The sequence below is a fragment of the Cnephaeus nilssonii genome (genome assembly GCF_951640355.1).
Source record: "Cnephaeus nilssonii genome assembly, chromosome: 7".
In the NCBI taxonomy this organism is placed as follows: Eukaryota; Metazoa; Chordata; class Mammalia; order Chiroptera; family Vespertilionidae; genus Cnephaeus; species Cnephaeus nilssonii.
Genome location: NC_137078.1, coordinates 81,156,454 through 81,217,401, shown reverse-complemented (window position 1 = coordinate 81,217,401; position 60,948 = coordinate 81,156,454). Strand labels below are relative to the sequence as shown.

The following is a 60,948-nucleotide window of genomic DNA, read 5'->3' as shown; positions in this document are numbered from 1 at the left end:
ATTCCTTTTACTGGGAATTTACTCTGTACCCGGCACTTGACTAACATCGCCTTTCTAATCGTCACAAGCCCATGAGGTAGGCAGTATAATAATTATCCTCATTTCAAAGATGAAGAAAGGGGATTTTTATTTTTTTTAAGAAAGTCGCCAATAGAGTCGTCTCTCGAACTCAGGACATCGAATCCCCCCCCCCCCCCCCCCCCTGCCTGAGCTCTTGTCTGAGTCAAGACCCGCTGCCTCAGCCTTTAAGGGTCCGGACTTGGCTGCCATCCAGATGAGGCTGCAAGGGTTAAGGTCCCCGGAGGCCTACGGGCTCTCCCCGCCCCCTCACCCGCTCCAGGCCCCATCCCGGCGGAGCCCTTTCCCACCCTGGAGTCGCAGCCCGGGCGGTCGGCTACGCTGCGCATGCTCGGCCGCAAAGCACCGCGGGAAAAGGGCTGGGCCTAGGCGACCTTCCGGCCCCTTGGAAGTGGCCGTGAGAAACCTCCCCTGGCGAGCGGCCTGGAGAGAAACTCGTAAGCCTCCGTACGTGGCCCTGGTGTCGGTCTTTGCGTCTGTGCCTTACGGATGGACGGAGCGTTTCGTCTGTGGGCGGGAGGAGGAAGGGTCTTGTGGGGTAGAGTTTCTAGAGGCACCGCCGCGCGTGCGGCTTCCGCCCCCGGGGCGTCGGGAATTCGGAGAGGAGGCCCCTGGTTTGGGTTCGTGGTCTCCTTGAGGAGCGGATGCTCACGGAGCCGGAGGGTTGTTGCCCCACCACTTGCGGCGTTTCTCCTCGTCCACGGCGTGTGTGTCGTACTCGGGCTCTCAGCCTTTGGTTTCTCTGCGGCTTCCGTTTCTAAAACGTTCGTCTGAGAACATTGGTGGCGTCTCCTTCATTAAGTGGTCATTGGTTTCAGCCTTGGCAACCTGGAGCTCCTTTTGCAAATTGAATTGTACACGGGATCTCAGCTTAAGAAGATGAATTATTTAAGAGTTTGACTTTTTTTAAAAAAGTTTTTAGGTAAAGGGAATAGGATTTCTTTTTTGTTTTTAATATGTTTTTATTTTTAGAGAGATAAGGGAGAGGGATAGGAGGAAACATCAATGAGAGAGGAACATCGCCCGTGGGCTGCACGCCCCCAACTGGGGATCAAGCCCGCTTCCCGGGCCTGTGCCCACATGGGAATCCCACCGACCTCTTAGCTCCTGGGTCTACCCACGCGCAATCACTGAGCCGGTACACCGGCCCGGTTTAAAAGTTTGACCTTTGGTGAATTAGGATTTGATCTGGGGTTAGAGGAAGGTGCAATTTTTAGCACTTTGCGTTTTGCTTTAATATGCAGGATTGAGCCCTGACCGGTTTGGCTCAGTGAATAGAGCGACGGCCTGGTTTGATTCCGGTCAAGGGCATGTACCTTGCTTGCGGGCACATCCCCAGTAGGAGGTGTGCAGGAGGTGGCTGATAGATGTTTCTCATCGATGTTTCTAACTCTCTCTCCCTCTCCCTTCCTCTCCGTAAAAAAATCAATAAAACATTTTTTTTAAAAATATGCAGGATTGAGAGCATCGTGGTTTGCATGGACTAGTGTTTGCAAACGGAAATGTTTTCAGCTTCCTCAGGATGCAATATCGGCACACTTTTCAATTAAACTCAACCAAAAGCTTGAAAGTAGATGAGTGGAGAATTTCCTCTCAGGAGTTGAATCCCCAATAACATCTGACAATTACTTGTACTTCTCATCCCAAATTTTATAAGACAAGAAGCCCTTAACATAACAAGAACTAAATTACAACACCTTGCCCATTTAACTCCTAGGTTGTGGCAAGAATATTACAGGAGTGGTTGCCCTTGCTAAATTAGTGAATTTGTTTCTGGGGTTTTCTGTGCATGAAAAAGGGTAGGTGTAAACTGTAACCTTCCTCGTCAATGACATAGCTACAAGGAATTGAACTATATTTACCCAAATGGCAGGAAAAGCTATTTTCTGAAAATCTGAAGTAAATTTTTATTTTTTAAAATGAGATGCGGCCCTGGCCGGCATTATTCAGTGGTTAGAGCTTTGGCCAAACACTGGAGGGTCACGGGTTCAATTCATGGTCAAGGATATGTACCTGGGTTGTAGGTTTGATCTCGCCCTGGGTCAGGGTGTGTGTGTGTGTAGGGGGCAGGGGGAGGGGAGGGCAACCAATAGATGTGTATCTCCCATCCATGTTTTCTCTCTCTCCCTCCCTCCCCCTTCTCTCTTTTTTTTTAATATATATATTTTATTGATTTTTTACAGAGAGGAAGGGAGAGGGATAGAGAGTTAGAAACATCGATGAGAGAGAAACATTGATCAGCTGCCTCCTGCACACCCCCCACTGGGGATGTGCCCACAACCAAGGTACATGCCCTTGACCGGAATCGAACCCGGGACCCTTCAGTCTGCAGGCCGACACTCTATCCACTGAGCCACACCGGGTAGGGCCCTCCCCCTTCTCTTTTCGCTCTCTTTCTCCACCAACCTCCCACTACCTTCCACTCTCTAAAAATCAATGGGGAAAAATATCCTCGGGTTTTTTATTTTCAAAGACCTTCCTGATATGATTCCTTTCTGCTTTTCCAACTTCATTTCCTTCCACTACCACTCTTGTATTTTTTTTAAAATATATTTTATTGATTTTTTACAGAGAGGAAGGGAGAGGGATAGAGAGCTAGAAACATCGATGAGAGAGAAACATCGATCAGCTGCGTCCTGCACACCCCCCACTGGGGATGTGCCCACAACCAAGGCACATGCCCTTGACCGGAATCGAACCTGGGACCTTCAGTCCTTAGGCCGACGCTCTATCCACTGAGCCAAACCGGTTTTGGCCACTCTTGTATTTTATCTTTAATAGTAACTCCACTCCTTACTGGTATAGTTCCAATATGCTTTTGCACATGCTGCCCCTATACCTGGAATATCCCTTACTATTGCTTCATAGAAACCTACTTTAAAACCTGGCTCAAGCCCTAACCGGTTTGGCTCAGTGGATAGATGGTCGGCTTTCGGACTCAAGGGTCCCAGGTTCGATTCAAGTCAAGGGCATGTACCTTGGTTTCGGGCACATCCCCAGTGGGGGGTGTGCAGGAGGCAGCTGATGTTTCTCTCTCATCGATGTTTCTAACTCTCTCTCCCTCTCCCTTCCTCTCTGTAAAAATCAATAAAATATATATTTTTAAAAAAACCTGGCTCAAGCCCTGTGGGGATGACTCAGTCATTGAGCCTCGACCTAGGGGGTCAAGGTTTGATTCCCAGTCAGGGCACATGCCAGGGTTGCAGGCTCCGACCCCAGTGTGGGGGTGTGCAGGAGGCAGCCAATCAATGATTCTCATCATTGATGTTTCTTTTCCTCTCCCTTCCTCTCTGAAATCAATAAAAATATATTTTAAAAATAAAAATTATTGTGAATTTTGTTTTCTGCTCCATAATATATCCCTCTTTGGTGTAAAGAGGTCTCTAGGACTTGTTTTACTCTAATGTGCATCTGGAAAGGGAAGTCATGGATGTTATTCATATTTTTTTTTGCTTTTTTTGTTCTTAGCTAAAGAAATGTTTTATATCATTTTCCCCTGCCTCAGAAATATGTTTTAGATTTATTTACATTTTCAGGGTACTTTCCATTACTTGTCTATTTGTGTGGTGACCGACATGCTTGAAGGGGGATTTAAGATGCTGCAACTCATAGATGCTTTATTTTTAAATGATGTTTAGACTTGCATAGCATATTTACTTTCAGGTAAAGGGAATCTAAGTACTTAATGACAATCCAGTAATTAATTTCCAAGCAGTTTTGCTTTGCTGGTTGTGTATAATGCTCAAATGGGCTGGGCAGAGACCAAGAAGCCATATGAGCTTTTTTTCTCTCTCTCCTTAATTTGAGAGAGAGGAAGGAGGGAGGGAAGGAAGGAGAGAGTCAGTCCCCAGGATGGAGAGGTGGTTGCTGGAGGCAGCCAGACAGATGGTTCTTTCTCATTGATGTTTCTCTCTCACCCTCTCCCTTCCCCTTTCTCAAAATCAGTAAAAACATATTTAAAAAAAAAAAAATGTCCTGCCCTAGCTGGTTTGGCTCAGTGGATAGAGCATCAGCCTGCGGACTGAAGGGTCCCAGGTTCGATTCCAGTCAAGGGCACATGCCTGGGTTGTGGGCTTGATCCCCAGTGGGGGACGTGCAGGAGGCAGCCGATCAATGGTTCTCTCTCATCATTGATGTTTCTATCTTTCCCTCTCCCTTCCTCTCTGAAATCAATAAAGATATATATTTTTTTAAATGTACAGAATTTTCCAAACATGTACAGAATTTTTATTTGAGCCAAACTGATGGGATATGCTGGGGATCAAAATGTCAAATGCTGCCCTAACTGGTTTGGCTCAGTGGATAGAGTGTCGGCCTGCAGACTGAAGGGTCCCGGGTTCGATTCTGGTCAAGGGCATGTACCTTGGTTGCGGGCACATCCCCAGTGGGAGGTGTGCAGGAGGCAGCTGATCGATGTTTCTCTCTCATCGATGTTTCTAACTCTCTATCCCTCTCCCTTCCTCTCTGTAAAAAATCAATAAAATATATATTTTTTAAAAATGTCAAATGCTCTGGAGAATAACAGTTTTTGAAGTTTCTTTTATACATTTGAAATTAAGGAATCGACATAAGAAAGATTACATAAAGGTCAGAGAAAGCAAGGCAGGGATTGGATTAAAGAATAGTTAAGATTATTTGCTCTCTTGAGGGTGGTTCCACCATAGGAGGGGGCTTTTCAAAGATGTGTTAAACTAAATGCACCGAAACAATGGACAGGGCTTGCTTAAGACAAAGATAATCCTTTTCCTAAAATGTTATAGGCCTATCCTTAGCAGTGGTTAGAGCATCAGTCTGAGGTCCTAAGGGTCTTGGGTTTGATTCCTGGCCAAGGGCACATACCTCCATTGTGGGTTAGATCCCCAGCCCCTGTTGGGGTGCTTGTAAGATGCACATGCTGCCCCTATACCTGGAATATCTCTTATTATTGCTTCATAGAAACCTACTTTAAAACCGGCTGGCATGGCTCAGTCATATTTCCTGCCCCTTTCCACTCTTTCTGAAAATCAATGGAAAAAATATCATCTGGTGAAGCTTTAAAAAAATAAAAAGTTATAGGCCAGGGGCATGACTACCCCACCACGATCTGCCCAGTTAGGAATTTATGATCTGATCACCCTGTGAGGTTACTTTCCATAGAACCCCTTCTTTTTATTTTTTAAATATATTTTATTGATTTTTTTACAGAGAGGAAGAGAGAGTTAGAAACATCGATGAGAGAGAAACATGGATCAGCTGCCTCTTGTACACCCCCCACTGGGGATGTTCCCGCAACCAAGGTACATGCCCTTGACCGGAATCGAACCCGGGACCCTTGAGTCCACAGGCCGACGCTCTATCCACTGAGCCAAACCGGTTTCGGCTTTTTTTTTTTTTTTTTTTTAGAACCCCTTCTTTTGTCCACATGGGGAAGTATGCATTGGGGGAACACAAGTACTTTAGAAGCAGGTGAGAAAAATGTTTGAAAAGACATAGGAGAAGAAATAGGTCTTGGAATCATAGGATTCAGGGAAGGAGAGAATTTCAAGAAGGGAAAGAGTGGTTCTGAGGGGCAGTTGGTTTAGAGGTTGGATCCTTGGATGTGTTTAAATGCTTATATATGAGAGGAATCAATAAAGAGGGGAAGGGGAGTTGATTCAGATGATAAATGGCTCAATAGGAAGGCAGTGGGGAGAGGTAGTGAGTGCAGGTGATAGGATTAATGTCAGATAGAAAGCTTTACATTTTCTAAGACTATCTGATAAATTAAAAATAATCAGGTTATTTTTGGATTTGGTGGCATTATGCTGTACTCAGACCAGGGAGAATAGAAGTGGAGAAGACTAGTCCCAGAAGAAAGTTGCGAAGTGGGAAGCAAAGCTGTATTGGGGAAGAGTGGATGAAGGGAAGAAAGTAAGTATTGGTACTGTGAGAACCTCGAGACCAAGCTATCTGAAGACCCTTTTGTGCTTGTATTAGCAGCAGGAAAATGGCACCAGGTGTGAACCTTGGTCCAGCAAACTCGGTTCTTGAGTTCTGGCTAAGGGAAGAATTCAGAGCCAAGACTCAAATTATAAAAGAACGTTTATTGAGAAAGTCACAGAGGTAGAAGTGGGCGGTAGGGAGTTGGGGGGAGTTCTGATCTCAGAACTCTTCATCAACTCATATTTCATTTTAGGTATCTGGAAACTGCTCCCCAAGAAGAACGGAAGTGGAGAATTCCTTTACATCAGATACTCAAATGAAAGAATCACCAACAGAGGGTGGTGACAAGGCAGTGGCACCACCACTACTGCAGCTGGATGAAATTAAGACAGAACCCGACAATGCTCAGGTAAAATGGTGCTTGTTTTCTTTTTTCTAGAGCAGCATCAAATTATAAATTTTAGTTATTTAGATGCTGGTTTATTGGTTGAAAAATTTAAATCCCAAAGCAGTTGATCAAATAAAATAAGGTAGGTGCTGTTCAGTGCCAAAACAAGTGTGTACAAGAATGTGATCTGAGAGAAGAATGAGCTGTTTGGAATTAAGTGTTTGGATTGATAAAAGGATGATATTATGGGCCTAAGGTTAACACGTTTTTGTTTTTCTTAACTTGAAACAATTCAAATAACTAATATGTTTTGATGCTACTGCCTATATCAAGTTGTAGAATACATTTTAAATTCTTAGACTTATTTTCTTTTTAATTTTTTAATCTTTACAATTTTGGTTTGTTTTTTTTTTAATATATTTATCCTATCTAATAAGGAGGGAATATGCTAATTGACTGTCCTGCCCTCAGAGATGGTGGCACCCACAGCCAATAAGGAGGGAATATGCTAATTGACTGCCCCGCCCTCAAAGATGGTGGCACCCAGTCCCCTCAGCCCCGCTGGGGCGGCAGGCACACAGCAAGGCCGGGCCCCCAGTCCCCCAGTCCCCCCAGCCACCCAGGGCTCAGGTAACCAGGGCTGGCCAAGGCTTGCGCTGCTAGCAGTGGCAGCAGCAGAGATGTGATGGGGCGTCGCCTTCCCCTGATCGTCAGGTCGCCTCCTGCCCCCGAGGGCTCCCGGACTGTGAGAGGGGGCAGGCCAGGCTGAGGGACCCCCTTCAGTGCATGAATTTGCATGCACCAGGCCTCTAGTACATATACAAAGAGGGAGAGAGAGCTCGAAACATCAAAGATGAGAATCATTGATCAGCTGCTTCCTGCATGCCCCCCACTGGGTGTTGAGCCTTGACCGTGAATCGAACCATGACCTTCTGGTTCATAGGTCGACATTCAGCCACAGTTTCGTGTTTTTATTCTTAAACTTTTTAAGATATTGCATGCTATAGAACTTATAAAGAATTAATTGGTTCAGGCTATGATTATTCTTTATAAAGTAAGGTCAGCTTTCCTTGGAATATTTGCATATGTTCTAGGTGAAATTTCTAATGAAGCAAAAAGTAAATTCAGTTTTAATTTATTTCTTGTATTTTGCCTAGAGAGACCCTAAAGTAAATCAGTGTCAAGTAAAGATATGACTCTCATTGAGTTGGTGACAGTGCAGAATGTTGTCCATCTAGGAAGTGTCTGTTGCTTTTTCAACCCATACACATTAAAAAATAGATCAAGTTTAGACAGATTGCCTGTTGCTGTGAAAAAAACCAACAAACCTCCTTTGTAAAACTCATTCAGCCTAATCTAACAGTTTTTGTGTTCAAGGTCTTTATAAAGACAATTAGTCTTTATAGGTGAAGTCACATTTATAATAAAAGGATAATATGAAAATTGACCCTAATGGCAGAACGACCGGTTGCTATGATGTGCACTGACCACCAGGGGGTAGATGCTCAACACAGGAGCTGCCCCCTGGTGGTCAGTGTGCTTCCACAGGGGGAGCGCCGCTCATCCAGAAACTGACTCATGGCTGGCCACTGCAGCGGCGGTGGCAGGAGCCTCTTCTGCCTCTGTGGCAGCGCTAAGGATGTCCCCTGAGGGTTCCCGGGCTGCCAGAGGGATGTCTGACTGCCAGCTGGCAGGTGGACATCCCCCGAGGGGTCCCGGACTGCGAGAGGGTACAGGCCACGCTGAGGGGGGAACACACACACACACCCCGAGTGCACGAATTTTCATGCACCGGGCCTCTAGTAGAAAATAATGTAGTAATTGATTGGTGTTATTAGCCAAAGGTCACCAAAAGGGGAGTGTTTTATCTATGTGCCATGGTTCAATTCAATTGTACAAATTCACTGAATAGACTTTAGCATAATTTATCATTTTCTTCAGTTAAGTGGTTGTTTAAAATACATTGTGTTCACTATTTTCTTTCTTTTTTTTTTTTTTTAGGAGTATTGTCAAGCCCAACAGTCCAAAACTAAGGAGAATGAACAGAAAATAAGCACTACATTTACAGACAGTGGTAATGGAATTATTTAAATTAATCCTATTTATTCTGACCAGTATGATAGCCAGTTTATTCTTTTTAGAATGTCATTGAATAGTGCATTGTTTTGAGTTATAAATCCAGAAGTAGCTTCTAAAATAAAATGGAAAAAAAAAGCATACTTAATTTTATGTAAATACTGAATGTTTTCTTTCCTGTTTTGTGTTTATAGCTTCACAGATGACTACAGGCATTCAGCCTTCTCTGGCATCATCTGGAATGAATAAAATGCTTCCTTCACTTTCAACTACAGCTATTCAGGTTTCCTGTTCTGGTTGTAAAAAAGTTCTTCTGAAGGGGCAAACTGCTTATCAGAGAAAAGGATCTACTCAGCTTTTCTGCTCCACACCCTGCATCACTGAATACATTTCATCTGGCAGTTCATCAGCTCTTCCGAAGAGAACTTGTGCAAACTGCTCAAGGTATATAATTCTAAATTATGCCCCTTTTGACTTCTCTACCAAGATCTTTTTTAAAAAATATATTTTATTGATTCTCTACAGAGAGGAAGGGAGAGGGAAAGAGAGCCAGAAACATCGATGAGAGAGAAACATCGATCAGCTGCCTCCTGCACATCTCCCACTGGGGTTGTGCCTGCAACCGAGGTACACGCCCCTGACCAGAACCGAACCCGGGACTCTTCAGTCCTTAGGCTGACGCTCCATTCACTGAGCCAAACCGGCCAGGGCTCTACCAAGATCTTGATCAGAGTCTTTGCTATAGTTTTCTACATTTTCATTTTTTCTGAAGAAATATCACTTTGGTTTATGGAAAAGCTGCTTCTGTTTTCAGTTCCTCTAAGAGAGTCTTTAGAAATCTTTTTAGCCCTAGCCGGTTTGGCTGAGTGGATAGAGCGTCTGCCTGTGGACTGAAGGGTCCTGGGTTTGATTCCGGTCAAGGGTACATGCCTGGGTTGCAGGTTCGATCCCCAGTAGGGGTTGTGCAGGAGGCAGCCAAACAATGATTCTCATCATTGATGTTTCTATCTCTCTTTCCCTCTCCTTCCTCTCTGAAATCAATAAAAATATATTTTTTTAAAAAAAGAAATCTTTTTTTGTTGTTGTTTATTGAGAGATTTGCAGAATTTAAAATGTGAGTTCTGTTTCTCTTTAACTTTAAACAATGTGACTTCTAAAGCTTTTATTGTATGCCCATTTTATTTTATTTAACTGTGTAGCGAGCAACCTTTCAAAAAAAATTAATCATATAACAGTTATTTTGGATCTTCAAGGTATAAATGAAGTTATTTAATTTTCTTGAAAAATTGAATAGCCATAGGTAAACATAGATGGATGGTTATAATCTTTTCAAAATTTCTGTGAGTTATTGTGTTGGTCTTGGTTGTTTACTTTTTTTATATATATATATTTTATTGATTTTTTACAGAGAGGAAGAGAGAGAGAAAGAGAGTTAGAAACATCGATGAGAGAGAAACATCGATCAGTTGCCTCCTGCACACCCCCCACTGGGGATGTGCCCGCAACCAAGGTACATGCTCTTGACCTGAATTGAATCTGGGACCCTTCAGTCCGTAGGCTGACGCTCTATCCACTGAGCCAAACCGGTTAGGGCAGTTGTTTACTTTTTTACATATGTAAGTCATTTCTGATACAGAGGAAGGAAGTAGTAGTCATTTCATAATGAATTCATGAAAAATGTCCAGAACTTTGAACTCTGCCCTGAGATGTATAAAGCATCAGTGCTTTGAGAGTCCTATCTAGTATAATTTTGGTTTGTTAATACTCATTAAATGATAATGCTAAGTTTTAAATGTCTTTGTTTCAGAACACAAATTCCTTTCAAATGATATCTTGTTTGGGAATCAGATTGCCATAATTTGAATCTTCTTTTTTTTTTTAATTTTTAAAATGGATTTGTATTTATTTTATTTATTTATTTTTAAAATATATTTTATTGATTTTTTACAGAGAGGAAGAGAGAGGGATAGAGAATTAGAAACATCCATGAGAGAGAAACATCGATCAGCTGCCTCTTGCACACCCCCTACTGGGGATTTGCCCGCAACCAAGGTACATGCCCTTGACCGGAATCGAACCTGGGACCCTTGAGTCCGCAGGCCGACGCTCTATCCACTGAGCCAAACCGGTTTCGGCAATTTTATATTTTTTTAAATATATTTTTATTGATTTCAGAGAGGGAAAGAGAGAAAGAAACATCAATGATGAGAGAGAATCATTGATCAACTGCCTCCTGCACACCCCACACTGGGGATCGAGCCCATAACCTGGGCATGTGCCCTGACCAAGAATCCAACTGTGACCTCCTGGTTCATAGTTCGACGCTCAACCCTGGGCACTGTCAAGGTTTTATAGCAATGATTTTTAATCTGTTTTTAGTTAATGAAATCTTAATATATTTCATGAATAAGATGAAAAAATGGCTTTGAAAATGACATTTTAAATCATGTTATATGACTTTTTTTTAGAGCTATGTATTTAAGAAGTATCATTTCTGTCCTTTAGTATCCCAGTTGGAACCAACCAGAGATCCTGAGAGCAATCAGTAGAGTCCAAAATAGGCCCATGGACTACTGTTGAACACTTATTTGTAGGAAAGTTGTTCAGATCTATGCTCAGAGTTTGTTTAAGCTAATTTTAGGCACTTGTAACAAAATTCCCCTTTTATAAGGCTTTAGCAAATTAGAAGCAGCAATCTAATATACTAACAATATAAGCCAGTAAGCATTTTCTGGGTCCCATGCTTCTGTCAATGCAATATTTTCTGCCTTTCTTCCCAACTGGGTAATTTTGTGTCTTAAAGCTCTGCCTCAAATATCTTTACCTCTTATCTATTCCTACACTATTCCTTCCTCTTTTATTACCATCTACCCACCCAGATTTATTGTTCCATCGTCTGTTTTTATAGTGTTCACAACTCCCAAAATATTGATCATAAAATTAATGTTTTAAAGAATTGATACTGCCCAGTTTAGATAATGAGCTTTTTTTTTTTTTTATGTTTTTATTGACTTCAGAGAGGAAGGAAGAGGGAGAGAGAGATAGAAACATCAATGATGAGAGAGAATCATTGATAGACTGCCTCCTGCACGACCCTTACTGGGGATCAAGCACCCAATCTGGGCGTGTGTCATGACTTGGAATCTATTTGTGACCTCCTGGTTCATGGGTCAATGCTCAACCCCTGAGCCACACAAGCCGGGCTACAATGAACTTCTTAACATTAGAAACTAGATTACAGTCATCTTTATATCCCCGTCATGTAAACACTGACTGGCACCAGTGGATCCTAGAATTTTTCTCTAAATTTTTTTTTTTTTTAATTTATTGATTTTTTACAGAGTGGAAGGGAGAGGGATAGAGAACCAGAAACATCGATGAGAGAGAAACATCAGTCAGCTGTGCCTGCAACCAAGGTACATGCCCCCGACCGGAATCGAACCCGGGACCCCTCAGTCCACAGCCCGATGCTCTATCCACTGAGCCAAACCAGTTAGGGCGGATCCTAGAATTTTTGTCATGAAGTACCAGGATAACAACTCAGACTGCATTTAGAGCTGTGTTTTAAACCAATAAAATGATTGATGATGTGATAATGAAATGAGCATGTTATTTTTGGTATCATCTGTTTAAAAGGCTAGAAAACTCATGCATAATACACTAAAACTTTGTAAATGTTGAACTGTTAAAATAGTGTTGATTTTAAGAGTATTTAATCTCGGGGGTGGGGGGAGGCAATGGGGGATAAGGTCACATATGTAATACCTTAATCAATAAAGAAAAAAAAGTATTTAATCTGAAAAACTATTATCCTGAAATATTGATATTCTGAAGGTTCTAGGTAGCCAGGTATGTTGGTCGTTTCCTGTAGTGGCAGTTCTCAAATTTTCTGCTCTCCAGGCCCCTTTACACTCTTGAAAATTATTGAAGACCCAAAGAGTTTTAGTTTTAGGTAGGTTATATCTACCAATAAATACTGTGTTAGAAGTTAAAACTGAGGAATTTAGCCCTAACCGGTTTGGCTCAGTGGATAGAGTGTCGGCCTGTGGACTCAAGGGTCCCAGGTTCGATTCCGGTCAAGGGCATGTACCTTGGTTGTGGGCACATCCCCAGTAGGAGGTGTGCAGGAGGCAGCTGATCGATGTTTCTCTCTCATCGATGTTTCTAACTCTCTATCCCTCTCCCTTCCTCTCTGTAAAAAAATCAATAAAATATATAAAAAAAGGAAAAAAAAAACTGAGGAATTTAAAAACTAGTAACTGATTTAAAATAAACTCAGTGCATGTTGACATGAATATCATGAAAAATAGCCTTTTAAAAAATTTTTGTGAGAAAAATTTAGTGGGCATTGTTTTTATCAGTTTTACTTTAATGGCAGGCTGGGTTTTCATATCTGCTTCTGTATCCAGTTTCTTGCAAAATACTGTTTTGGCAGAAGTCTAAAGAAATCTGGCCTTACAAAATGTGTAATTGGAAAAGGGATGAGTGTTCTACTAGTGTTTAGATCATTGTGGATGCTCTTCTTTGAAAGAACATCAGAAAACAAGTGGTAGGTTTTTAAAGGTTGATTGTAACCATATCAATGAACGTTTTGTACCGCTAAATTAAAACTCATTGGTCTATTTTGTACTTTGGTTATTTTCCCCATAAATGATTTCTGTTATGTGCAAACATTGGAAAATATTGGTTCAGTGAGTTATGCAGATGTTGATGTATTTCATTATGCAATGTTTTTAAAATCACTTTTTAAAAAATCACTAATCTCATCAGGAATGTCTAAGTGATGGGGAGCGATTAAGCTGGAAGTAGCAGATACAAGTTTTCAAAAATTCTTATTCTCAATGAAGCTCAGATTTTATCATTGGCAATGAATACTACCAGTTGTTTTCTTTGAAGTAACAGTCTTACTTAATTCATTTTTGAGAAAAAATATCTGCCAGGTATCCACTTCTGAGTAATAGTTGTTCTTTCAAGTAAAAATGTGTTTCATAGAAAAAGTGGCTAACCTAGGTTATAAGTCTTAACATTCCCACACATGGTTTTCCTTGAGACAACCATCATTCTTGAGTGCACATGGGTAATTCTTTATGCCTATATCCTATTTTACCACACAGAAAAGATGTGATGTACTCAAGGATCAAGTTTAATAAAGTCAGTAATTTTTACATCGAATGCTTGGCAGTGTACTAGTATGGGTACAATTTGGTGCTACTACCTTGATTTATGGTAAGGTTCTGGCAGTTTTACCCACCATTGCTTTTTTTCCCCCTCTCCCAACTTAATCGAGGTGAAATTCACATAACAAAAAACCATTACAGTAACATTCGTACATTGACAGTGTTGTACAACTACCACCTCTATCTAGTTCTAAAACATTTCTGTCACTCCAAAGTAAAATGCTTTATTTAGTTTCTCCACATTTCCCTCTCCTGTCCCCTCAGCCCCTGGCAACCACCAGCCTGTGTTCTATGTATTTATCTATTCTGGATATTTCATATAAATGGAATCCTACAGGTGATCTTGTGTTCCTGGCTTCTTTCCCTTAGCATGTTTTTGAGCTTCATCCATGTTGTAGCATGTATATCAGTAGTTTATTCTTTTTTATAGCTGAATAATACTCTACTGCATGAATATACCACCATTTCTTTATCCTTTCATTCATTGATTAACATTTAGGCTGTTTTAACTATTGTGAATAGTGCTATTATGAACATGCATGTACATGTTCTTTTTTAAGTACTTGTTTTCAATTCTTTGGGGTAGAATTAAAGGGGCGTAGAATTAAACCTAGGCGTAGAATTAAAGGGGCCTACCATTGCTTTTCAGATATACAGTGAAAAAGGCAAATAACATCTTTTTTAAAATATATATATATTTCTTTATTGATTTCAGAGAGGAAGGGAGAGGGAAAGAGAGATAGAAACATCAATGATAAAAGAGAATCATTCGCCAAAACCGGTTTGGCTCAGTGGATGGAGCGTCGGTCTGCGGACTGAAAGGTCCCGGGTTCGATTCTGGTCAAGGGCATGTACATTGGTTGCTGGCACATCCCCGGTGGGGGTTGTGCAGGAGGCAGCTGGTCGATGTTTCTCATCTATGTTTCTAGCTCTCTATCCCTCTTCCTTCCTCTCTGTAAAAAATCAATAAAAAATATATTAAAAAAAGAGAGAGAGAGAGAATCATTGATTGGCTGCCTCCTGCACGCCCCCTACTGGGGATCGAGCCCGCAACCCGGTCATGTGCACTTGATCGGAATCGAGCCTGGGACCCTTCATTCTGCAGGCCAACGCTCTATCCACTGAGCCAAACCGGCTAGGGCGGCAAATAACATCTTAATGTGGAAATAGTTTTGATTTTGTGGATTCCCTCAAAGCATCTGGGGGATCCCTAGGGATTTACAGACCATACTTTGAAATCTTCTGTCCTGTAGATTCCAAAGTTGGTCAGGTATGAATATGTGACATCATTTATTATTACTAGCACCAGCTAACAGGTTAGGTAGTCCTTAAAACTGCACTGTCAGATGTGTTTTATAATCCCTACTTTATAGATGAGTAAATAACATGTAGGTAATAAAAATGACCTATAAGTAAAAGAACTAGATACTAAATTTAGGTTTTCTTATATCAAGGCTGATATTGTTACTATTTCACAGTTCTATAGGTAAATAAAACAATAAAAGAGAAGGTTGTTTGAGGAAGTGATTTAGCTTATAGAGAGAAATTATAATTATGGTAAAATGTTTAATGATGCCCTATTCTTCAGGTAATTGAAACAATAAGGGATGCCCTAGCTGGTTTGGCTGAGTGGATAGAGCATCAGCCTGCGGACTGAAGGGTCCCAGGTTCGATTCCAATCAAGGGCACATGCCTGGGTTGTGGGCTCCATCCCCAGTAGGGGGCGTGCAGGAGGCAGCTGATCAATGATTCTCATTCTTGATGTTCCCCTCTCTCTCTCTCTCTCTCTCTCTCTCTCTCTCTCTCTCTCTCTCTCTCCTCCTTTTATCTCTGAAATCAATAAAAATATTTTTTTAAAAAACAATAAGGGAGAAGGTTGTCTGAGGGAGTGATTTAGCTTATAGAGAGAAATTATAATTATGACAAAACTGTATAATGATACCCTTATTATTTATTTTCAGAGACATTTTAAATCTAAAGGATGTCATCAGTGTCCAGCCTAAAGATACTACCTTTAGCAAAAATTTTTGCAGCCAATCTTGTCTAAGAAAACTATCTGTTAAGCTATATACTGACAGGATTTCAACCAAATGCAGCATGTGTCAGAAGACTACTCTCGTAAGTTGCAATTTTTTCATCTTTAGGGACTCTGATTGATCTGCTTAAAAACTAGAATTTTTACTGAATCTTTTTTTGTTTTTACCCTAGATTCAGTATGAAGTAGAATATCAGAATGTGAAACATATGATTTGCAGTAATGCCTGTTTTTCAAAGTTTCACTCTGCTAACAACCTCATCATAAACTGTTGTGAGAACTGTGGAGTTTACTGTTACACTAGTTCTGATCTGTTCCATATACTTCAGGTGGAAGGACAGTCCCATTACTTAAACAGTTCAAAGAATATTACAGCATGCCAGCAGGTATGAATAAAGATCTGTTGCCTAAAGAGAGGACCACTCCATTTGAACTTGACTGCATAGGACTCAGTGAAAAATTGAAGATTAAGTCCCTTCTGTTAGTTGGCTTGTAAATGGTTTCACTTTAGGAAAATGTGGGGGTAATAGATTTTAATGCCATTGGGAACAGTTTCAGTTGGCAAAATGGAGATGAAGTAAAAGACTTCTGGTAGTTCCTTCTTGTGTAATAATTCATGATAAGTGCTAGGTGGAGATTTTCCTAAAGAATCTCAGGTGATCATCTTACCTTGAGGAAAGGCAAGCAGATGGAAGCTCGTTTATAAACTACAAATAAAGTTAGCACAAATAACAGTAGTCGACTGGTAAGACTCAGCCACAAAAGTGTTTTTGTTTTTAGTTCCGTGTATTTCTTTTTTTTTTTTTTTAATTTATTTTTATTGGTTTCAGAGAGGAAGGGAGAGGGAGAGAGAGATAGAAACATCAATGATGAGAGAGAATCGCCCCCCTCTGGGGATCGAGCCTGCAACCTGAGCATGTGCCCTTGACCAGAATCAGACCTAGGACCTTTCAGTCCGCAGGCCAACACTCTATCCACTGAGCCAAACCGACTAGGGCCCATGTGTTTCTTTTTTTTTTTTTTTATAGCAAAGGTGGAGATTTATTGAAGAACACTTACAGACTCCCACGTGGGGAGTGGGGAAGGGTCCCCTGTTTCTTTACACCTAAGCAAGGCTAAGGTGAATCAAGAATGTCATGCTTTTTCTGAGTGAATCATAGGAGGACATAAACCAATGAGAAATACCCCCCTACCATTGATAGGAGAGTCTTGAGTGGGTGGTCTGAGCAGAGAAGCTTTGGTAGACGCGATGAACACAGTCTGAGCCCCTTTCATGACGTGGGATTATCACATACCTTGTTTATATGATGCTTTGAGACCCAACTCTGTCCTTATAAATTCTTTCTTTAAAAAAAGTTATTGAAGATGGGAATCTTAACAAACCATAATTCAAATAGGTCATTTGTGAGCCACATTTTTTTTTAAATATATTTTTATTGATTTCAGAGAGGGAGAGAGAGATAGAAACATAAATGGTGGGAGATAATCATTGGCTGCCTTCTGCACACCCCACATTGGGGATCGAGCCTGCAACCCGAGCATGTGCCCTTGACCGGAATCAAACCCAGGACCTTTCAGTCTGCAGGCTGACGCTCTATCCACTGAGCCAAACCAGCTAGGGTGAGCCACATCTTTTTTTAATTGATTTCGGAAAGGAAGGGAGAGGGAGAGAGAGATAGAAACATCAATAATGTGAGAGAATCATTGATCAGCTGCCTCCTGCTCGCCCCCTGTGGGAGTTGAGCCCGCAACCTGGGCATGTGCCCTTGACAGGAATTCATGTGCCCTTGACGGGACCCTTCAGTCCACAGGCCAACGCTCTATCCACTGAGACAAACCAGCTATGGCAAGCCACATCTTTTTTTTTTATGGTTGACTGCCCACACCAGAGAATATAATGTCTTGGGAACAGAAATGAGACAATGGAAGTCATGAAAATCTTCCAAAGGCAAGAAATGACATTCCTTATTTTCCTTCCTTATCCCTCACACTTAATAAATAGGCCTTGTCCTGGTTTTAAGAACCTATATTGAGCACTTACTTATCCAACCTATGTGATGGGGCAGGGCTGATTTGGGTAGAGGAGTTGAAAAGCACCACCTAGCCCGGCCACTGTGGCTCAGTGCACCCCATGCAGCAAGAGGTCGCTGGTTCGATTCCTGGTCAGAGCACATGCCCAGGTTTCGTGCTTGATCCCCAGTAAGAGGGCATGCAGGAGGCAGATTATCATTTCTCTATCATTAATGTTTCTTTTTCCCTCTCTCTTCCTCTCTAAAAAATCAATAAAAACAGCCCAGCTGATGTAGCTCAGCGATTGAGCATCGAGCCAGGAACCAAGAGGCCACTGGTTCGATTCCTGATCAGGGCACATGCCTGGGTTGTGGGCTTGATACCCTGTGGGGGTTGTGCAGGAGGCAGCCGATTGATGATGTTTCTCTCTCTCCCTCTCCCTTCTTCTCTCTTTTTCTCTCTATAAAAGAAAAGAGAAAAAAAATCAATAAAATATATTTTTAAAAAATAAAAAAATCAATAAAAACATATTTGTTTGTTGTTAAAGCACCACCTAACACTGTGTAAAGCATTCAAGATATTGTGTGACAGTGTTAATGGAGAAAATCTAAATTACTAGTGAACTATAATTAAGAATTAGAAAGTGTTCAAATCTATCTATCTAAAAATGGAGTGACTTAAAAAGTGGGTTGTTGCCCTAACCAGTTTGGCTCAGTGGATAGAGCATCGGCCTACGGACTGAAGGGTCCCAGGTTTGATTCCGGTCAAAGGCATGTACCTTGGTTGCGGGCACATCCCCAGTGGGGGGGTGTGCAGGAGGCAGCTGATCGATGTTTCTGACTCTATCCCTCTCCCTTCCTCTCTGTAAAAAAAAAAAAAAAACAATAAAATATATATATTTTTAAAAGTGGGTTGTTTGGTAGAAATGTAAATATTTTGGCTGCATCTCAATAGAGTATCCTATATAATAAAGAGGTAATATGCAAATTGACTCTCACACCCTCACAAGATGGCCACCCCCGTGTGGTCAAAGATGGCCATCACAAGATGGCCGGCAGGGGAGCGTAGTTGTGGGCGATCAAGCCAGCAGGGGAGGGCAGTTCGGGGCAACCAGGCCTGCAGGGGAGCAAGGGCAGTTGGGCGTGACCAGGCTTGCAGGGGAGGGAGGGCAGTTAGGGGCAACCAGGCTGGCAGGGGAGGGCAGTTTGTGGTTACTGGGCCAGCAGGAGAGTGCAGTTGGGGGTGATCGGGCCGGCAGGGAAGGGCAATTGGGGGCAATCGGGCTGGCAGGGGAGCATTTAGGCATCAATCAGGCTGGCAGGGGAGTGGTTAGGGGATGATCAGGCTGGCAGGCAGAAGCAGGGATCGGGCCTAAACTGGCAGTCTGACATCCCCTGAGGGGTCCCAGATTGGAGAGGGTGCAGACTGGGCTGAGGGACATCTCCGCGCTCTCCCCCCCCCCAGTGCACAAATTTCGTGCACCGGGCCTCTAGTATTATTATAAATATTAGCTTTCCCATAAGAATAATTAATTATAAATTATACCACTACTAGTGGCCCAGTGCATGGATTTGTGCACATTGAAAGGAAATTAATTAGAAGAAATATTTTAATATCACTATTCGCCCTTTCTCTATAAGAGAAGTGTTAAACAAATTCACCATCGACAATGACAGATCGAAACACATGCATGTGATTAGCACCAGCCAGAGCTTTATATGTATTGCGTATGCACGAGTCAACTTAGCTTTTTATATTCATAGAATAAACTTGCTTAATTAGACCTGCTTTCTGATTTAGCTAAACTTTTTCCAGCCCAGTGAAGCACCCCAACTTCTCTTTCAGGTAATTGTCAGCAACACAGCAGTAAATATCAACACAAAGCAGGTTATTGTAAATCATGCAGGGAGAACAAAGGGTAAAATATTTAACTGCAGCAGTGTTTGACTGTATTCTGCGCAGTGAGAAAACCTGAAGTCATTTTCAAGGTCCACCATTTCTTATTTCTTTTTAGTCAAGTCAAGTTTCTAAGCTTTCTAAATCTCCATTTTCCGGCTAATGAAAAGAAAATAGGATTCCACCGAGTTTCCTATCTGCCTACTCTAGGACTTCTGTGAGGATCAAATGAGATGAGGCCCAGGAAAATGCTTCACAGACATTTGATTAAAGTGTGAAATGTTTTGCACCTGGGTATAAAGCAAGTTGTGTTCCTGGGCTGAAGAAACTGCAAGGAGGCTAGTCACTAGGGAGAGAAAGCTGGGCGTTGCTACATGACATCATTACCCGGCGCCCACAGCTACCGTTTCCAGGCTGGGCTGGGCTGGGCTGTGGGGTGCCTTTTGTACCATGGGGTCTCAGCAGCGTCAGCTGCGATTTGATAGGGTGTCGCTCTGGGGTGGTGGTTGGGCCTGTGTCCCACTTGGGGGAAGATGAGTGTTGCTTTAAGAGCACGAGGTCCATGGTGTCGTTTCTCTGTGCGCATCACAGCACCTCTTGCATTGAGCGTCTGCCCCTGGTGGTCAGTGCGAGTCATAGCAACCAGTCAGACAGTCGGACACTTAGCATATTAGCCTTTTATATATATAGATTTGCCCTAACTGGTTTGGCTCAGTGGATAGAGCGTCATTCTGTGGACTGAAAGGTCCCAGGTTTGATTCCAGTCAAGGACATGTAACTTGGTTGCGGGCACATCCCCAGTAGGAGGTGTGCAGGAGGCAGCTGATCGATGTTTTTCTCTCATGGATGTTTCTAACTCTCTCTCCCTCTCCCTTCCTCTCTGTAAAAAAAAAAAAAAAAAATCAATAAAATATATTTAAGATAGATAGATAGATAGATAGATTGATTGTTGGTTAATGTTAAATACCAGTGGATTTTTAGGGGTGTCTCAAAATACAACCATACTAATCCTGTATAATAATCCTGTATAATAAAACTATAATATGCAAATTGACCCTCATGCCCTCACAAGATGGCTGCCTACGACCAGGCCGGCAGGGGAGTTAGTGAGGGACAACCAAACGACTGAACAAGCAGGCTGCGTGGGGCGACCAGGCCAGCAAGGAGGGCAGTTGGGGGCGACCAGGCTGGCAGGGGGGGGGCAGTAAGAGGTGACCACGCCGGCGGGGGGGCCAAGAGGGGTAACCAGGCTGGCAGGGGGGGTGCAGTTGGGGTTGACCAAGCTGGCGGGGGGGGCAGTTGGGGGCAACCAGGCTGGCGGGGGGGGCAGTTGGGGGTGATTAGGCTGGCAGGGGGGGCAGTTGGGGGCAACCAGGCTGGCGGGGGGGGGCAGTTGGGGGTGATTAGGCTGGCAGGGGGGGCAGTGAGGGGCGACCAGGCCAGCAGAGGGGGCAGTAAAGGGTGACCAGGCCGGTGGGAGGGACAGTTAGGAGTGACCAGGCTATCAGGGAGAGGGCCGTTGGGGGTGACCTGGCTGGCAGGGGGGGCAGTTAGGGGCGATCAGGCTGGCACACAAAAGCAGTGAGGGGCAATCAGGCTGGCAGGGTGGGGGCAGTTAGGGGCGACCAGGCAGGCAGGCAGGTGAGCAATTAGGAGCCACCGGTCCAGGATTGTGAGAGGAATGTCCAACTGCCGGTTTAGGCCCGATCCCTGGGATCGGGCCTAAACCGGCAGTTGGACATCCCCTGAGGGGTTCCGGATTGGAGAGGGTGCAGGCTGGGCTGAGGGGACCCCCCCCACCCCGTGCATGAATTTCGTGCACCGGGCCTCTAATAAAGGATAAAAATACAAATTTTCAAAATTACACTCTGCTTTTGGTTTCATTGTTTCTTTGCCAATATTTTTTACAGAAAAAAAAAATTGTATAAGGTATTTTAATTTGTCTTTGTACTTTGTGCCCACAAAAGCAGTTCTGTTTCGTCATTGCCATCAGTGTTAACTTCTTAAATTCATGAATGATGGTTCCTGTTTCACTAGAAAGAATACTAGTAGGTGATGAACCTCACAGTTTCTCTCCTTTTCCTTTGTACACGTACTGTTTATTGAACACACTTTATTCTATACCTCTTACTGCTTCAATGCTTTCTTTGAATATGCTTGCAATTTTTACCATGTAAGTTGGCCTAGAAAAAGTGACTTCCCACAACATCTTGTAAAGTGTGTTAAGACCTTTTCTAGCTCCTCCTTAGCACCAATAGGTTTTCCTGAATTGATGCTCAAACAGGGTTTGAGGAAAAAGCTGAAGTTATAAGACTTCTTTTTATTCATAAAATTGGCTTTGATTGCCTGGGATGGTGAACATCTTCTATGATCAATTTTTTCATTGCTTGCACATGTATTATAATTGCTATTAATATATCAGACAAAAAATACAAATAGTTATCTAATAGATTGATCTATTTCCTGCATTTCAATTATAGTAACTCATGATGCCTTTTCTGGTCTTTAATAAGGTAAAAATGTGGCTTCACTGTCATTAATTTGTAGAGCAGTGGTATTGGGTAAATTTTTATGATAGTATGTTAAAAATTTGTCATATACCAGGAATATATTATTTTGATCTCTAACAGAAACCAACCCGAACACTTACATCTGGTCTTTGCAAATCATTGAAGCCCTCAGATGAAATGATTGAGATTACCAATGACTTGGGGAAGACAGAGCTTTTCTGCTCTGTTAATTGTTTTTCTGCTTATGGTAAAGCTAAGATGGAATCTTCTACAGGTAATATTTGCTTAGTAAACAGAGGTTTAGTAATTACTGAAGAATATTACTGCTTCATTTAATTTATCACCTTGATTCATTTCCAAATTAGATTTAAAATTCAGAACCATTCAAAACTTGTTGCAAAGAAATGGTTTCCAGTATTTTTGTATAAAAGGAAGACTACTTCACCAACAGAGATTTAATATTTATAAAGATTGTTGTGTTAGAATAGAATCCTGTACTTAGCCCTGCTTTGTAAAAACAAGGCTATTAAAATTTTCACATGAAAGTAGAGCCAGTTGGAACTACTTTGAACTTCACTAAGAGAAAAGCACAGATAATCCAGGGCCAACTATGTAATACCATCAAAGAGCCACATACAGCGCCAGTGGTGCTATTTACATAGTCAGTGGAGTGATTGATGCTCCTGGGACTTGTACATCTTGCAAAATGGCTTGTTATTGAAATCTCTGCAATACTAGCTTAGCCCTAGCCAGTTTTGCTCAGTGGATAGATCGTCGGCCTGCAGACCAAAGGGCCCCGGGTTCAATTCCAGTCAAGGACATGTACCTCGGTTGCAGGCTCCTCCCCAGCCCATGCCCTGGTCAGGGTGCATGCAGGAGGCAACCAGTTGATGTGTTTCTCTCACATCGGATGTTTCTGTCTTTCCCTCTCCTATTCTCCCTAAAAATCAATGGAAAAATATCCTCAGATGAGGATTATTTTTTTTTTTAAAGTGAGAATTAAAAAATACTAGCTTGGATAGCAACCCAGCTCCATTCGTATTGAGGTTTGTAAATCCTAGAAGAGTTAGAAGTGATACCCATTAGTCGATTCTATAGGAGTCTCTTTTCTGTTATTTTTTTTCCCTTTTTTTTAATATGTTTTTATTGATTTCAGATAGGGAGGGAGAGGAAGAGAGAGATACAGACATCAATGAAGAGAGAGAATTATTGATTGGCTGCCTCCTGCATGGCCCCGGGGAACGAGCCCACAACCTGGGCATGTGCCCTTGACCAGAATCAAACCCAGAATGCAGGCCAATGCTCTAGCCACTGAGCCAAACTGGTTAGGGCATTTTTTTTTTTTAATTTTAATCCTCACCCAAGGATATTTTTCCATTAATTTTTAGAGAGAGTGGAAGGGAGGAAGTGACAGAAGAAACATCGATGTGAGAGAGACACATCGATTGGTTGCCTCCCGCACGAATCTGACCAGGAATGGAGCCTGCAACCGAGGTACATGAATTAAACCCGGGACCTCCGGTCCATGGGCTGACGCTCTATCTACTGACCCAAACTGACTAAGACTCTTCTGTTCTTCATGTATAATTTCACAGAAAAAATAGCTTTGAAATTTCAAACAAATAGTATAAAGACTGAGGAATTGTTTGCAAAGGTAAAAGATATAAAATGATAGGAAATGTAAATTATTGTTTTAATGTTGTTATTGATATTATCCTAAAGAGCCTGGCTATCCCTAAGCCCTACTAAAAATTACCCCAATACACAGCAATACCTAAAGCTATTAGATGTTTGCATTGTTCTTTGAAACACTTGTTATTAAACAATGCTAATTGATTCTGCCTGGTTTATAAGAAATCTTTTTATTTGTATTAGTAAATGTTTCCATGGTGCATGATACTTCAGCAGAGCTCCTTTCTCCAGAGAAGCACCTTTCTCCAAAGAAAGATACAACTCCAGTTATAAGCAATATAATGTCATTGGCAGATACTCATGCTGCCCTGCCCATCATGAACTCTGATATCTTACAAGGTAAAAATTGATGTGCTATTTGATATAATATAGTTTTGCCCTGCTTGATGAATCTTTCTATATTCTAAGTTTTCTTTGTGTTGCCTGATATGAAAGAAGCAATTATTGTTTATGATGCTGTTTTATAGATTACGGTATAAGATCTTGAATTTATGCTTTAACAGGTACAGTTTCTTCAATAAGAGGAAATGTCCTATTGGATGTAAGTTGTTGGGTTTTTTTTTTGGCTACTGTCTTTTCTTAAGCTTTTTAAATCATTGTGTGTGTGTGTGTGTGTGTGTGTGTGTGTGTGTGTGTGTGTGTGTCTGAGCATTTTAATTCCTATTTTGATCCAAGAGCTCAAAAAAGTAGAGAAATAAACACCTTTTATATTTATATTCAGTTTCCCAAATCTCAAATTTGAATTTAAATTATTAATAAGAATATTTAAAGAGAAGTATTCTTAACTCAGCATAGTGGTTAAAGGTGGAGGCTCTAGCCCCAGAATAAAGAGAAGTATTCTTTTTAAATATATTTATTGATTTCAGACAGAGGAAGGGAGAGGGAGAGAGAGAGAGAAACAACCATGATGAGAATCATGGATAGGCTGCCTCCTGCATGCCCCCTGCTGGGGATCGAGCCCACAACCCAGGCATGTGCCCTTGACCGGGAATCGAACCCGGGACCCTTCAGTCCGCAAGCCGAAGCTCTATCCACTGAGCCAAGCAGGCTGGGACGAAGAGAAGTATTCTTAGTCATTGTTTTTCCTTTAGATTCTTTATTAATTTTCTTAATATTTATTAAGCAATTCTACTCACCTAAGCAATAAAGATTTTTATTATAATTATGTACCAAAGTCCTTTGAACAATTGATATTGATTCTAGATTGCAAATAGATGTTATAAATAATTGCTAATGTTTCCCCCTAGTGGAGTTCATACTGTAACTTACCCATTCACTTATTGTGTTATTAGAATAGATGCATTTGATATTTTGATTATTTGTAAACTGTTAAAACAAATGTTATTTTATCATTTTCTCCTAAAGGTTTCTAAGAGTCCACCCAGTGAGTCAAGCAGTGGTGTCGCTAATAGTAGTGTGGAACAACAGCTAAGCCTTTTGCCATCTTCATCAGAACTCAGTCAGCATACATCCCATATAGAAGTACAAAAGGATCAAGTGTCAAACCAGGATGCTACACTCAATAAGAAATCTATGAAAATAAGTAATAGACTGTGTTACCCAAAATTTACATCTAAAGTACAAAAAGTTAAAAGTAAATCCCAAAATATTAAAAAATCTTGGTGTTCAAATTTTCAGAAGTTAGGAACCACTATTAAAAAGGATTTAACATTCTGTTATTCATGCCAGTTGTTCTGCCAGAAAAAATATAGCTTTGGAGGAGAGTCATTAGCAACCCAAGGAATTTCTAATTGGAAAAAAACCCTGAAAAATTTCACAAAGCATGAAAAAAGTATAATGCATTTGAAGTCATTGCAATTTTGGAGGGAATACCAGTTTTGTGATGAAGGTATCAGTGACAATTTATCTATTCATTCAAAACAGATCGAAGGAAATAAAAAGTACCTAAAGCTTATAATTGAAAATATTTTATTTCTTGGAAAGCAGTGTTTACCCTTAAGAGGGAAGGACCAGTCTATTTCATCTGTGAATAAAGGCCATTTTTTAGAATTGTTAGAAATCAGAGCAAAAGATAAAGGAGAAGAAATATTTAGACTTATGAATTCACAAGTTGATTTCTATAATAGTACACAAATTCAAAATGATATTATTGACATAATAAAGACTGAAATGTTACAAGATATTGTGAATGAGATCAATGTCTCCTCAGCTTTTTCAATAATATGTGATGAGGCAACTGATAGTGCCACTAAAGGACAGCTTTCAATTTGTGTAAGATACCCAGAAAAAACGTCAAAGGCTATCATAATTAAAGAAAGATTCTTGGGTTTCATAGATGTTGAAGAGATGACTGGGACCAGCTTACACAAGACTATTACAACTTACCTGCAGCAAATTGGAGTTGATACAAATAAAATAAGAGGCCAGGCCTATGATAGTACTACTAATTTGAGGGAAAAATTCAATAAAAGTGCAGCAGAATTCAAGAAGGAAGAGCCAAGAGCTTTATACGTACATTGTTATGCCCATTTTTTGGACCTAGCAGTAATTAGGTTTTGTAAAGAAGTAAAAGAACTCCGAAGAGCTCTAAATACTCTGAATTCTTTGTTCAACACTATTCCTATGTCTAGGGAAATGTCTGCAAATTTTCAAAAGATACGTAAGCTAAGTCAAAACAAAACATGCAAGAAACATATATCACAATCATGTTGGACACTCCATGATCATACATTACTATCTGTGATTGAGGGCCTTCCAGACATTATTGAAACATTGGAAGTTGTATCAAGCCATTCTTCTAACACAAGTTTGGCTGATGAATTGAGTGATTTATTGACATTGGTTTCCAAATTTGAATTTATCTTTTGTTTGAAGTTTCTTTATCGAGTATTAAGTGTTATAGGAATTCTTTCCAAAGAGCTTCGAAGTGAAACCATTGACATTTTTTCTTTGTCTTCAAAAATAGAAGCAATTTTGGAATGTTTATCATCTGAAAGAAATGATGTCTGTTTCAAAATTTTCTGGGAGGAAGCAGAAGAAATATGTCAAAAAATAACCTGTAAAGGTTTTGAAGTTGAAAGACCTTCTTTTCATAAAAGAAGAAAAATTCAGGAAACAAGAGCTCTTAGCAATTCAGACAATATGTTATTTCCTACCTCAACAGAAGAACAATATAAAATTGGCATTTATTACCAAGGATTAGATACTATATTACAGAATTTAAAAATATATTTTTCAGAATTTGATTATTGCAAAGTGAAGCAAATTTCAGAACTATTATTAAAATGGAATGAACCATTAAATGAAGCAACAGCCAAACATGTCCAAGAATTTTATAAACTTGATGCAGACATCATCCCAGAACTTAGATTTTATCGGCAATATGCAAAGCTCAACTTTGTCATAGATGATCATATCAATTTCAGCAATCTTGGCTACTTATTTATTCAGCATGGTCTTCATAACAATATTCCTTGCATATCAAAGCTATTATATATTGCTTTGTCTTGGCCAATCACTTCAGCAAGTGTTGAAAACTCATTTTCTATACTGCCCCGTCTTAAAACATATTTATGTAATTCCATGGGACAAGAGAAGCTTAGTGGCTTGGCCTTAATGGCTGTTGAACAGGAATTAGTAAATAAACTGCTGGAGCCTGAAAGACTCAATGGAATTGTGGAAAAGTTTATACATCAGATGAAGAAAATATAGTATTTGCTCACTGAATTTACCTGAGTTTCATGTTTCTATTAGAATATAACAGTTTTTATTTCAAATGTTTGTCTAAGAAAAATCTATTTTCAACTTGCCTTTTTCACTTTACATGGTATTTTTGAGATTGTTCCATGTCAACACATGAAGAATTTCCTGATTCTTTTTGTACAGCTGCCCAGAATTGTATGAATGTGCCATGATATATTGGAATACTCCCTACTAAACAGACATGTTAATTCTGTTTTGTTAGTATAAATAATGCTTCATTTAATAACTTTGCATATAAGTCATATTGCATATTAGTAAGTTACTGTAAGATAAAATTTTGAGTTAGAATTACTAGGTCAAAAGATTTTTGCATTCTTTATTTTTGATTGGCACATAGCTTTCTACAAGGATTATGCCAATTTACAGTCCTGCCAACAATATGTGAGTCAAATATTTTTATTTTTGCCGATCCATTAGTTGAATAAAGGTATATTAATCTCTGGAGATTAAATGAGTGGAATTTTGTACTTTCACTTAAGAATAAGGTTGGGTATGTGTTTGAGCAATTTGTATATCCTTTTCTGTGAACTGTTAACATTTAAATATTAAAACCAAGTGTTGCTGTGTTTTTGCATGAAACCCTGACAGAGTAGTCCACACAGTCCCAAAATAAGATTAGGTAGTGAAAAACTCAAAAGCCGGTATAAAACCTGAATGGTATTGGCTGTCTGTATTGGTTCTGGAGGAAAAGCAGTGGGATGTCTGATGGCCTTGAGAACAGGTCTCCCAAGTCAACAGCTTTCCATTGGAAAGCATGCAGGCCAATTTGAAAACAGCTAAAACAGGAAAGGTTCCTCAAGATGCCAATTTGCAGGTGAATTTAAGGGGACTGAAGATGTTGGAATAGGCTAAGTCCTTATGAACTCTTAAAAATAATAAACCTAAGTTTCATTCCAAAACAAAATCCATTTAAGGAGAAACTGCTGGCTGTAGATACCAAATTGAGCAGGACAGGCAGGGACAATAGGAGCAGAGGAAAGACAAGGTGCATATTGAAGTGAGGGAGAGAAGACAAGGAAGCAGATCTCAGTAAAAATACTAGTAATAGGATTTCTTGAATGTTGAAGCTAGAAAAGTTGTTCTGTCCCTTTCCCTCCCTTCTAAAGGGAATATGGGTTTCATATAAAAGTGAACAGAAAAGAATTGTGGCTCAGCCGGTATGGTTCAGTGGTTGAACATCGGCCTATGAACCAGAAGGTCACGGTTTGATTCCTGGTCAGGGCATATGCCTGGGTTGGCGTGAAGGAGGCAGCCAATCGATATTTCTGTCTATCCCTCTCCCTTCCTCTCTAAAAAATCAATAAAATTTAAAAAAGCCCCAACCGGTTTGGCTCAGTGGATAGAGCATCTGCATGTGGAATGAAGGGTCCCAGTTCAATTCCTGTCAAGGGCACATGCCTGGTTGTGGGCTCGATCCCTAGTAGGGGGCATGCAGGAGGCAGCCAATCAATGATTCTCATTAATGTTTCTATCCCTCTCTGAAATACATTTTTAAAAATAATAAAGTAAAAAAAAAAAAAAAAAAAGACTGCCCAACTGGCGTGGCTCAGTGGTTGAGCATCAACCTATGAACCCAGATCCAGGTCATGGTTCAATTCCCAATCAGGGCACATGCCCGGGTTGCAGGCTCGAAACCCCACTGTAGGTGTGCAGGAGGCAGCCAAAAAATGATTCTCATTATTGATGTTTCTATCTCCTCCTGTGAAATCAATAAAGGTACATTCTTTAAAAAATAAATAAAATTATAAAACAGCCCTGGCCAGTGTGGCTCAGTTGATTGAACATCCTCCTGTATTCCCATTTGGGGCACATGCCTGAGTTTCAGGTTCAGTTGGGGTTCGTGTGGAGGCAACCAATTGATGTTTCTTCCTTCTCTCTAAAATCAAAACTTTTTAAAAAAAATACATTTTTATTGATTTCAGGGAGGAAGGGAGAGGGAGAGAGAGATGGAAACATCAGTGCTGAGAATCATTGACTGGCTGCCTCCTGCATGCCCCCTCCTGGGGATCAAGCCCAAAACCCAGGCATGTGCCCTTGACTGGAATCAACCCGGGACCTTTCAGTCCAGAGGCCGACGCTCTATCCACTGAGCCAAACCGGCTAGGGCCAAAACATTTTTAAAAAGTTATAAAACAATGTAAATCAGACTCAGATGAGTAGATAAAAGATCTGAAAAGATAAATGACAATTCAGGAAGCATTAGGAATGAAAAGTAATTGAAAACTAGAAGGAACTGAAAAGTGAATAAACAATTGATAATTTCTAGAAAATGGAGATGGAAGGGATGAAAATGTTTTAAATCAGGAGATTTGTATAGAATATTCCTTGGCTGTAAAAAAATAAGGAAATTTATTATTTTTTTAAATATATATTTTATTGATTTTTTACAGAGAGTAAGAGAGAGGGATAGAGAGTTAGAAACATGGATGAGAGAGAAACATCCATCAGCTGCCTCCTGCACACCTCCTATTGGGGATGTGCCCGCAACCCTGGTACATGCCCTTGACCGGAATCGAACCCGGGACCTTTCAGTCCACAGGCCAACGCCAACGCTCTATCCACTGAGTCAAACCGGTTAATGCGGAAATGTATCTTTTGAGATAGCATGGATGGACCTGGAAAGCATTATGCTAAGTCCGTGGTCGGCAAACTGCGGCTCACGAGCCACATGCGGCTCTTTGGGCCCTTCAGTGTGGCTCTTCCACAAAATACCACGGCCTGGGTGAGACTATTTTGAAGAAGTGGCGTTAGAAGAAGTTTAAGTTTAAAAAATTTGTCTCTCGAAAGAAATTTCAATCGTTGTACTGTTGATATTTGGCTCTGTTGACTAATGAGTTTGCCGACCACTGTGCTAAGTGAAATAAGCCAATCAGAGAAAGACAAGTAGCATATGATTTCACTTGTGGAATCTAATGAACAAAATAAACTCAAAGACATAGTATGGTGATTACCAGAGGGAAAGGGGGTGAGAGAAGGTAGAAGAGGGTATAGCGGAAATAGTGATGATAGAAGAGACTTGACTTGGGGTGGTGAACACAAAATACAATATACAGATTATGTATAGAACTGAAATATATACACAAAAATGCAGCAAAAAAAAGATTCAATAGAAAGCTATTCTAAATATAGAACACTTGGATATCCTATATAATAAAGAGCTAATATGCAAATGGTCCTTGCATCCTCGCACCAGGGCCGGGGGACCTGAGGCTGCAACCCCCCCCCACCAGGGCTTGTCGGGGGACCTGAGGCTGCTTCCCCTGACCTGGTGACCGGGCTGGGGGGCCTGAGGCCGGGCCAGGGGACATGAGGCTGCGCCCCCCACCCCAACGCCGAGGCCAGGGGACCTGAAGCCGCACCCCCCACCCAGCGGGGTTTGACAGTGGTCCTGAGGCTGTGGCCTCCCCCCCCCCCCCCCCTGCCCAGCAGGGCTTGACGGGGGTGGGACCGGCCGGGTTTGGGTCTTGCACAATTTCGAGGCATGCGCAGGTGAGCAGGGACTTGACTCTGGGTCCTGCGGTGCACCCCAGACTCTTAACAGGAGGGAGATTTTTATATACATTTTACTAGTTTTCTTTAATCTCTGACACTTCTATTATAGAGAAAGGGCAAATAGCAATATTAAAATATTTCCTCTAGCCCTGACCGGTTTGGCTCAGTGGATAGAGTGTCAGCCTGCAGACTGAAGGGTCCCAGGTTCGATTCCGGTCAAGGGCATGTACCTTGGTTGGGGGCACAACCCCAATAGTGGATGTGCAGGAGGCAGCTGATCGATGTTTCTAACTCTCTATCCCTCTCCCTTCCTCTCTGTAAAAAATCAATAAAATATATTTGAAAAAAAATATTTCCTCTAATTAATTCCCTTTTAATGTGCACAAATTTTATGCACCAGGCCACTAGTCTGTATATAAAATGACTCCAAGTCCAAAGCAATGGAAAATACTGAACACTACATAGCAGTCCTTGTGGTACTAGCACTGCTTTGTTAAGTTCATCCACATATTTTTCTTTTGTCTTAATATTTGATGAAAAGAAATCCCTGGTTCCAAACTAATAGGTAAATTGAGAGCCAATCTCCCTAAGGTACAAAATAAAATACCAATAAATTACTAAGTACAAAAGTTATTCCTTCTGAAACCGGTTTGGCTCAGTGGATGGAGCGTCGGTCTGCGGACTGAAGGGTCCCAGGTTCGATTCCGGTCAAGGGCATGTACATTGGTTGCGGGCACATCCCCTTTGGGGGTTTGCAGGAGGCAGCTGGTCGATATTTCTAGCTCTCTATCCCTCTCCCTTCCTCTCTGTAAAAAATCAATAAAATATATTTTTTTAAAGTTATTCCTCCTTACGTCTATTACTGCCAAGGGCAACGTTTTTTCTACTGCTCAGTCCAAAACCCTTTTCTTATACACACACTAGCTTCCCTTGTTCTCTTTTCAATGCAAGGCTGCTTTCCAATCTGTTGGGATTACTGCTCCAGCATTTGTTATTTTTTAAAAATATATATTTTATTGATTTTTTTACAGAGAGGAATTGAGAAGGATAGAGTCAGAAACATCAATGAGAGAGAAACATCGATCAGCCGCCTCCTGCACACCTCCCACAGGGGACGTGCCCACAACCAAGGCACATGTCCCCGACCGGAATCGAACCTGGGACCTCCCAGTTCGCAGGCCGACGCTCTATCCACTGAGCCAAACCGGCTTTGGCCAGCATTTGTTATTTAGATGTCTTCTCCCTCTCCTTACCACAGGCTGTCATTCTCCAAAGTCCCTCTTTTTCACTGGTCTCAAAGAGTCACTGGTCCCTTTTCCTTTTAGGAACTGAGACATGTCTAATCATTTTATGGAAACAATACAGATGAGCCAACCATCTCAGTTGAAGCATCAGCTATGAGTGAAATAGTCATCTTATACAATAGCCATCCACCTCAACAGTCTTCAGAAGTCTCCAGCTCCAGCCTCCATCTAACTGGCTGAGCCCTATCAACACCCTTAGTTGTCCTGAGCCAGCAAGCATTAGATAACTGGCTGTGCTGAAAATAGATCACAGTGAGCAAGGAATAAAACAAATTAGGAGGCAATTTTAATCGAGTTGGTTTTCAATACATCTTGTTCAAGCAGTTAGAAAAATGAAGAGCTCTTAGGATAAAAATCAGAATCCTAACATGGCCTAGAAGGGTTTCCATGATCTGACTTCTGTTCTGGCCTCTTAATTATACAACTTCTAAGATCTTTTTTAAAAAATGAAATTCATGTAACATACAATTTATCCAAAATATATAATTTTTTAGTGTATTCAGATATGTATATCTGTCACTACTAATTTTATTTTCATTACCTCAGAAAGAACCTGTATCCTTCAGCAATCACAGCCTTATTCTCCATTACACTCCCCTTCCTCAACTCTGATCCCATCATAAACAACGATTAATCTACTATGTAGATTTTCCTGTTTTGACCATTTTATAAGTAGAATCATCAATGTGATCTTTTGTGACTGGATTCATCTATGTTATAGCATATATCACCATTTCATCCCTTTTTACAGCTACTATTCCATTGTTTGGATATATACTGGTAATTTGCTTACCCATTTATCAGTTCATGGACATTTGAGTTGTTCCCACCTTTTCACTAGTATGCTCAACATTCACATATTTTTGTGTGAGCATGTTTTTGTTTCAGGTGTTGGAATTGCTGAATCATACATAGGGTAATGGTTTGAGCAACTATCAGTTTTTCAAGCTGGCTGACACCATTTAAAATTCCCATCAGTAGTGCGAGGATTCCAGTTTCTCCACATCCTTCCCAACACTTATTTGACTTTATTCTAGACACTAGAGGCCTGATGCATGAAGATTCGTGCAAGAATGGGCCTTCCTTCCCCTGGCTGCTGGCACTGCCTTCGCTCCAGCTGGAGCCGCCTTTCTGCTTTCCCATGCTACCCAGAGGCCCCGAGTAGCTGGGGTGGTGTGGAACGCCTGCATCGTCGCCATGGCGTCCCACCCTGCCCCTGGCCATTTTTGGTTGGGTTAATTTGCATACTCACTCCTGATTGGCTGGTGGGTGTCACGAAGGTAGTCAATTTGCATCTTACTCTTTTATTAGTGTATATGTTAGTGGGTGTTGATTTCCCCCTACCCAGCTTTACTCAAGTTTAATTGACAAAACTGTTAAGATATTTAAAGTGTACATTGTGATTTGATAGTCATGTGCTGTTTAATGACAGGGACACATTCTTAGAAATGTGTCCTTAGGTGATTCCATGGTTGTACAAACATCAGTATACTATAAGCTTACACAGCATATAACTACAAAATGAGATTAAACCAAGCACAAGAAAAAGATTCACTTAAGATGCAGTCAACACAAGATGAGGTTGCTCCTGGTATAACATGGCATATTGTTTGACAGCAAGCTTTTTTTTTTTTTAGAAAGAGTACACTTTAAAATAACAATAGTAAATACAGCAGTTACCAAGTATTATGTAATGTACGTAATCATATGTGCTATACTATTACACAAATGGCAGCACAGGTTTGCTTATAGCCCCATCACCAGAGGTAATATGTGGCATCCCTTTGTCACTAAATAAGGAATTTTTCAGCTCCATTAATCTTATGAGACCATTGTGTATCAACCCATTGGATGAAACCAAATCACATAACTATATATAAATTGTGAAAGCTCCCATCACTTCACTTCTGAGAACATTCAAATTCTCTTGGCAAATTTCAATTCTACAATGCACTATTAACTGTAGTTACGAACTTTCATCTTATAGCTGAATTTTGAATTGCCATCTCATGGTTTTGAATTGCATTTCCCTATTGGCTGATGTCAAGCATCTTTTTAAAATATTTCTATTCAAACCCTTGGCCTATTTTTTAATTGGGGTTTTAAATTATTTACTGATATGTCTCCAGAATTGGTCTTAACTAAGAATCCTTTGCCAAACTCAGGATCATAAAGATGCACTCCCCTACCCCCCACCCCCAAGTACCTGTTTTCATTGCTACATTTGGCTATCTGAACCACTTTTTTCAGTGTGGTAGAGGCCATATCAATCTTAGGATCAGTTTACCTATTTCATGAAGTCAGCTAGGATCATGTTGAATCTGCAAATGTTCAGAATACTGCCCATATTCTTTCAACAGATGTTTTCCCATTTGGATCTTCATAATTTCTTCAAAGTCATCCACTCTTTTACATTCAAGTGCCATACTCCCTCTTGCCTCAGGTATTTAGAATTCATTACACGACCCCATATATCATGTGTTAAAATCTATGGGCTTTACCATGTTGGAAGTTGTGTGCTTTAATATTGCTTTCCCTTCACCATGTCTTCACACTTGTCAGACATTGTGCCACGTATTTAAAATACCAACTACTAATCAAAATACAACCCTGCTAGGCAAGGATTTGAGGTTAAGTAACTTGTTAAAACCAAATGCTCTCTCACAGGGCTCCCAATCCCTTCAGCACTAAGGATCTATTACTAATTTTCTCCTGAAGGCTCTAGTCTAAAAGCTTACCAAAATTAACGTTTCTGTACTATCAAATACTAAACTGTCTTTTATATCTAATTGCATGGTATAAATAGGAAGAGATCTCAACTTTGACAACTTTGAACCCTGAATGACTGGTTTGAAAATGTGGTCCAAAAAAGACCAACAATCTGATAGGTGGTTAATCTTGTCCCAGTACACCAAGGTTGCAGGATGGAACCATGGTTAGGGAACATACAAGAATCAATCGTTTCTCACTTAAAACAAACGAAAACAAAATTTGATGTCCAGCAGGAAGATGGCTTAGTTGGTTCGAGTGTTGTCCCGTACACCATAAGGCTGTGGTTCAATTCCTGGTCAGGGCACATACAGAGGGCAACCAATTGATGTTCTCAGGTGAACACTCCTTTCCCCTCTCTTAAATCAATAAGCATGTCCTTGGGTGAGTATTAAAGAGTAAATTAACCCTTTGCACTCGCTTTTTTCTCGAGCGGCTACCGATGCTAACCGTGTCATCCGAGTGCAAAAGGTTAAATTATCTTGATGTCCAAATCAGGTTGGTTAGGACAGAAGTGCCATCTAATTGATTAGTAATTAAAAGGTTGAAGGAGCTTCTGCCAAAAAAGCCTCAAGAAACAGTCCTGAATTATATACACTAAGTGCCCAGATTATGATCTCTGAACGCGTAACTATCTGGCCACTGCCTGGTGCATGAATTCGTGCATTGGGTAGGATCCAGCCAGCCTGGCCAGGGGAGGGGACATGGGCGGTTGGCTGGCTTGCCTGCTGGTCGATCAGACAATGTGCACATTAGCCTTTTATTATATAGAATATACACTGAGCCCTGGCCATCTTGGCTCAGTGGATAGAGCGTCAGCCTGCAGACTGAAGGGTCCCAAGTTCAATTCCGGCCAAGGGCACATGCCTGGGTTGCGGGTTCGATCCCCGTTGGGATTGTGCAGGAGGAAGCCGATCAATGATTCTCTCATCATTGATGTTTCTGTCTGTCTCTCCTTCTCCCTTCCTCTCTGAAATCAATAATTAAAAAAAAAAAAAAAGGAATATACACTGAGTGGCCAGATTATTATGCATTCAGAGATCATAATAATCTGGCCACTCAGTATATATTCTGTTCTATGTCTAGAATACAGAACCTCTTTAAATCACCTAGAAACAAGTTCATGACATAGGAAAATTCTAGAAAATTAAAGAGTCCTATTTAAAAACAGAATAAAAGGACAATGTAATTTTAAGAAGTCTTTTATTAACAATTAGGTTGTTCATTCCTCTTTGCCCTCTTCTTCACTGGTTTCCCGGACACCGTTCACCTGATCCTGCCAATAAAAGGAAACAATTACTTCCCAAAGATATAAAAATCAGTTATCAAGTTTGTTAGCACCAAGTAAACTTCCTAATAACAAGGAAATATTAATAACGGAATGTGGTATCAATAGTATTTAATGGTCTATATAATATATGAAGCTTATTTAAGATGTAGATTGTTTAGATTTCATACTGATTATAAGGGCCTTTTAAAACTGAGTGATACCTATCTATACATGCAATTTATAAAATGAGGTTAGTAAGCTACTATCCATAGCCACCTTTTTATAATTTTATTGGATACAGCCATGTCCATTTGTTTACAGTCTATGATTGCTTTCCAGCTAGACAGCAGAGTTGTGTTACACTTTAAAATTGCCAACCATTCTAACAGATCGTTCATATTATTTTGTTCTCCATCTATTTTCAACTATAGATGACCAATCCCACCATGTACCTATGTAGATGAAAAACAAAATAGGGAACTTCAAATTTTCTGAATCCACCTCTGTATGGTGCTATGGACAGAGGTAAATACATACATACATACTATACATATACATATATATATATATATATATATATATATATGTATGTATATACTTTTTAATTAAAAACTGAAGTCCGTTTTTCTGAGGCTTGAGCCAAACCAAGAAAGCCTACAACCTCAGAAAGCTGTTAAAACAAGTAAATATTTAAGTATTGTAAAAACAGTATTTCCTGCCCTAGCCGGTTTGGCTCAGTGGATAGAGCATCCGCCTGTGGACTGAAGAGTCCCAGGTTCGATTCCAGCCAAGGATACATGCCTGGGTTGCGGGCTCAATCCCCAGTAGGGGGTGTGCAGGAGGCAACCAATCAATGATTCTCTCTCATCATTGATGTTTCTAGCTCTCTATCCCTCTCCCTTCCTCTCTAAAATCAATAAAAATATATTTAAAAAAAAAAACAACACAACAGTATTTCCTATAAGAAAATTTTAACGTATAAGAAATTAAAATGATATATTCACACAAAGTAATTATTTCTGTACCACCAAAGAGTCCCTTTTTTCTGAAGGCAATTAACAGAGTAAGATTGCTTAACATACCTTGATACTTCCTCTGTCTTGCAAGTTTTGGCTTTCTCTCTTGGTTGGCTTATGCTTTGATAGCTTGAGAACAATTATCCACCTATTATTAAAAATGTAATTTTATTAAAATAAAGCAACATGTTCAGCATATTACATTCTTATTAATATGTAACATGTTGTTTTTATGTTTGGGTTCTAATCAATGGTTGTTTTATTTAGCCATGTTATTGCTTAGAAAAGGTCTGGTATACACCACGTTCATACTCTAAATTTTTTTTCACCTGTACATATGGAATTTTGCCTATTACCAAGGACTAAACAGTTGTCACTCTACTATTTACTAGATAAGTAAAAAAGAACCTTAAGGAGATTTAAAAGTGGATCCTAAGGTGAATTTAGAGTACTGAAAATACAGCATTTCTCCACCAAACTCAAGCCCTCTTTTCTGCTCTTGATTGTACCTTCTCAATTCTACTATTTAACATTTTGGTAATATTTCCCATCTTTCAACTCTCTCACATACACACCTATTTTCAAAAACAGAAATAGAGGAATGTGCCAAGACCGGTTTGGCTCAGTGGATAGAGCGTCGGCCTGCGGACTCAGGGGTCCCGGGTTCGATTCTGGTCAAGGGCATGTGCCTTGGTTGCGGGCACGTCCCCGGTGGGGGGGTGTGCAAGAGGCAGCTGATGGATGTTTCTAACTCTCTATCCCTCTCTCTTCCTCTCTGTAAAAAATCAATAAAATATATTAAAAAAAAAAAAAGAAATAGAGGAATGTTATCTTAGGTGAGACAAAACATCTTAAAAATCAAACACGTTTCACCCCCTCTGGCTAAATCGAATTATTTAACTATTAAATCTAATCCAAAAGACCTCTATTGCTAAGGTTAAGATTTCTAAGGATACTTACTTCAGGTGAATGAGCACTCCAATATCAGCCAACATCAATCATTCGCACCTAAAGAATAATAAGAAAAGTTAATATAAAAGACAAGGGCATAAGGTTTGAAAATGCTAGTTAACTTCAAAATTTAAAGAGTAAAATTCCAGAGACCAAGATTGGGGGCAAGTTACAGCATAAAAAAATAGGAAGAAACTTCATGGGAGGTAGAAGGGGGAATCTAAAATTATTCTCACATAAAGTAATAAAATAGACACCTGAATCAGAATGAAAACTGTATCTTCTTTAAAATACAAAAGCCTAACTACTATTTATTTTCACCAGTCTGAGCACAAGTTTGACTGCAATCCAAAATATACTATCCCTTATGTGAAGGTATGTGACAACGTCTACCTTACCAAATGAAATTTTAACATCAGCTCTCTTTTCATAAAAGCACATACCCTGCTCCCCATTCAAGTATGTTTTCCATTCTCAGGTGGACTGACCACCTTCAGCAGAAGTCCTCCAAGAGTACCCCCCACCCCATTCCACAGTACACAATGCAGTTGTTATCCTGCAATCCTATATATTTGCCTTGTTCTTTCCCTCTAAGTCCTCACTGAGTTTTAAGTTAGGGCAGGGAAGCTTTGCCTTATTGGGACAGCAAGGAACCGGATTTTTTTTTTTCCTGAGGGAGAAGACATTCACCTTCACTATATACCTACAGGGCCACTGCACAAAAACCGGACAGATCAGCCTTCATTCAAATTCTAGGTTTTTCTTCTTCCCTGATTATCAGTGACTGCCAAGGGCATATGAAATAGTTCCCTGTTGCACATTTACCATCCATAAGGGATACTATATCGTTTTGCATTCTTCCCATTCTCCAGATTATCCTATGCTGCAACCAGCCCTCCCTTTTCACCCTCTGAATAAAATCTTCTCAGCACTGGTGTTCAAAAGCAACATTTTTATGGTTGATGGTTTACCAACAACTGTGAGATTTCCACAGTTGAGTCTTAAAAATTGCCAATCATTATCTAGCAGCAATGACAGATGATTAGGAGCAGTGAAATCCTGAGTTCTTTCCCTAATAGGCCATTTGAGAACTGCACTAGCTGACAAGAGCACTGAAACATTATCAGCTAAAGCCCAAACCAAAAAAAGGCCCAAAACAAACATCCTGGCTCTCTAAAACCTGTCCACAATCATTAAGGGAAGGACAGTAAATGCAGGACTGTGGATCGTGTCACTGCAGCTGACAATGATTAACAATAGGAGACATGCAACCCCCCATTAAGGTTAAAAGTCCAAAACCAGTCACACACATCTATCTCTATTGGGGGAAAGTGAGACTATTATACAGTCTTTGTAGGTTTTGCAACCTTGTGTGGAAAGCACCCATTGCATTTCTTTCATCTTTCAGAAAGCACCTGTATCTGTTCCAAGGGCCTAACAGTACGAAAATGCATTCTGGCATCACACCTCTGAACATCAGACCATTCTCATTAAAAAGAGTAATTTTGATTTGTAATAAGGCTTATGAAATACAATGCAAGCACCTCAGTAGTGTTATTACTGAAACCCATTTATTCCCAGATTTTTGACTGAGTGGTTTTTTTAAGACCCTCTGCACTAAGATTTACAAATTATAGCTACGTACAAATCAAAACTATTAAGAATAAACTTCAGTCACAAGTTTCTCATTTGAAAGTGCAAAAACCTATTCATCTTAAAAGCAGAATGAAGCAAAGTTAACCCCCCACCCCAATGATGTTCCTGAAGTCCATTATTACAACAAGCACATTCTCTCAAAATTGTTACTGGTTGTTTAAGAAATAAACCTGAGCTTTAATTTCTAAAACACTCAATCCCTAAAATCACGGCAGCAAGTGCTGGCCACCGATTTAATGGATCATGCCACAGGAAAACCCCATCAGGGTTACATGCCAACTTAGTGACACTCTTGTCACTAATACCTAAGCATTGTGTTTGCTTTGCATTATATTATTCATGTAGAGAGCTAAATTAATCACCATTTGTTCTTTCATCTAGCAGGAGAGTCAAAAGTTATTTGCTTGAATGGACTATGCATTACAGTACAAATTTGTTCCCACCTTGTGAATTGCTTGCTAAAGAGCAAGCCATTTTTCTTGATATAATAGAAGAAAATTCTCATATTCATGAAGTTTCCACACATTTATGCAAAGTAAACCTCAAACCTTCCAGTTACAGAGCAGAAAGCATTATATATAAAAGATGTTTCTCATGCACACTAGATAAAAACCAGTTCAGAGAACAAAGTTGAGTTGAGGTCTGGAATAATAGTCGATGCAAAGCTTAAGAACTAAGCAACAAAGTAAGGTGGTTAAGACCTTTTTTTGGTAATTAAAATCTTGAATTATAACATCACATCCCTAAAGCTAAGGTAACCAAATTCAAAAACCTACTCTGAACATTTGCAGTTATCCTACAGAATACGACGAAGTCTTATGATTGGGAAATGATTCCCACCATGTATCCAACTGTAGGCAAGTCAATGTGCCACACCAATTTTCCCCAGGTTCAGAGTATAAACGTATTTAGTAAAATCATGTAATTTGAACTATTCACATTAGATTCCCATCTAAGCCCAAGTTAGTAACAAAGATGTTTCTATGGAGCTCATTTGAAAAAATTTAAATCACATTACGAAAAAAAAAAAAAAAAAAGCCCTGTACTTTTAGTGTTAATTCACTCAACCTACAGAATAAATTACCCAAGATTGCATTCTGAAATTATTGATATTGCTGACCTATGGGCAGGTCAGTTGCTACAACAGACTAATTATCACATGCTATACAGTCCATATCAAGAGGCTAAAAAAGCACTCTACCTCCCAAGTATGGTTTGTTTCCCTTTCCCCACACCACTGATATGTTCCATGTTATCTTCAGTTACAATGCAACTAAAGGAAACCACACAACTGAATCAGATATACCAAGGAATCAAGTTTGCACTTTTTATCTGAGAACTGCAACAGCACTGAATTCTGCCTGACAAATTACAGCTCTAAACCCAAACCCACGCACTTTTGATAAGCTAGCTTTACCATACAAGTGTTAGGTGCTGCACTGTTATTTCATTGTCAGAAGTGTGATGTCAGAATGCCCACGGAATAAAAGTACATAGCAAGTCACCAAGTTATATTATATTGCTTGTTACCTACCTGTATGCAGTCGGCAATGAGAATCTTGGAGCAAGCAGGAATACTACATCCGGGTCCTAATGTCCATTGCCATTTGCGGTACTACGTTCCTCACAGTTACGCACTGCAGAAATGCTGGCTAAATGCAGTTATGTAGCAGGCCACTACTTTAATAGTGCATAATTGCAGTCCAAGAACACCAGAAAACATTCCACCAAAACTTAGTGGCTTGCCCAAGAAAAGCCAAGTATCTAAATTTTTATCTGCCATAATATGCCTCTTATAAAAATTGCACAGGCGTAACATTACAATTTCCCAAATTATAGTTTATAATAGTGGTATAATATATCTACATAAGAGTGGTAGGGTTTATAGAACTTGTTAATGAGTTTGATTAGTGTTCTAAACAAAGGATTGTGATTTCACTAAATAAATGAGCCAATGGGTTAAATGCTTATGAGATACCTAGTAAATACACTGGGGTCTCTTCGAGAATGCGGTTTTTAAAGATTTGAACTACTATGTTTTAAAATGATCAGTGTTCCTCTTAAAAACAAAATTATGAGAATGGAAAAGGGGGAAATGGGGGCAGGTGATTTCTTCAAATGAGAAAAATGGCTAAATGCTTTGAAACTATTACCTTCCCTCTCCCATCCCAAGTTTCAAATCAGCTTTTAGGCAACTTTTTTTAAAGATAACTTAAATTCCCATTAGGCTAAAAACTATCATATACATTACAAGACTTACAGAAAGTCTATTTGAGTTCCTTACAACCCTTGGTACACTGCTATTTCAGTGATAAAAGTAAAAAAAACTTAGTTGAAACTAAGCAAGATTATTTGCTAAACAACATTTAGCAATTCTACAGCCCTCAATAAGGCCATCAAAACCACAACTTTCAGCAGATTATCCATGAGCATCCTTCACCACTCTTCAAAGGTAAAGTACTACCAAAAGCTTATTTTAGGGGTCTGTGCCAGCATCCCTTATAAAGAAAGGCATGTAATCTGAAAAATAAACTGAAACATTAATTTTATAGGCAGATTATCCCATTTCCCCACCAGCCCCCGCCCACACACATACAAGTTCACCCTCCATGGGTGTCCCATGAACACCCCTTATTTTATCATTAGTCAAGTCCCTACTATACAATCCAATCAAATTATAATGGACTTCTTTCAAATCAAGACCCTTGTTTCCATACAGAAAAATCTCATACATAGCACCAATTCATACCTTAACTGGGGACAAAACTTCCTCATTAATATAATTATGGTAGAACTACCACCCATTTCCAGGTGTCTTGGTGAATAGAAATAATGAACATTTTCTAATGAGATTTCCTTAATTAGCACATCATGTACTTGTCAGTCACACAACCAGAATTGGGTGACATGACTTTATACTCCACTAGTGTTTTACTTTTAGTATTATCCAGTTTCCCATGCAGAAGGTGCTCAATTATTTCAACAATAGATTTCCCTTTGTACTCAGGCACAATACTAAACTTCAGCATTTTAACCAAGACTTGATTTAGAATTTTACTTTTGCCAATTAGCACCAAGAACAGAGGTGAAAAGGAGGAAGACACATTCCATAGTAAAGAGTTCTATAATGTACAAATTTGAATGGAACCATAACTAAGAACAAAGCCAAACCATTATTTTACCTACTTTTAGGAAGCTGTTCCCTCTGCTAAAATAAATACATTGGGAAAACAGATTCCCACTGTTGTACTAACAGACAACAGTAACAACATACTTTAATATTAAATCAGTATATCTAATTCTAATCGAAGGAGATTCAATGAAGTTGACAATAAACTGACAACACCATCGAAAAACTCCAAAACTTTATGGGTGGGAGGGACATTTATATTTGCACTGTGTAGCATAAGCGACTCTCTCCAGATTTAGTGTTGCATCAAAAGGAAACTATGGAAAAACAGATTAACAAGTATTTTACAATTAAGAATGAATGGCTATCTGCAACCCTACATGTCAACAGTCACCACTAATTCTTCGAAAAGAGAGCAAGTAGATTTATGGTCCTATAGTTTTCACCCAATGAAGTAGCAAAAGGAGATATAAAAGGTTCAGAGTACAAATGTATATATAGCTACACCTAGTTTATGGTTACTATACTTTACTTTCAAGTTGAAATTTTCAGACTAAACCCCATCTTTATAAATCACTTAAAGTAATACATGAAAAGACTTCATGTTTAACAATCTTTAATTCAAATGTGAAAGTTCAATACAAGCCAGTTGTAGGGCTTGGGACTTAACTCTTTTAAAAACAAAAATGGAGGAATGCAACAAAATGATCTTTCCACTTTTTCTCCAGAAACTTTCAAGAAAAGGATAACTCATAGGGCCATAGAAGATCCATTTAGTCATGCCCACTTTCTCCCCCTACCAATAGTCGTAAACCCAATTCCACAATCTTAATACATATTCCTGAATGAAGATTTACAGTTCAGTTTTACTTATATAACCATTTAAAAGTACTTAGCACCGCTTGCTTCCTATAATGCCAAACAAATCAAATCACGGATCTACTTCAGTATGTATTTCTTCTTTTTAAAACAAAGGGGTACTTATTTGTAAAAAGCAATACTTAGCCTACAAATACATTTCCTAAAAATGGCACATGCCATTTGAAGGTCTCAACACTCTCATGCTTTCAAAGTGGAATACCTAGCCTAATGTGCATGGAAGCATGAATGGCAAAATTGAAGATCAATATTATAACTATTTTATCTATTTATTTGAAGCACAGTAAAAAAAAAAAAAAGATACACTTTGGAAATTCGATGGCACAAGGTACACTGCCATAACTTGTGGGACATTATACAGTTAAAAAAAAAGGAAATAAAAAGGAAAAATCCTGTTTCAAAACACTGTATTACATAATTTTACCTGCCCAAACAGACCATTTACAAATATTAGGTCAATGAACTGCTAACATCCATAAAAAGGTAGCTTTCTTACTAAAATGCAAGAATTTAAAAGATTGATATCTAAACAAGAAAAGACAAAAACAAACTAGAATGAGAGCCTAGATATCACATCTAAAATCGGGGTTTTTTGTTTGGGCCTTCATACTCTTCTCTCCCTCTACCATATCCTGCTGGAGTTCCAGGCCCCATTCCTCTAGGACCCTGTCCACCCACAGGTCCCGCACCTCCCTGCCCAAAGCGCTCAGTACGCTATTGGAACAGTAATTAACAGTTCATTATATGTAGTTGATGTCCATGTGTGTTAAGTAAATATTTTAGAAGGTTCCGTAGTCAACGTTCGTCGATACAATCACCAATGAGTCGATCCACAGGTACCGGGAACATAGAAAGGAAAAAAGGGTAATTTGAAAATTAGTTTACGATAATACATGCCTTGTGGTATGTTCCCACTTGAGCCATTCTCATACACCTGTTTCAAAGAATAGATCCCTGTAGTGCTAAAAAATTTAAGAATTAGTGTAGATGTGAAAACCCATTCCAAAATGAGCTAAAGAAATTTCACATCAGAATAAACCACTGAAAAGCTTGCAAACTTCTCACTTTCAAGGTCTGAACAGGAAAATTAATTTCCAAGTAAGCCTAACAAGCCCAACCAGACAGATTCAATTCACTCAAAGAAGTGACAAAGGACCTACTCACCAGTTAGTGGCATGTGCTGCATAAGAAACCTTGTGCTTTTTCAAGATCTCAAGACACATCTGCTAAGTTGCAGAAATCTTAAAAGGTTCAAAGTTTTAATAAAATGCTACCAGACTACAAAAAAAAGCATAAAAGACTAATAGGTTTAGTCACTTAACCGGCACAGTAACGTGATTTAAAAAAAATGTGTTGCCATATTCTCACAGGTGTACCACCTTTAGGAGCCATCGCTGTATCACCAGAGACACTTATGTTTACGGTACTATTCTGTGTTGTTGCAAATTGACTGGATATACAGCCCACCCCATAACAGTCCAACTTTCCCCTAAGGACTTTGAAAAGCTCACTGGCACTTAGCTATGATTCCATGGTTTGGGTATCTCCCAAAGAGCCTAGCACCATGCTTAAGTGACTGCAATAAAGCAGCAGTTTATTTTTCCATCTAATTCCAGGTACTTCTAAGTCTTAGAAAGCTATGGATCCAAAAAGAAAAACCCTACAGATATGCAAGCAGCGCAGCCTGAACTATCTTTCAAATTCCATTTAAAATAGATCAGCTACTAAGTATTACCACTACCCCCCCAAAAAAAATTTTAAACAAAAAACAAAAATGGCATCAGGGTTTAACTGTTCCTCTATGTTATAATTTCAAAATGTCTCTTACAAAATACTATAGGGCTACCTGAATAAGACTAAATCTCAATCCTTTAAACTATTTTTCAAAAACCTAAACATTTTAGGGTTTTAGCACACTGTACTATATATTTCATTAAGGCTAGTGAGGAAAATTTGGGGATTTCACAATTATATCATTACATTTTAAACCCACAGGTTGTTGTTTTTTAACCTGTTATATGGAATATACAATTTTAACTGTGGGAACATCATGTGAAGTTACATTTTTAACAAATTTCCTTACATACCTACACTATGCCTTTAAGGAAACACATAAGCAAAAATGTTACCCACACTATTTTTAAAATTTAATTTGAAGAAAGCTTATAGCACTACATTTAACATAACCAGTCATTTACGGTTCTAATTCCCCAAGTCATAAATGGGTTTTAAATAGGTGAGGTCCCATACTAAATTCTTATGTTCCTTATTTGTAAAATGAAATTAGTGAGTTACATGCTGCAGCTTCCTTCCTTTGCCAAAATCCTGTAGGTGAACTAATTAGACTTAATTCAGTTGTGAAAATGTCTTCTTCTTTAAACCCATTTCTAAAGCCAATATTCAATTCTCCTAAGGATTTGTAAAGCCCTAAACACAGCCACTCAGACCAATTCACATGGTTGTTCTAAAGCATCCGGATAGGCTATCTGCACAGTTAAAATATGATAGCATCAAGAAGGTCCAGGTCAAATGCACACAACTAGTATGCTTAAAATTATCATTGATTTTGTTGCTACTCTGTAGCAAAACAGATGTCAGTTTATTTTAGAATGTGTACCTATCGACAGCCCAACAGGTGGGAAACGACGAGTCAAAACTTTAAACAATTCCCTTTTCATGGATAGAAGCCACACCAAATATAGGTCAAAGTTCTACACATCACTAAAACATGCCTAGGAGCTGCAAACTACAAGTCTAATTCATATAGTTATGGCAAATGCCAGCTGAGTGAACAACAGTTTGCCATTTGATTACGCTCACTTAGATGTAGAGTAATTAGGTACATTATCTAACATTTAGAATTTGGATTTGCCATGCGATGGAGTGCAAAAGTATACAAGCAATATAATAGAAAGCACCTAAGTCTACTCATTGCCAAAGATAACTCCAACATACTAACAGCACTGACTTCGAGTTGGCAACCATATCTGTTTAGGTTACCACACACTGAGTTCTTCTATGTTGCCAAAGTATCCCTCAGTATTACGATTTACATGATAGGGAAACTAAAAGAAGTCCAGTCACCTACTTAAAAAAAACAAAACAAAAAAACACACACAACAAAATAAAACACACACACAGAAGTTGTGAAAATGAGAATTTCCTTTGTACTACGTCCCACAGGATACATTACCATGTCGCTTCCCATCATGGAACCACTCATGGTTGCTGGTGGAACTCCAGGATTAGCTTCATAACCTATGCCACCTCCACCACCTAATGGTGGAAATTTCTGGCCTCCTGAACCATAGGGATCTAGGAAACAAAAATGCCAGTTATAAATAAACCAGAATATTGCTCTCTAATGGCACTGCTAATTTATTTTCATGCTTACCTCCCATGTTCATTGCTCCTCCACCACCCATTCTCATGTCTCTTTCTCTCTAATAGAAAAAAAAAAACCAAACAACTTTCATGTATCTGTACTATACCCATACCATTTTTGAAAGTACAAAAAAATCCCCATACTTAATGTTTCTAACCAGTAAAAAAGGTTCATTTAAGGCAATTTAAAAAACTTGGAATAAGAAATTTTAATTTACCCATTGACTTAATTTTCAAAAAACCTAAAAGCTTCTTCCCAAAGAATCTTTGGCCTACCAAAAAAATGATAAAACTAAGGCATATAATCATAATACACATTTAAAATAAGTAGATGTTATTATTTTACTCTAACTAGATTACAACAGAAGTTTACTTACTGGATCCATGTAGCCCATTCGGCTATAACTTTCCTCTCTTTGTCGTCTCATTTGTTCTTCCATCTCACGTTGACGAATCATCATCTCTTCTTCCCTTCTACGTCGTTCCTCTTCTTGTCTGGAAATGTTCATTAAGTATATAAACCAAAGTGTTATCCACACCTTTTCAAACTCAATTTTGACTAAACTGCAAAATTTAGGTTCATCTTTTGTCTAAATGTTAATGCAGAAGCAAAGGCTTAGTTTAACAAGGTCTGCCCGGTGTGGCTCTGTTGGTTGACCGAAGTCTCCCCTGCCTTCCCTCTCGCTCTAAAATCAATAAAAACTTTTTTTAAAATAAAAGGCTTAAACAAAAGTTTACCTTAATTGCATTTCTTTACGTTTCTGCATTTCTTGATTGTGAAGTTCTTCCATGCGCCTTAATTCTTCCTGGCGTCGCATCAGATCTGAACATTGGAAAATTTTGTTTTGGATTTACATTAATGAGATTACAGTAAGTTTTTAAAAAGACAATTGATCCCATCAGCAAACTTCAGGGAGTCTTTTACCTTGACGCAGGAGATTTGCCTGATGTTCATGATAGGCATCTTCCATTTCACTTTCCAGTTTGTCTTTTGCATCTTTCATGTTTTTTTCAACTTGTTCCCGTTGCTGTTTCTCCATTTCATCCAAGGACTTCCATCGCTGAGAATATTCATACTCAAATGTGCCATGCTGGGCAAAACGAGGAGGGGTTTCTCTCTCCCTGACAATATTTAAAGGTGAATCAATTTGGGATGCACATAAGAAACACTACCTGACTCCCCTAAAAACACTGGTCTGTCCCCCTGCCCTATCGCTTGTAAGGAACACCAAGGGGCAAAGACCACTTTGGTTCATTAAGAACAAGACAAAATTGTGAAATATACATACTTCAGAAACAAAAACTAGGCATTTGAATAAATGCTTCAAAACCTCCAACTTTCTGAGCCTGATGCTTTTATTAAGCATATTCATTTAGAAGAATTTGGCACATTTTAAACAAAACTGAAAAATTACTAGAACAAGTTCTCCCTTAAAAATGCCCAAAAGTTTAATCCATCTTACTTTTGATACATTGGATTCTTCTGTGCAAGTTTTTCAGGAAGACCATCTTCATCATCCAATTGTTCAAGTGGTTCCACAATGACTGGACGAGGAGTTCTAATAAAAAAGAAAGCTGCATCTTATTTTCCAGTTGTATCACAACTTCCTCATAAGAGTCAATAAACAAAAATTATTAAAATAAGCACAAGAACTTACGTTGTCAGTAAGAAAACGCCTTCACTGCATCTTTCAAATGCTTTTCTTGCTGCTGGTTTAGAAGCAAATTCAACAATGCCTTTCCCGGTAGATCTTCCACGATCATCCACAATTACAACAGCCCTTTCAATAGGACCAAACTGGCTAAAGGCTTCTTCCAACAGTTCATTGGATACGTAAGGTGAAAGATTTCTAACAGAAAGGGCAGCAGCATGTGTGGCAAAGCGAACCCGAAGCTGTCTACCTCTCATGGGTGTATCATCAAGTTCAGCTTTGGCAATTTCAGCCAATGCCCTGGACTCCTGAAAGTTATCAGATATACTCATGTTAATGACCTAAAAAATGGCCTCATGCATACCCTGAAAGCCATAAGCCTAATTCCCATTCCTATTCTTCCTCTAGCTCCAAGTATATTCAGACAGCCCACCCTGACACCGTTCTCAGTAGTTCAGATGCCTTGCCCACCCACTCCCCTTGATTCTTAGATACCAACGATTATACACTATACAAGTTCATCTTTTCTGCAAGAACGATGAAAACATTTTTATCCTCACCCGTGGATATGGATTTTTTGGGTGTGTGGTTGGTTTGTGCGTTTTTTTGAGATAGAGAGAGCATAAAACACTGATGTGAAAAAAACACATATTTTGTCTGTGTATGCCACCCCCTCTAGGACTGAACCACAACCTTTGGTTTACAGGACCACCCTCCAACCAACTGAGCAACCCAGCCACGGCAAGAATGACAAAAAATTTAAAGACCAATTGATTCATGTTCGTTAGAAAACCAGTACATTTGTAGTTGCAAAAAAGGGGACCCTTTATTTAATTATACATAAAAACCCAACAAACTCACAAGCTTAATAAATCCGAATCCTTTGCCTTTGTTGATAAAAACTTCTCCTGGTTCTCCATATTTAGCAAACAGTCTTTTGAATTCCTCCTCTGTAATATCAGCAGGTAGGTTCCCAACAAACAACCGACAACGCTGAGTGTAAGTTTTCTCTCCAGGTCTTCTCAGGAGAGACAAGTTGGCTTTAAACCCCTAGTGAAAAAGAAAGGGAATTTTCAGACACCAATGACCTCTGCAAGCAGGGAAACACACTAATTTTTGCTTTTACCAAACTGGATTTTACCAACTGGGTTGCTCTTCTGTTTCGTTTAAAGTCAAATCAAGGTCCTACTATACTTGTGGGATTTCCAATGTAACCACTATCCTAACACCAAACAGCCAAAATCATTCAAAGTACTCGAGAACCGACACTTGGACCTCGCTACACATAGGTCCTTTCGGTGGATCATTCCTTCCTCAGTTAAGATCAGCTCACGGCGTACTGTCTTCCTCTCCACCTCTACTGCTGTTCACCATTCTACATCTATATCAACAACCTCGTCCTTTCCATATGCTGAGCATCCCTAATTAAAACTGTAGTAGACATAAGTTAAAACGGCCAAATACTAAATGAAAAAGGGAAAGAACAAAATCCCGTTATCAACGACATGACTTGGGCCTGCTCTTCCCCGATCTCTGGGAGCCTACATTTCACGGTCTACTCTACTCTGGCTCCCAGAACCTTCTAGCTTTAACGGGGCCGGCCCATCACGGCGGCTCCTCGCCTCTCCTCGCAGGCCCCCTCCCGGTGCTCAGGCCGCCCACCCCGGGATCGTCCGAGAGCCCCGCCCCCGCCCCCGCCCCCGCCGGCAGCGCGCAGGCGCCCTTCCGGTCTCCGACAAAATGGAGGCCGGCGGGGAGGGAGGGGAGCGAAGAGGGGCAGCGGCCATCTTAGGGGAACGGGCGCGTAGCTCCGGAGACACTCACCTCCGAGTCGGAGATCTTCTCCTCGCTGCGGCCGCCGGGCCCTCCGGGAGGGGGACCCTGGTGGTGCTGCTGGTGGTACGGGGGGTGGTGCTGCCGTCCTCCGCGGGGCTCGACGCCTCCTCGGTGTGGCGGCTTAGGATGGCCGCCAGGAGTGCTGAGGCCCGGGCCACCACCGGGCTTCGGGCCGCCCGGCATTTTACCGCCTTTGGGACCGCCGGGTCCTGGGCCCGGCTTAGGCCCGGGGACCGGGCCCCCGGCGGGTGGAGGCGGCGGGCCCCCAGCCTGAGGCGGGGTGGTGGAGACCACGCTGCTCGGAGGCGCTGGCGGGGGCGCCCCGGAGGGCGCCGAGGTGACAGCGGGCGGCGGGGTCGGGATAGGGCCTGGCCCCGTGGTGGCCCCCGAAGTCGGGGGAGTGGCGGGCGGCGCCGGGCCCGCGGCCGGCGGAGTGGTGCCTACCCCAGGAGCCGGGCCGGGTCCCGGAGGAACCACGGGCTTGGATGAGTCCTGTGGCGGCGGCGGCTGCTGATGTGCTGGCGGCTGCTGAAGCGGCGGCGGCTGCTGATGTGGCGGCTGAAGCGGCGGCGGCTGCTGTGGTGGCGGCTGCTGCGGCGGCGGCTGCTGCTGCTGCTGTTGGTGTGGAGGCGGCGGCGGGATCGGAGGTTTGGGGCCGCCCGGGACCGGGCCGGGACCCAAGGGTCCGCGGTTCTGATTGAGGCCCATGCCGGGCGGCGGCGAGCGGAAGTCGTGAAGGCCGCCGCGGCCGCCGCCTCCTCCGCGCCGGTGGAAGCCGCCACCGCCGCCGCCGCGACTCCGGAACCGATCTCGAGACATGTCCGTGATCAAGGGGCGGTCGAGACAGAAGCGGAGAAGTCGCTCAGGGAACGTGGAGGCCACCTTGCTTCGCACAAAATGGCGGATGACACAGGCTGCGTGCCGCCTTTGTCCTCTTCTTATATAGGCCAGCTGGTTTGGCCCCGCCTCCTTCTTGATCGGTAGCTCCAATAGCCAATTGCAAGTGCCGTGCTTGATGACATTATTTTACGAAGTGCTGATCGCTTCTATTGGCTTCTTGGTGAGAGGCGGGAGGAATGAGTAGCTGAAGTCTCCAGTTGGCCAATGAGCGGAAAAGGAGTTGGCTGTAGGCCACTGTGATTTGCTGGGAGAAATTTGAATGGGTTCGCCGGACCAATTTTCTCCTGAAAGCAAATAGTAAGGGCTCTATCAGCTCCGAGGGAGAGATGATAAGGGCCCTTTTCTTTCTCGATTGCCCCGGAAGAGGTCTATTGTTATCCTTTCCCAGAAAGAACTTTCCCTGGTTCAAAGGCATAAATTCAGTGCCTGCAATTTACTATACTTTGTGTTGGGCCAGTGAAATAAGAAAAATCAAATCTTACCGACTTCACACGCGATCTTACTGTCATCTAAGGAGCTTTTGGTGGGTCATTCCTCCCTCAATATTCGCTCTTTTATCGCTTCCCGGCCTTTTGGCTAAGATCAAGTGTAGTATCTGTTCTTATCAGTTTAATATCTGATACGTCCTCTATCCTAGAACAATATATTAAATGAATTTTTGGAGCAGGGAGATGGAATAGGAGCTTGCTCCATCCACTCCACGCATTGACCCGATATTGCAGTACCTCCGGGAACGGTGCACACACTCACACAAAAAAAATTAGCTCTTTAGCTCATGGCTTATTGTCTTCCCTTCCACCTCTCTGTTCATCCAACGTCTATGTGGATGACCACCCAATACTCTGTCAATTCTTTATCTCCTCACCTCCAACAACCTTTCCTTCCATCCTATATCAGCTGCTTCATCCCCACAACTGCCCTAAAGGTCACCGTTGTGTTTATTATTGCCATCTTTAAAATCTCTATTTCAAGAATCTCTACTGTCTGATCATAATAACTGATTCTTTAACTTCATCAAAAGCTCCAAACCATTAAATGTATTACTTTTTCACTCTCACATTTTAAACTTTTTTAAAAATTGATTTAAGGGAGAGAGATCGAAGCGAAACATTGATGGGTTGTCTCCTGCTCCAACCGGGATTAAACCTGCAACCTCCTGGTGCATGGGAGGACACTCCAGCCAACTGAGCCACACTGTCCAGGGCTCTCACCCTCTCCTATTCATAACTTGTGTTGCACAGTTTAGATGTTAAGATTGCTCACAAACATATACAACTCTTGTTTTCCTCCTTCATTATACTCACCTGGTAAAACCCCATTCTAGTTGGACCCAACAATTTACCTTCCTTAACAGAGGCTGAGGCTTTCACTTTACATTTGTGACCACAAGTCTCAAAAGGGCGTTAGACTTTTCCTGGCACTCTTACTGAATTCCCCTAGTAAGTTCACTTTCCCACTTCCAGAGATAGTATATTTCATGCCTTCTCTGTTCAAACTCCTACGCCTCTTCTATCACTTCACCATATATAACCAATGCCTTTTCATATTTGAGAAAATTAAAATCATCAGGGAGGAACATTGTCATTCAACTGAGCCAATTTGATTTGTACTGTAGGGGCACAAAAAAATAACTTTTCTCCCACCTTCTAAATTCTTCTAGCTGGGCCGAAACCGGTTTGGCTCAGTGGATAGAGCGTCGGCCTGCGGACTGAAAGGTCCCGGGTTCGATTCCGGTCAAGGGCATGTACCTTGGTTGCAGGCACATATCCCCAGTGGGGGGTGTGCAGGAGGCAGCTAATCAATGTTTCTCTCTCATCGATGTTTCTAACTCTCTATCCCTCTCCCTTCCTCTCTGTAAAAAATCAATAAAATATATAAATTCTTCTAGCTGGGCTAATAATCCAATTAACATGAGACAGAATAACAGAAGAAAAGATCCAAAATTTATTACTGGTGTACATTTTGGGGTGCCAGAAGATATAAGACCCAATGATGCATTAGACAGTTAAGGTTTATGTGCTATTTTGGACAAAGGAGAAGGGGGCAGGGGTCTGGGATTTCAAAGAAAAAGTAGGCAATTCATATAAAAAGATCAAACATGTAAAATTCTTGTTGGGCCACCCAGAAACAATGGGACACAAAGGAAATGCAACGAACAGGCATTACTAGATTTCTCCTTGTCTGCCACATTTTGTTTACTATTATTATTATTATTATTATTATTATTACTAGTGGTCCTGTGCACAAAATTCGTACACATGGGGTGGGGGTGCCCCTCAGCCCCGGCCTGCACCCTCTCCAATCTGGGACCCCTCGAAGGATGTCCTACTGCCAGTTTACAGGGATCAGGCCTAAACCGGCAGTCGGACATCCCTCTCGCAATCCGGGACTACTGGCTCCTAACCGCTCACCTGCCTGCCTGCCTGCCTGATTTGTCCCTAACCACTCTGCCTGCCGGCCTGCTCACTCCCAACTGCCCCCTGCCCCCGGCCTGCTCACCCCCAAATGCCGCCCCCTGTGCCCGTGTGCTCGCCCCCAACTGCCCCCCATGCCAGTGTGCTTGCCCCCAACTGCCCCCCCCTGCTGGCCTGCTTGCCCCCCTTTCCCTCCCCACTGGGCTGCTTGCCCCCAACTGCCCCCCTGTTGGCCTGCTCACTCCAAACTGCGCCCCCCACTGTCCTGATCACCTCCAACTGACCCCCACTGATGGCCTGCTTTGCCCCCACTGGCCCCCGTGCTGGTCTGCTTACCCCCAATAGCCCCGCCTCCCACCAACCTGATCACCCACAACTGCCCTTCCCTCTTGGCCTCTAACAGCCTCTACCTCGGCCCCGCCACCATGGCTTTGTCCAGAAGAACGTCCAGAAGGTCTCCTGGAATATCTCTCAGTCTAATTAGCATATTACCCGTTTATTAGTATAGATTGTTAATCCTCATCCGAGGATATTTTTCCATGATTTTTAGAGATAGTGGAAGGGAGGGGGAGAGAGAGAAAGAGAGAGACATATTAATTGGTTGCTTCCTGCAAGCACCTAAACTGGGGCCAGGATGGAGCCTGCAATCGAGGTAGTGCCTTTGACCAGGGAATCAATCTGTCCCCGGGCCTACACTCTATCCACTGAGCCAAACCAGCTAGGGTTTAGTTTATATTATGATGCTAAGGTCCTTGAAACAGGTTTTTCTATTTTAATTTCTTTAGGCAGAAAGGGGAAGGAGCAAAGACTCATTGTGAGTCTTTCATTTCTTAATAACCAGCTTAAAATTAATATTCCAAAAGACACATTTTGGGGTGGCAATACTTTAGTCCCCCTCAATACCCATCTTTTCCATCTTCCTGATATCATGAAAGATGTGTCTTTGTTCCTTTCAAAGGGCACTTCCCCTCCAGTTCTAGGGTCCATTGATTTTTAGAGAGAGTGGAAGGGAGGGGGAGAGACAGACATGCCTTTTCTAGGACTTTTCCTTGGATCATCAATGACTTCTACAGGATCATTACAATCTTAAAAATAAACAAAACTTTCCCTTTATCCTATTATTTCATTTATTCACTCCTCTTTACAACAAAACTAAAACAAGTGATCTACACTGAAAGTCTCCATTTCCACCCCAAATCTGTTTAACCTGTTCTTAAACTAGCCAAGGATACCAATGATTTAAATATTGCCAATCCAATAAACACTTCTCTATGCTCATCTCTTTTTACCTGTTAGCAACATTCAATAAAGATGGCACTTTCTTTCATGAAACACTTTTCTCGCTGGCCTCTGTGAAACCATCTTCATAACAAAGAGATAATATGCAAATTGACCCTCACACCCTCACACCACAAGATGGCCGCCGCCCACATCATCACAAGATGGCCTGCAGGGGAGGGCAGTTGGGGGCGACCAGGCCTGCAGAGGAGGGCAATTGGGGGTGATCGGGCCAGCAGGGGAGCAGTTAGGTGTCAATCAGGCTTGCAGGGGAGCGGTTAGGGGGCTATCAGGCTGGCAGGCGAGTGGTTAGGAGCCAGCAGTCCCGGATTGTGAGAGGCATGTCCAACTGCTGGTTTAGACCCAATCCCTCTGGGGTCCCAGATTAGAGAAGGTGCAGGCTGGGCCTCTAGTATTCTCATAACTTTCCTCCTGCATCAGAAATCTGTCTTCTCTGACTCCTTTCTCTTAGACCTCTAAATTTTGGGATTTCTCAGGGCTCATTTATGGACCCCTTTCTTTTTAAAAAAATTTTTTTTAAAATTTCTTTATTGATTAAGGTATCACATATTTGTCCTCATCCCCCCATTCCCATCCCACACCCCTCCCCATGCATGCCCCCACCCCCCTGTTGTCCTTAACCACTGGTTAGGCTCATATGCATGCACACAAGTCCTTTGGTTGATCTCTCACCTATATCCCCACCCTCCCTCTGAGGCCCGACAGTCTGATCCATTCCTCCTTGTTTCTGGGTCTGTTCTTGTTCATCAGTCCATGTTGTTCATCATTTCCCCTAGATGAGTGAGATCATGTGCTACTAGAAATACACTTATAAGAACCAAAAATGAGACAAGCAATAATGGTTATATTGAAAGGCAAATGAATCAGTCTGTAGTGAGTTTCTTTCTGGGCCAACAGTTCTTTTGCGACCCAATTTCAATATCAAACAGTTCCTTATGTGCACATGTCAGCAATGATATTTCAGTTCTGGATGGTGGACAAATGGTGGTAATGCAGGTCCGACTCTCTCTGGTTTGGTCCTGGGCAACCTGCAGTGACACACAGCTGCTGACTGCTAGTATAGCAAGGTGACGTCAGCGTCTTCCATCTCTGGACTGCTTCTTTTCTGTCTTCATGGCTGGAGTAGTCCTGTCGATTCCTCTCTGTTGCCGGAATCCACATAGTCTCGGAGTTGTTTTCTGAAAATATACAAACATAATCTCGACCAAAAGTTAATAAAGGAATATTTTCTATAAATTTGACTTGGGATCCTTTTTCATTTTTTGCCCAAATGGTTTTCCTCTGGCTTGTTTTGACACCATGTGTGTTTTTCATGGGTGTCTTGCTTTTAGCATTACAATTATTTTTCTAAAGTACAAATTTTCTAGATATAATTTACTTACAGGATATTTTTCCTTACATGATATTCTTCTACTATCCTCCCCTTTTTTATTTAAATATGAGGAGGCTTTTGAAAATTTTTTAATGTAGTCTTGATAGCTTTTAAATTTTATGTTTTGCACTATAATATGACTGCTTTAGGTTCATTACCTGTTATGCAATTTTATCATGAGATGAACTATCAATAAAAATTTTAGTTAACACTTTAGGAACTGTTTTTTGTCCAGTAATATTAATTTTTCTAGAATATTCGCTTGCTTCAATTAGCCAATTTAAATTAGCCTGAAAACTTGATTACTATTTCACTGTCAAATTTATTACTCTAACAACAATCTTATTTGACCCTGTAAATATTAGTGGAAAGGATTATTTGCCTTCTTGAGTAGGCCCTGAGCATTCCTGGTGGTAGGCTGGATTTAGATATCAAAAATCCACTTCCCCTCACCATGGGTTCAAGACAACTCAAACCTTGTTGCAGTGAGAGGGCAGCTGCTGTCGACCAAGTCTCTGTCTGTTACCCGGGTTCCGATTTGAGCTGGGCATGGGACGTTAAGCAGCCATTGGGGCAGGAGACTTCCTTCAGAAGGGGTGAGGGTTCAGGCCCCTGCTAAGTTAGGGGGGTGAGGGTCTGTGCCCCACCTCTGTTGACCCCCAAGTTCTTTCCTGATGGCCCCTCTGCGACTGTGCCTGTCTTAAGTTGTTCCTTCCCTGAGGAATCTTACTCGTCTCTGGCTAAGCAGCCATCCTCCAGGGCCAAGCAGGGTGATATGAGGTTCAGTTCTGTCTCCTTGGTACCCTATGTCCCCGTGGCCTCCACGCCCAGCACCTGCCTTGGGATCCCCTCACCTGCTGGTGGGGCCCCAGCACTGATCACATATCTTGGGGAACCTGGGTTTCTTCTTATGGACCCCTTTCAAGACTTCAAATTTAATAATCTTCAAATGTATATTCCCATGATAGCGTAGATCTCTCCTTTGAGCTTCCAACTCATACACAACTATTTATTAGACATTTCCACTTGGGAGTTTTAGCTGGCATGTCAATTAATATATCCAAACTGGAGCTCTCCATTGTACTAACTTATTATCGTCTTTTCCCTAATTTTCCCCAGCATAGTAAATAGTATCATCTCATTGTTAAAATGGCAAGGATTCATCCTCTTCATAAACTCCAAACATTAGTACTACCTCCAAAGTATATCTCGATTCCATTTACTTCTCTCCATCTCTATCACTGCAATCTAATATTTTTTTACCTCCATCTCTCACCTAAATTACTGCAACTATTTAACTTGTCTCCTTCCTCTCTTTCTGGGTCCACTCTAATCTATTTTCCATATGGCAGCTAGAGTGATCTTTTAAGAAAAAAATAATTCATAAAAAATTAGAAGTAACAATTCAGATGTCCTTTTCCTCCTGATGGGGAAAATGAGACATTTTCGGGGGGTTAGCAATCTGAATCTGTGCCAGTAACCTAATGTACATTCTTGATAGCCTATAATTAAGTCACTGCCCCTTTCTCCACAATCTGATCTTGCAAGACCTGTTTACCTAAGTACTACTCCCATTTTACAGAGGCCATAAACCATGAACAACCCCCGGAGGGGGTTATCAGTGCTGGCGCCAGGCCAGGCCTTTAGGTATGATCTCACGGCCCCCATCCCAATACCTGGGGCTTTTTGCAAAGCCCGCGAAAGGTCTAGAAGTCCCATCCCATATTTGGGGGACAAAGAAACCAAAGGGTACAAAGGGAAAGCTTCCTCCATATTGGCTTGCTCAGAGTTTGGAGAGAAACCGTCTCCCTGAGTCACTGTACCGGTACATGTGAAACATCTGAAAATAAATGGGTTTTTCCTGTGTCTCCAAGTACTCCTGTGTGGAGTCGCCTGGTAAATTCTGTAACACTCCCATATTTAAAGTGACTTCCATTTATCTTAGAATAAAATCCAAACACCTTAGCAAGTTTACATGACCTGACTCAATCTGACTTCTCTCTGCTTCAGCATCTTTTCTCTTAAGTTCCCTAATCCTATCTACAGGGAGCCCTGTCTGGTTTTAGGATTTATCAAGTTATTTTGCATGCTTTTTGCCTTGGTCTACTTGAACTTGCTACTTACTCAACCTTCTGCCATTATAGCATCTCTATTCTTCTGTCTCACCTTGACTGTCACGTCAAAAAAGCCTTCCCTGCCAATTACCACAACATTTAAAGTAAGCCTCCTCTCTCAGTATGTGATAGCTCTCTTTGCAATTTGTATTTATCTTGTTTATTTATTCACTTGTTTATTGTCTGTCTAACTAGGATTCTGTCTGAGTTCTTTAAGGTGATACCACTAGCCCAGAGATGCTTAATAAACATGAGTTGAATGAATAAATGAGTGAATGAAAACATAACAATGAAGAACAACCTTTAGTTCCATCTCCAGGACCTTGTCCCAAGGTCCTTCAAATTTCTGACATACTACCTTAGGGAAGTCATGATGTGTGAAGTGTTTAGTACTAAGTGCTCAGTAAATACTAGTTATTGATACAAAAAAATCAGAGACCTCTAAAGGCACTTGAGTGTTAGAGGCTATAAGACAAATGGAGCCATCTGACCTGGCTCAGTGGTTGAACGATGACCTATGAACCAGGAGGTCACGGTTCGATTCCTGGTCAGGGCACATGCCTGGGTTGCTGGCTCAAGCCCCAGTGTGGGGTGTGCAGGAGGCAGCCGATCAATGATTCTCTCATCATTGATATTTTGATCTCTCTCTCCCTCTCCCTTCCTCTCTGAAATCAACAAAAATATATTGAAAAATAACAGACAAATGGAGTTGAGTAATAAAAGTTTGGTTAGTGTATTCTTCTTGAAGAAGCAAGGAAGTTTATAATGCATTAAAAAAAAAAAAAAAAGTCCAGCCCTAGCCTTTGGCTCAGTGGCTAGAGCGTCGACCTGAGAACTGAAAGGTCCTGGGTTCAATTCTGGTCAAAGTCACATGCCTGGGTTGCGGACTCTCTCTCCCTCTCCCTTCCTCTCTGAAATCAATAAAAATATATTTTAAAAAATGTAATGTAAATTCAATTAATCATTCCAGACCTCAAGTGATTCCCTGTTCTAACCTTTCTTTTTTTTTTAACCTCTCTTATATAGTACACTAGAGGCCTGGTGAATGAAATTCATGAACGGGGGTGGGGGTGGAGGGGCTGGCAGGGGTCCCTTGGCCCAGCCTGCATCCTCTCACAAACTGTGCTAATCATAGATTTTGCCAGCAACAAAAACATTCTTTCCTTTGTTTGTTGCCTGAGAAACACTTTTTGGTATCAGCATGAAAGGGTTGTCAGGTTGAAAACTGAAGTTTTGGTTGACAACAGACATTTTTTCTTTAACAACTTGGTTGAACTGAATTGTTCAAGATGGGAGAATTCCAGAAATGAGGTTTGACTGTAGAGTAAAAGAATGATCCCGCCAAAACCGGTTTGGCTCAGTGGATAGAGCGTCGGCCTGCGGACTCAAGGGTCCCAGGTTCGATTCCGGTCAAGGGCATGTACCTTGGTTGCAGGCACATACCCAGTAGGGAGTGTGCAGGAGGCAGCTGATGGATGTTTCTCTCTCATCGATGTTTCTAACTCTCTATCCCTCTCTCTTCCTCTGTAAAAAATCAATAAAATATATTAAAAAAAAAAAAGAATGATCCCTCCCACCGGTGTGGCTCAGTGGTTGAGCAGCGACCCATGAACCAGGAGGTCAGGGTTCGATTCCTGGTCAGGGCTCATGCCTGGGTTACATGCTTGATCCCCAGTAAGGGGGCCTGCAGGAAGCAGCCAATCAATGATTCTCTCTCATTGATGTTTCTCTCTCTCCCTCTCCCCTCCTCTCTGAAATCAATGAAAATATATTTTCAAAAAAAGAATGATCCATCACAACTAAGTAGGGATGTCTATAATATTCGGGAAGTTATTATGATATTAGAAGAAAAGTATCAAGCTAATACATCCCATCAATAAATCAAATAAGGAAATAATAAATAAATAAAATAAGAAAAAACATATGGAAGCTCAAAGGGCATTTGATAAAATTCACCACTCATTGAGTTTTAAAATTTTTTAAAGTTTGGAACAGGAGAATAATTCCTCTAAAAAAATTTTTTT

At 40.9% G+C, this 60,948-nt stretch overlaps 2 protein-coding genes across 5 annotated transcripts; one reads left to right on the top strand and one right to left on the bottom strand.

Annotated features, from left to right (window-relative positions):
• Positions 1–446: 446 nt before the first annotated feature.
• On the top strand, positions 447–28,121 carry ZMYM1 (zinc finger MYM-type containing 1). Of its 3 annotated transcripts, none has more exons than XM_079776352.1 (10): positions 447–525; positions 6,233–6,388; positions 8,369–8,441; positions 8,638–8,887; positions 15,582–15,738; positions 15,829–16,041; positions 22,192–22,345; positions 23,947–24,102; positions 24,267–24,304; positions 25,129–28,120. In XM_079776352.1, the coding sequence occupies exons 2-10, from the start codon at positions 6,296–6,298 to the stop codon at positions 27,433–27,435; spliced, it is 3,441 nt and encodes a 1,146-aa protein (XP_079632478.1). In that variant the 5' UTR covers positions 447–525; positions 6,233–6,295; the 3' UTR covers positions 27,436–28,120. The 3 variants fall into 3 exon arrangements, with proteins under 3 accessions (XP_079632478.1, XP_079632480.1, XP_079632479.1); XM_079776353.1 differs by having other exon boundaries at positions 459–515; XM_079776354.1 differs by lacking the exon at positions 15,829–16,041 and having other exon boundaries at positions 25,129–28,121.
• Positions 28,122–36,237: 8,116 nt separating this feature from the next.
• Positions 36,238–51,751, bottom strand: SFPQ (splicing factor proline and glutamine rich). Of its 2 annotated transcripts, XM_079776505.1 has the most exons (12): positions 50,814–51,751; positions 49,851–50,039; positions 48,996–49,297; positions 48,801–48,896; positions 48,263–48,459; positions 48,076–48,160; positions 47,715–47,832; positions 47,348–47,396; positions 47,147–47,268; positions 38,298–38,345; positions 37,404–37,485; positions 36,238–36,327 (listed from the first exon to the last, which is right to left on the bottom strand). In XM_079776505.1, the coding sequence occupies exons 1-10, from the start codon at positions 51,642–51,644 to the stop codon at positions 38,322–38,324; spliced, it is 2,013 nt and encodes a 670-aa protein (XP_079632631.1). In that variant the 5' UTR covers positions 51,645–51,751; the 3' UTR covers positions 36,238–36,327; positions 37,404–37,485; positions 38,298–38,321. The 2 variants fall into 2 exon arrangements, with proteins under 2 accessions (XP_079632631.1, XP_079632630.1); XM_079776504.1 differs by lacking the exons at positions 36,238–36,327; positions 37,404–37,485; positions 38,298–38,345 and adding an exon at positions 43,674–44,667.
• Between the last annotated feature and the right edge of the window lie 9,197 nt (positions 51,752–60,948).

Coding starts and splice junctions, on each gene's coding strand:
- SFPQ (XM_079776504.1), bottom strand. CDS start 51,644: ATGTCTCGAGATCGGTTCCGGAGTCGCGGCGGCGGCGGTGGCGGCTTC. Junction 50,040..50,813: donor AGAAGATCTCCGACTCGGAG/GTGAGTGTCTCC, acceptor CTTTTTCACTAG/GGGTTTAAAGCCAACTTGTC. Junction 48,161..48,262: donor GGCAAATCTCCTGCGTCAAG/GTAAAAGACTCC, acceptor TCCAATGTTCAG/ATCTGATGCGACGCCAGGAA.
- ZMYM1 (XM_079776352.1), top strand. CDS start 6,296: ATGAAAGAATCACCAACAGAGGGTGGTGACAAGGCAGTGGCACCACCA. Junction 6,389..8,368: donor CAGAACCCGACAATGCTCAG/GTAAAATGGTGC, acceptor TTTTTTTTTTAG/GAGTATTGTCAAGCCCAACA. Junction 15,739..15,828: donor TGTGTCAGAAGACTACTCTC/GTAAGTTGCAAT, acceptor TTTTTACCCTAG/ATTCAGTATGAAGTAGAATA.